Source organism: Balaenoptera physalus (assembly GCF_965194825.1).
Source record: "Balaenoptera physalus genome assembly, chromosome: 9".
NCBI classification, from domain to species: Eukaryota; Metazoa; Chordata; class Mammalia; order Artiodactyla; family Balaenopteridae; genus Balaenoptera; species Balaenoptera physalus.
Window position 1 is genome coordinate 2101770 of NC_138888.1, and position 72089 is coordinate 2173858.

Consider the following 72089-nt stretch of genomic DNA (forward strand, 5'->3'; position numbering starts at 1 on the left):
ACATTCACCAATTTAGGCTGTATTCTGAGCCATAATACAATCTCAATAACTTTAAAATGAGTGAAATAATACAAAGCATGTTCTCTGGCAAAGACAGAATTAAATTTAAAAAAATCAAGAACAAAGGATTTATGGAAAACTCTGGTGAAAGACTAAATACTTGGAAATTAGAAAATATTTTGAACTGAGTGATAATAAAAACAGACATATCAAAATCTGTGGGATGCAGGTAAAACTGTGCTTACAAGGAAATGTATAGCTCTAAATGCTTGTATTAGAAGAGAAGAAAAATCTAAATGCTCTTCTACCACATAAAGCAAGAAAAATGAGAACAAATGAAACCCAAAGTAAGAAGAAAAAGGAAAATTATTAAGAAAGTAGTAGAATCAATGAAATAGAAAACAGGAAAACTACAGAGAAAATCAATAAAACTGAAAGCTCTTCTTTGAAAAGATGTGGAAAATTGATAAACCTCTAGTTGGTCAAGGAAAAGGAGAAAACATGCAATAAAAAATCAGGAAGGAAAGAGAAAGCATTACTACAGACCCTATAAACATTAAAAGAAAAATAAGTGAATATTATAAATGGTTAGGTGGTAGTATAACTGAAAAATTAAAAGAAATGGACAAAGAGAATGTTGGATCCTTATACCACATACATAAATTAACTCAGAGTGGATCAAAGACCTAAATGTAACCTAAAACTATGAAACTTCTAGAAGAAAACAAAGGGAAAAGCTTTAGGACATTGGATTTGGCAATGATTTCTTGGATATGAGGCCAAAAGCACAGGCAACAAATTCAAAACTAGACAAATGAAATGACATTAAATTTTAAAAACTTCTGCACATCAAAAGAAACAATCAACAGAGTGAAAAGGCAACCTAGAACTGGGAGAAAGTAATTGCAATTCATATATCTGATAAGGGGTTGAAATCCAGAAAATATAAGAAATTTCTACAATTCAATAGCAGCAATAACAAAACAACACAGTTTAAAAGTGGGCAAAGGACTTGCATAGACATTTCTCCAAAGAAGACATACACAATAAGCACCTGAAAAGATGCAAAACATCACTAATCATCAGGTAAATGCAAATCAAAACCACAGTGAGATGTTTCCTCACACCCACTAGGATGGCCACTGTCAAAAACCAGAAAATAGTTAAGTGTCAGCAAGGATGTGGACAAGACGGAACGTTTGTACTCTATGGATGGGAATGTAAAATGGTGCAGCCATTATGGAAACTATATGCAGATGCCTCAAAAAATTAAAAATAGAACTACCATTGACCCAGTAATCCCACTTACGGGTATATAGCCAAAAGAATTCAAAGCAGGATCTCAAAGAAATATTTGCACACCATGCTTACCACAGCATTATTCAAATAGCCAAAAGGTGGAAGCAACCTAAGTGCTCTCAACTGATAAATGGATAAAGAAAGTGTGGTATACATGTATCATATATGATATATATGGAATGGAATACTATTCAGCCATAAAAAAAATAAGGAAATTTTGTCACATGCTATATAACATGTGACATTATACTAAGTGAAATAAGCCAGTTACAGAAGGAAAAATACTGTACGGTTCTGTTCATATGAAATACCTAAAGTACTCAGAATCACAGAAACAGAAAGAAGAAAGGTGGTTATAGAGGACTGGGGGGACAAAGGAGGGGAATTAGTGTTTAACTGATGTAAAGTTTCAGTGTTACAAGATTAAAAAGTTGCAGAGATCAATGAGAATATACTTAACACTATTGAACTGTACACTTAAAAATGGTTAAGACGGTATACATAATGTTATGTCTTTTTTACCATAATAATAATAAAAAGAAATGGATGAATTCTTTAAAAGATATAGCTTTCCAAAGCTGACTCAAGAAAAGACCAAAACCCTATATAGCCCACTATCTATTAAATAAATAAAATCCACTATGATAAACCTTCTCACAATGAAAACTCCAGGCCCAGGTGGCTTCACTTTATTCTATTTATTTATTCTTTTTTATTTACTATAAAAAGTAAAAGCAATTCTGCAATCACGTTAAGAAAGTTCAGGAGGAGGGACACTTCCTAATTTGAGTCATAAGCTCAACATAACACATACTCAAATGAGAACATTACAAGAACAGTATCTGTCGTGAACATATTTGTAAAAACATGTACAAAATATTAGAAAATAAAATTTAGCAGTTTAAACTTATAAATTCATGGAAGAGAGTAAGTGTTCCAGAAATACACCCACACATGTATGGTTGATAGTTTCCATAAGTGTACTCCAATGGGGATAAAATAGTCTCTTTTCAACAATTCTTGCTGGAAACAACCAGACCTCCACATATTTCCCTGGCCCTCACATCACATCATACACAAAAATTAACTTGAATCACAAACCTAAATATAAAACCTAAAACTGTGCAGTGTCTGAAAGACAAAAATTAAAATCTTTGCAGCATTGGAGAGGGCAATGCTTTCTTAGGAAACAAAACTCTCTAAACCTAAAAGAAAAGACTTGGTAAATTTTACTTCATCCAAATTAAAAGCTCACTTCTTCAAAAGACACTGTTAAGATGAAAAGGCAAGTCACAGATTCGGAGGAAAATATATTGGCAATCCATTTATCTGACCAAGGATTTAAAACCAGAATATATAAAGAATTCCAACAACTCAATAATATTAAAGTGGGTAACCCTATAATAGACTAAAAATTTGAATAGAAATTTCACAAAAAAAGATATATGAATGGCTCATAAGCACATACCCGAAGGCACTAGTCATCAGGGAACCACAAGGAAATACCACCTCACACTCTCTAGATGATTAAATTAAAATGTCGGCAAGGAGGAGAAATAATCGTAGCTCATGCGCTGTTACTAAGGATGTAAAATAACACAACTACTTTGAGAAAGTGTTCAGCAGTTTCTTATGAAGTTAAACACACAGTAATTCCACTCCTAGTTGGTTACTGAAGAGAAATGAAAACACAGGTCCATACAAAATTTGTATACAAATGTTAATAGCGACTTTATTTATAATAGTTCCAAACTGGAAACAACCCAAATGTCCAAAAACAGAAGAATATATAACATATTAATGTATATCTATACAAAGAAAATGTATTCCACAGTAAAAAGAAACTAACCACTGACACGTACAAGATGAACCAATCTCAGAAACATTTTGCTGCACAGAAGTCAGACACAAAAGAATATTGACTGCATGATTCCAATGATATGATGATATTGTTCTAGAACAGGCAAAACTAACTAATAGTGACAGAAATCAGACCAGCGATTGCCCAGGGCCAGGGCAGCAGAACATGGATTTGACTCCAAAGAACAGGGGGCATTTGGGGAGGAGGGGTCTTGATTGTGGATGTCACAAATGGAGGTAACATTTGCCAAAATTTGTCAAATTCTACACTTAAAATGGGTGCCTTCTACTGTATGGAATTATACCTTAATAAACTTGACTCCCCCCCAAAAAGAAATATCCAACAGTGATGTGGTCCTGTTGCAAAAACTTGCTGTGGAATCAACAGGTAGTAATCATTCCTTCCTTTTGTATATTGTGCAAATGTGCTCTTTCATACAGAGGCTTCGGGTAAATTTAAAAACAGTAGCTATGCTTTTCCCAGTTTTTAAAGTTATTAAATAAAATAAAATACAGAGCTCTTTAGAGAAAAAGAACATTGGCATTTCATGTCAGCCTCTTGGGAGTTACCTGCACTTGACACCCGTGAGAGCTAAGGAAAGAGGACACAGCCATTAGTATTTACTCCTTGTCTTTACCCGGTACGATGGAAGATAAAAGGTCAGATCTGATGATTTGCTTCTCCACTGCAAGGCCATTGGAAAGTGTGCTGTGAAATAAAATGAAACGTGACGTGTTCGTCTATCAGGCAGGGGGAGAAAAGCTCACGGGACCCCCTGCCTTAGGGGGCTGACAGATTTTCAGAAACACCACGCACGTGTTATAAAGTTATGTTGGCAAAACGCACACAACGTACAGCGCTTTGACAACACAGTTATAGTTTTCTTTGATTTGTGGAACGTAATACTTTTTATTTTTCAGAATTCACCTAAATTTCAAAGGGAGTGAAAGGCGAGCTCAGGGCTGACTCATGACCTTGAAAGGTCTTCCTTCACTTGCACGTGACAAAGGATTTGAAACTGTGTTGAAACAGTTTTGATAAATTTGAAGTTGGAGGTTCTTGGCATGAACCAATAACTGGTTCTTATCAAGTGGTGCTGCTTCCTGGGGTCCCAGGCTCAGCCTGGTCGTCAGGAGGGGCTTAGGGGTGACGTCCCCGTGGCCCCGAGCGGACGGCACCTCTGGCCTGTCCATGGCACTCGGTGCCAGGAAGGAGGTAGGTTTCCAGGCCCTTGTTCACGACTCCTGCACTTCAGGGGAAAACTGATCCCGGGGACTGGATAAAGCCCGTCTACAACAAAACGCAGCATTTTCCTTAATTCTCCTCGACCTGCTTCCGTGGCTGGGGAAGATTCCCACCTTCCTCTCTCGTTTGTACATCCTAGTGCGCTTGCCATTTTGTTTAGTGTGTGGAAGACAGAACAGTGTATTATACCGGAAAGAAAACGTTGATCGTGTGCCACCCTATGGTCCCCTCTGAACCACGGGGCAAGGGGGCGTCATATGTGCCGGCCACCTCGGGGCTCCACTTCTCTGCCCACAGCGGATCAGGAGAGGGGCCCATGCCTGCCCGGCCGGACACCCAGCGGTGAGTGACCCGGGGCCCTTCCATCCCCTCCTTAGAGAAGCTGACTGGGGCACATGTGTGAACATTCACATACTCAGTAGTGTGCACACGTGCTCACACATGCATGAGCACGCAAGTGCACGCATGTACATGCAAGGCACACATGCATGCACGCACACGTGTACACTCGGGAACACATGTACGCAGATGCACGCACAAGTGCACACATGCACACTCTGTCAGGAAGGACTCGGGAGAGTGGCAGGCGGTCTGTCAGGAGGGGCAGCTCTGGGAAGTGTCTGCCACACGAGCGCAGAAACCATGTGGTGGGAGGACGGGCGAGCTGGTCAGCCCTTGGCCCTGGATGGCGGGAACAGTGGCCAGGAGAGGTGGGTGGCCCCATGTCACCTTGAAGTGCAGGAGAGACCAGAGTCCCCAGCTGGCCAGGTGGGTGCAGGCTGGGACTGTTCGCTTGAACCCACACTTGTGGGTGGCTGTCCCCAGCCACACTGGGGAGACCGTGACTCTGGCCTTGGCTGGGTTTCTCTGTCCCCAGCTACATGCGGGCTGCGCCCCTCACCCCACACGCGTCCCCCAGTGGCTCCTTCACCATCTCAGCCCGACAGGCCTCAGCAGCACAGCTTCTGGTTTCCTTCTCGAGAAGTTTGGGGACTAAGTCAAATCTGAGTCTGTTCAGCTTGAATCTGTGCAGCCTTTGGGTTCTTTTGTTACCAAGCGTCTTTACTGTTCAGGAGCACAGTAGCATCTGAGATGAAATTGGACAAAAGTACCGTGAGCTCCTGGCCACTGCAGGACAGCAGTGGTGTCACATGCACCCGTCGGATGGTATCTGGAGCCAGATTCCTGCTGGCCTGGAACCGCCGTGGCCGAGGGGGAAAAGAAGCAGGTTTCCTCGCATGCACAGAGCAGCAGGCTTGGCTGGAGTGAAGCGAGTGTCTACATTTGAAGTGCTGATCGTAGAACACGCTCGGTCCCCTCGGGTCCCTTATCAAACTCCGCCTTCCTTCGCGAGCTCTGTCCCCTGGAGTCCAGGGGCGCTGGCTGTCACACTAAGTGCTGGGCGGCAGTACGGTCCCTCCACCACCTTCCCGGGCTTCGCCTCTCTCTCCTCCACCCTTTACATGTTTAGTGCCAAGCTGACGGGGCCTCGTAGACGTGGATGAAGTCTTCGCCGTCTGTCCCACACCCATCACCGTAATTTGTAGCTAAGGCCCACCTGATTCTCCATTCAGTCGCTCACCACTAGTATATTGTAGCAGAGTCACGTAACAAAGCATTTAAGAGCGTAGAGCTGGCATCAGACTGCCTGGGTTCAAATCCTGCCTCTGCTGCTTAGCAGCTGGGTGACCCTGGACAGGCCCCTCCACCTCTCTGTGCCTCGGTTTCCTCACCTGTGAAACAGGGGTACTCAAATCTTCTCACAGGGTTGTCACGAGGATCGGATAAATTTACACCTGGGGTGCACTTGGAAGAGGGTCTGGCACTAAATAGCCCCTCTCCTAGGTGTTCACCACCTCTGAGAATCAGCACCTCTGAGAAGCGCCAGCCCTGGGAGGCTCTGTTTATTTATTCTGGAGCAGTGGATGGGGCGTGGTTTTACAGTTAAATTGACAGCCACGTGGTAGGCATGTGATAATTATTTGTTGAATAAATAGATCAAAGGATGCAGATTAATTTTTTGTGGGCCAAAGTTGTTCCGAGAAAATGAAAAGAGTCAATTATGAAAACATGGACATGTATGCAGATGGACCAGTCTTCTCTGAAACCTGCAAGTTCTCTGGGTACTACTTCTCACGTCTTCAGAAAGGTGGCACAGAAGCCCTCACGCCGCCTGCTGAGGAAGGAACAAGAGCATTTCATCCAAGGCTGGTCTGGGGCGCAACCCGGACAAACCCGGTCCCCTCCTGGTATGTTGTCGCTGCAGCCGCTCAAGCTGAGCCCACCGTGCACAGACTCAGATGTCGATGGGCCTTTCGGAGAGCAGGGCGCATGGAGCGGGTGTTCCCACTTCCTGAACAAGGTCTGCGGGGCATCGGGGACCCCAGGTCTGGGGGGGCAGGGGCCCGTCGTGCAGGCCTGACTCAGTGCTGCTGCCCGTCTCCCGGGGGGGGGGCCCAGGGCCCACCCACCCGAAACGCGCTGTGAGTGTGAGCTATTCCTTAGTATTACACGAGTAATGATTTTTTTCAGCGATCGCTCCTGGGGAAGCACCATCTAAGTGCATTCTTGCGTCTAATTTTTAGAACCACCTCTGCCGTAGGAACTATTTTTGTGTTCATTGAGTAGAGGGGTAAGGAACCCTCCCAAGGTCAGGTACTGGGGAGGGGACACGGCTGTGGGGAGGCCCCGGGTAGGAACACAGGGCTCGGGGCCTGAGTTCCGTCTGGGGGGCCCCGGGCAGCCGGTGCTGGAGCCGGTGCTGGAGCCGGGCCGGCAGCGAGCGGAGCAGGAGGGCAGGTCGGGGTTCAGAGAAGGAGCAAAGGCGAAGGTGCGGGAGGAGCTCCGGGAACAGACACGTGCTTTCTCTGGCCTCCTTCAGAGTGGGCGCCAGAGTCTGCTGCAAAGCTGATTTGCTCTTTGAAGAGAAATGAGATCACTTCAGGTTTCTGTAACTTCCTTTTTTCTACAAAAATAAGAAAATAAATACAACGATTATTGTTCCTACCCCACCCAGGAATGCGAGGCCAGGCTAGTTAAACATTTGAAGTTTATTTGAGCAGAGGAAGCTGTTAAAATGGAGAGTTCCTTTTTTTTTTTTTTAAAGAAGCTGCTGAATTTTAGAAACAAAATATGTGTTCTTTCTACACCCAGTAGAATCAGTGACGGTCAGCCGTCGGCTGCCATCCAGCAGGTGGGGTTTAGAGCAGCTGCGGTGGCATGGCTCCAGGGCGGGCCTGGCGGCAGGGCCCGTCTCCGCTCTGTCCTCTTTCTCCAGCCCCCAGCCCTGTACGGGCACATGTCTGTCACATCCCTTCACACCCTCCCCCCGCCTTCTCGCAGACACCCAGTGAGGGCCCACACGGGGTGGGCACAGATGGGCCCTGGCTTGGGGTCTGGTCTTCTATCCCAAGAAAGTCTTCCTCATGCAGCATAAGCCCCCTAACCTAGACTGCTCTCTTCAAGCCCTTAAGCCTTAAAATGTGAATCTATCTTTAAAAAAAAAAAAAAAAAAAAAAGAGCTGCATTTTATGAGAGAATTTTTTTTAAGGCAAAAAAATATTCAAGCCCCAAGGTAAAAGATGTCCATTGCCCTGTGTCCTTACTAGCCAGCATGAATTGCTACGACCCTTTTTGGAAAGAAATCTTGCAATATACTGTGTATTAAGGTGAGAAATACCTGTTCTCTTTGATTCACCAATCCCATTTATAGGAATCTATCCTACAGAATGAAAGCACTAGTATAGAAACACCAGAATACAAAAAAATTGTTATTTTTAGAACTTAAAATCGTAAAAAAAAAAAAAAAAAGGTAATGACCTTGAATGCTCATTGATGGGGCAGAGTTGAATAAATTATTCCAAGTCTGCTATGGAATATTATGCATTTATTAAAAATATTGAATCAATGATGTCCAAATTGATCTGAAGGGATGTCCAGTGTTTAGTGAGACAAAACAAGTTGCAGAGCTACGTGTGTGCATAATCCCCTTTCCTAAGAAGAGCGATAATGACAGTCTGTGTCTGAGCAGGAAAAACACAGGGAGGTGAACAGTGGTTACCCCAGAGGGACGGGGCTGGTGGAGGTAGGAGGGGCTGTTAGGAATGACTTGCAACATACATATCTCCTATTTTTTTTTTATCTGTTACAACAAATGTATATTACTTTTTAAATAATTAAAGAAAAAAGTCAAATGATTTAGCAAAAGTTGGCATCAACAGTGACAATCAATCAGGAAAACACTCCAGGACAAACCCTGTTGGGATATTTCCATCTACACAGGAATGCCTGCGTACTCCAGGCCAGGGGTCGGCAGATTTTTTTCTGAAATGGGCCAGAGGGCAAACATTGTCAGCTATCTGGGCCACAGGGTCCCTGTGACATCTGTGCAAGTCTGCTGTTTGCAGCTCAAATGCAGCCGTATGTCACTGTGGCCATGCACCAATAAAACTTTATTTCTGGACACTGAAATTGGAATTTTATATAATTTGTCTGTGTCATGAAATATTCTTCTTCTTTTGCTTTTTTCCAACCTTTTAAAAATGTAAAAAAACTCCAGGCCACTTACATTAGTAAGTCAAATGGAATGAGCACACCGGACGTTGGAAAAATGCGGCCCTTTCATCCCCGTGTGGATGGATGGAACCAGGAAGACCAGGTTTAAGTAAGAAACCCAAGTGCTGAACAAGGAAGAGTAAGGCAGGGAGGGGAGAAATGTGGAGTCATATGCACTCTGATGTCTGGGCCTCCCTCCCTGTCAGACAGAAGTAGTAACTTAAGAAGAAACGTAGATGCCATTCCTAACTGTGCCCGCGGGTGGAGATCAGGACCACATCCGGCCCACGGGCCACAGTTGCTGACCCGTGCTCCCGGCCCTGCTCTTAGCTCCAGGGGACAGAGGTGAAGGTGGTGGGACTTGTCCCTAAGACACCAGCGGACAGGCTGTGACTGGCGAGGAAGGGCCCGGTCGATCTCTCCACGATGCTCCAGCAGCTCAAGGCCGCTGGCCTCCCTTTGCTCTCTGGCCGCTCCCTGCCCAAAGCCAGGATGTGCCGAGTCCAAAGCCCCGAGGGTCCTTCCCGCTCTGTTGGGAGCAGGTGGGGCTCTCAGGCCCGATGAACCAGCGTAGCCCAGGTCGGTTTTCCTGAACAAATGACACCGTCCTCCCACTGGCACTCACAGTTTCAGGATAAGAGTAACTGCCTGACCATCCACTGCAACGAGGATAGCGATGTGCTTTCAAAGTAGGGTATTGGCGGGGAACCCGGGCAGAGCTGCTCTGGCCACAGCTGCATGTGTGAGCAGAGGGGAGACACTGGGCGGGGCGATGGAGCCCCGAGGTGCCACGTGGACCAGGCGCCCAGAACGCATGGGGGCTGGGAGCCCCCTCCCCTGCTCAGAACACAGGCAGCTGGAGACACAGCTAAAGCCAGCTCTTTCCTCTGATGGACCCTGACCGAACTTAATCCAGATTCCGTGCTATCTGAACAAGGACAGTCGAAAGTCATTCTTTTGTTCAGAGCAAGTATTTTGCACAAATATCACTTTGATGATATTTTCTCTAAACATCAGTAGATTTCTATCGAGCCTACCAAAATTAAAACACCATTAAAGGTGAGGAGAGCATTGGGTGTTAATACCACCACGATATCAAGCAATAATAAGAAAGGAATTGTCCTCTGAAGTGGACTGTTTAGCTAGGAAAGGACCTGGTGTCATCCCAGCTCTGGATGCAGCAGACACACTGCAATCACCATGGTGACCTGTTTTCTCAGGATGCTGGGCCACATTCTAAAGGGAAAAATATGATTGTTTGCTCCAAAATGTAAAGCCGCCTGCAAGCTTAAAGCATTTCCAATTTGATTACATCTTCTCTCTGCTGGGAATCAGTTTTTGATGAAATTTGTTCAGAATGTAGATGTCTGTGTTTTGAAAAATAGAACAAAACCTGCAAAACCACAGGAAAACAGCAGAAGATGGACAGCAGGAGCGGATGGGATGGGAGGGTGCTGCTGGCCTCGCTCTCCTGGGGAACCGGTGGAGGAGCCCAGCTTGGAGGAGGGAGCTGGGTGTCGCCGGCCTCGTGCTACCCGGGACCCTCCCCCCGTGGTTGCACCTGGCCGACAGCGGAACTCAGAACACACCTGGAAACCGGCGCTGTTTCTCGTTGAGGCAGCAAACACAGGCCTTAAGGGAACAGGGGGCAGACTTCAACAGTCTGGGTTCAAGTTCTGCCTCTGCCTAAAGGCTCAGACGCCGGCAGCTTCCAGGCCGTCCATCCAGGTGTGAGGCTCGATGACACAGCACGGGAACCCCTTATCTGGGGCCTGGCTCGCAATAAAATACTAACAACTGGCAGTTGTTATTTTTATTTGATTTAGTGTGACTGCAGCTAAGTTTTAACTCAGCTGAGAAAGGTGTGCCATGTTTTATCCTAAGGGGACGTCTCTTCTCCCTAGATCGTCCACAGGGCCTTTCCTGTCTCTCTGCCCCTGAGGCTTGGGTGCTGGGAGGAGACAGCAGTCGGGCCTTCGGGCGGCGGGGTGGGAGGGCGGTGTCGGGGGCAGGACAGGGGCCCCCTCGGCGGGGCCCTGTCACAAATAAGGGACCACGACAGTGGCTGCCCTGGCCAGCTGGGGGGAACCCCAGGACTGCACCAACTGTAGGAAAAGCCCCCAAAACACAAAACTCACGTCCTCCGTGCTGTCCTCCAGGGGCTCCTGGAGGGATGAAGGGACCGAGACAGGACACTGGACAGTCCTCGCTGCCCCACCGGGGCCTGGGCGGTCCCACCGTGCCCCGGGCTCCACAGGGCGACTCTGGGTGCAGGGGAGGGGAAGGTGCGGGCATAGGGTGGGGAGGGCAGACCCGGAGCGCTAGTTCCCAAGCTGCCGCGTACCTGCTGCCCCGAAGCACAGCTACCCCCTGAACGCTGCAGGCTTCTAAATGGAGGCACAGAAACAGCGTAAATAGGGCTTGTGTTCGTTTCTCAGAGGAGCCGAGGCATTTTTCTCTTTCTTCACCTTCTAAGCAAACGCAGAAACTGACGGAAGACGTTGTTAACGGCCGTCGGCTCCGCCTCCCGTTGGCAGGTGAGACCCCGTCAAAGCTGCTCAGCGCTGGGCGGTCCCGTCCCCGCAGCAGGGCGGCCCGTCACCGAAGGCCCCAGTGGCCACGTGCATCCAGCCCTTTCTCTTGGCTCAGCTGGCTGAACGATGCCCAGCCGTGTACCTCACCCGACAGCCTGGTGTTTCCCACAAAACCGTTACTAGGCTCTGCCCCTCCTTCTTTTCTCCCGTTCCAAGGCGGAGTTCCAAATCCTAACCTTAAACCTGGGCCTAAACCTGACCCTAACCCAGGCCCTGACCTTGACCCTGACCCCAAGGCCATGGCCGGAGGGGCCTGCAGGGAGCAAGCAGAATCCTGCCGACTGTGGACACCAGGGCTGCTCTCAGGCTGGGCGAGCAATTCCGTCCCCTTCCTGCCCAGGTTGGGTGGACACTGGACCCCTGAGGACCGTTCACCTGTAAGGACACCTGCCCTGAGCTTGGAAGACCGCAGGTGGCCCTGAGTTGCTCGGACCTTGGGTCTCCCTTAGCTGTAGATCCCCTTTCTCTGCTGGGCCCAAGGGACCCCCTCCAGGGAGGGCCGTGAGCGCGGACTCGGTGTAAAGCCAAGCACGATGCAGAGACGGCACGTGCAGGCACATCCGACTTCACAAGGGCGGGAAGTGCCCCTCTCACGCGACTGGAAGCACGAAAAACAGTGTCTTCGAAGAGCCCTGGGGGACCCCACCAAGCTGAAGGGAGAAGAAACCGCCGGGAGAGGCTTTAAGAAAAAAATACGTATCTTTGGTGACTGTCTCTTAGCGTTCCCGTTGCTGCAAGTGATTTCTGTATTCTTCCCCATTTTCTGCACGGACATACTTTAAAAATAAACATTATAATTTAAATTAAGATTGTTTTTTTCAAAAGAACCCCGAAGTGTTATAGACAGGAAGTTTGAGCAGTTGTAAGAAGGGCTTATATGAAATCGTGTCTAATATCTCTGTAGTTGTTACAAACAACACCTGGGTGAGCCTTCCCTTCAGAAAACCACGCTCCTCCCAAAGACACCCCAGGCCCCCGGCCGGATGTTGGGTGTGACTCAGAAGGGCAGGTCTGGCCCCCTCTCCCAGGAGTCCCGAGCCTCTGCTTCATGCCCCCAGTCACACTGTTTATTAAAAAATAATAGTATAGTAACAAAGAAGCAAGTTGGAAGTTTTAAATTTTTAATCCTGGCTGTTGGGAGCAAAGGCTGAAGCAATTTGACATGAATGTAAAAGGACTCAGGAGCAGCTGAAACTAGGTCAATCTGGAATCTCTGTTTTCTACTGGGCAAAAAAGGAAAAGGTGTGATGTTTGTTATTTTTTATCTTGTTGGGAGCAGAGGAAATCATCTCATCATCCTGTTTTTTTTCTGGGAGATTTATCTAAGTCCCTCTCTTTGCCCCTGAGGGAGAGGTAATTTACATGTATTGATGGAGAGAATTGTGAGATTTATTAACAAAAGCTTCTGCTTGTGTTTCAGTGCAGCTTTGCCAGGAGACGTGCTGAAACAAAAATAAGCAGCTTCCAAATTAAGTAGGAAAAGTATTACGATAATGATTAGGGGCGGAAGATGCGAAGGTTGGTTATCCCACCAGAAATATCAGCTACATCTTCCATCTCCCCGGGCACCACCTCACCCGAGCCCATCTCTCGCCAAGGGAGACTTTCTTTCTGAGACCATCTAAAGATCAGCCTTGGTGAGTCTAAACCTGTCTATTTTTCCAACAGAAATTCTCAGAGCATCAGATGAGTTTACTTTGGTTGTGTGGCTCTGTGTCTTTTTCCTTTACGAGGGTCACAGTTAAAGGCGTGATCTGGGAAGTGTTTTGAAAGCCTGGCACAGTGCAAAGGTCATGAAGGGAGCGGTCTTAAGAGCAGATGCCCATCAGGGAATCAAAGTCAACCTGGACCCAGGAGCATCTCAGTAAATAGACCCCGGCATGGTGTGCGAGAACCTTTGTCCCGTGGTGCAAGCCACATAAAGGGGCTTCCTGGGTGTGTGGCGGCGGCCTCTTGGTGTCACACCTGTGAGGCCAGGAGCGAGTCTGCAGAACACATCTGCTAACCTACTTTCCAAACCATGATGGCTTTATCATGGGGTATTTATTTCAAGCCTAACAGAAAAGTATAGGAAATAATATAAAGAACAGCTGTAAAAGCACCGATTTTTACCAATTAAATTTACCAATTTTTGTCAGTTTTTATCATTTAGCCATATTTGCTTCACATAGCTTACAAAAACAAATAAAACATCACATATTCCGTCAAAGCATGCTATGTGATGTTTCCCTAAGACCATTCCTCTCCTGCTTCCCCAAAGGCAACCATTATTCTGAATTTGGTATTTCTCATTCACCGGTGCATTTTATACCTTTATTACATATGTATGTTTGCATAAACAATCTGTAATTATTTTGTGTGTTTTAAAAACTTTGTGTCATCCTACTGTATGTATAGTTTTTGTATAAATTCTAATTTTATAGAAATTTACTTTTTTTAACTCAATATTATTTAGCTCAATATTAGCTCAATTTTTTTTTAGCTTTATGCAGTTTTGGTTCATTCATTGTAACACTGCCCGTACAGTCTTCAACTGTAGATGTATCACCGTAGAGACGTCCATTTTTCCCTCCTGAAGAAGTTTACATATTTCCAATCTCACTATCACAAAGGCTGTCTAAAGTTTTGTCATTCCTTATCAAATTTTTGTCTGGTTTTGGTATCAGGGTGATGATGGCCTCACAGAATGTGTTGGCAAGAGTTCCTTCTTCTTCAACATTCTTGAAGAGTTTGTGTATGACTGGTGTTATTTCTTTCTTAAATATTGGTAGGACTGACCAGTGAAGACACTGCACTTTCCTTTGTGGGAAGGTTTTCAACTACAGATTCACTTTTATTAATATATATACATATTTTATATATATATATATATATATATAGAAAGAGAGAGAGAGAGAGGTATTTAAGATGCCTACATTTCTTGAGTGAGCTTTGGTAGTTTGTGTCTTTCAAGGAATTGTCCATTTCACATAAATTCCAGAATTTATTGGCACACATGTTGACATACTCCCGCATCCTTTCATTACCTGTGGCCTGTGTAGGATGTCATCTCAACTGTGATGTCGTTGTGTTGTGCCTTCTCTCCTTTTTTCTCTGATCCAGTCTGGCTAAAAGTTTACCGATTTTATTGATCAGCTCAAAGAACCAGGTTTTAGTTTCAGTGATTATTATTTTCCTGTTTTCTATTTCATTGAGTTCTGCTCTGATGGGGTCCAGGACATGCCACCCCAAATAAGGCACCCTGACATATTGAGTATCTTAATATGGCAGAAGCAGGAAGGTCACTCTGACCTTCCCCCTCCTCACCCTTCTTCCCTAAAAGCAGGAGATAAATTTCCCCTGTGAGAGGTGCCCTCCCTGTACCAGGAGTGGGGGGAACCTCTTTCCCACCGGAGCTGAGGAGTTTAAGGCCAAGAAGGCTGTATACAAACCTCATCAAACTCACCCTTATCCTCCCAGTACTTCTTCACCGTTTACTGCTCCAAGCCCAAAGCACTTTGGCTTGTCACTTCTTTACGAGTTTATCGTTTCTTTGTCTGGAAGGCGCAGACTTCCTGCTCTGGTCATTCCTCAGGGCCTTCACTCACATTCAATAAAATGTGCCTGCTTTTCTCCTGTTAATCTGTCTTTGTCAGTTCAATTTTCAGACCCAACCAGAGATCATAAGAGGGTTGAGGAAAACTTTCTCTTCCCCTACAGTTCTGATTGTTAATTTTTCCCATCTTCTGTTTACTTTAATTTGTTCTTCCTTCATTTCTTAGTTTATTAAAGTGAAAGCCAATCACTGATTTGAGATCTTTCTTTTTTAAAATATAAGTGCTTAGTGCAATATATTGCCCCCTGCTTCCTGCTTTAGTGACATCTCACAAATTTTGATATGATGTCATCTGTATTCCATTCATAAGATTTTCTTTTTTCCCACTTTTGTTGAGATATAATTGACATATAACATTGTAATTGTCCAGGTGTACCACACAATGATTTGTTGTTTGTATGTGTTGCAAAAGGATTACCACAATAAGTCTAATTAACATCCATCACCACACAGTTACAAAGTTTGTGATGAGAAATTTAAGATTTACTTCTCTTAGTGACTTTCAAATATGCAATACAATATTATTAACCATAGTCAACACACTGTACATTACATCCCCGGAAATTGTTTATTTTATTACTGGAAGTTCCTACCTTTGTCTACCTTTACCCATTTCACCCACCCTCTACCCCACACCTCTGGCAACCACAAATCTGTTCCCTGTTTCTGTGAGTTTGTTTTTTTCAGATTTCACATAGAAGTCAGATCGTACAGTATTTGTCTTTCCCCGTCTGACTTATTTCACGGAGCATAATGTCTTCAACGTCCATCCATGTTGTCACAAAGGCAGGATTCCCTTCTTTTTTATGGCTGACTGATATGCCATTTTTTGTATCTACTACATTTTCTTTATCCACTCCACCATCAGTGGACACTTGGTTGTTTCATATCTGGGCCAGTGTGGATAATGCTGCAGTGAACCTGCGGTGCATATATCTCTTCAGCCGTTGTAGCCTCAGACAGCTCTTCTGTAGCTTCTCTCTCTCCCCTCCTTCGTGCGTTCTAGTTACACAAATCTTAGGTTGTTTGAAGTTGTCCCGTTGCTCACTGACATTCTTCATTTTTAGAATTATTTTTCCTTTCTCTGTTTCATATTGGACAGTTTCTATTGCTATAGCTTCCATTTCACTTTTCTTCTGCAATGTCAAATCTTCTACTAATCCCATCCAGTGGATTTTTCAACTCACACATTACAGTTTTCATCTCTAGAAGTTTGATGTAGGTCATTTTTATTATGTCTTCCACGTCTCCACTTAGTTTTTTGTGCATGTGGAGTACAGTTTTAGTTACTGTTTTAATGCCCTTGTCTGCTAATGCCAACATCTGTGTCAGTTCTGGGTCTGTTTATATTGACTGATTTTCACTTCATCATGGGTTGCATTGTCCTGCTTCTTTACCTGCCTGGTTATCTTTGGTTGGATGCCAGACATCATGAATTTTACCTTGCTGGGTGCTGGATATTTTTATATTCCTATAAATATTCTTGAATTTTATTTTGAGACATAGTTTTGTTACTTGGAAACAGTTTGATCCTTTCAGGTTTTGTTTTTAAAAACAAAACTGTGTTTTCACAGTTTTGTTTTTAAAAACAAAACCTGAAAGGATTTTGAAAATCCTTTTTCAAAATCACAAAACCCTTCTGTGTTTTCTACCCAATGCCCCTTTCTGGTCTGGCACCTCTCTAGGCTCTGTGCAGACACCAGCCACTCTTCCCTCTAATGCTTTCCCAAGATTCTTTCCCTGGCCTCACATAGTGTCCTTAGATGGATGTGCCGCTCATTACTCTGCTGAATACTCCAGGGGGACCCTTCACATATCTGGAGTTGTTTGTTGGTTCTTCTCTCTCTCTGATACTCTCTCCTTGAATCCCAGCTGCCTTTTTCTCCAGTACTCTCACCTCCAACCCTTCCACTCAAGGAATCCTCCACGGTCTCCCTGGGTCCCCTTCCTACACCGTGGCCTGGGAACTCTCACACAGTAAGCTGGGGCAAGTATAGGGCTCACATCATTTGTTCCTCAACTCTCAGGGTCACTGCTTCACTGCTTTATGTCCAGTTTTGAAACTGTTCACTGTTTTTCTAAATATTTTGTTTTTATCTTTGTTTTGATTGTTTCAGGCAGGACAGTAAATCTGCTCCCTCTCACCCCATTTTTTCTGGAATTGGATATCCTATAATTGGATTTTTTGGGGGTATATTGATTTTGTATCCAAAAACCTTGCTGAACTCTTTTAAAATCCTATTTTTAAAAAATTAAAGAATGAATAAATGGAAAATCCCATATTCATAGATTGGAAGAATTAATATTGTTAAAATGTCCATACTTCCCAAATTATCTACAGATTCAATGCAATTCCTATCCAGACTCCAATGACATGTTTTACAGAAGTGGAAAAAATAATCCCAAAATTTATATAGAACCACAAAAGACCCTGAATAGCCTCCCCCAGGGCTGCCACAGCTGGACCACCCTCACTGGTTTTCAGTCTCCTGTATTCCTGACCTCTGTAGACTTTGCTTGCTGTATACTTAAAAGAATGATTGATACATTTTATTCAGAATTTCTTGATATAAATATGTAGTAGGTTCAGCTTATTTTATCCACAATATTTTGGAAATGAAAGTTACTACTCAGATTTTTCAGTTATTTTTCTGTGTCTTTAAGGGTTACTGGATAAATTACCTTTCCTGGAGGACCGAATAGCCCAGTGGCCAGATGACCTAAATACTCTCATCTTCCTGAGATGAAGAGATGAAGGCCTGTCATGCTCCTTTTGGGGCGCATCCTATAATTATAATTATATAGAGATATAGAGAGATATAATTTGGTTATCCTATAATCATAGCAAATTAGTATACATTCAGCTTTTACTCTTTGGTATGTACCATGTTGAAGCTTACATCCTTTATCATACTAATCTTCCTGACCTGATAAGGTAGCTATTGATATTCTCATTTTATAAAAGGAAAAAATGAGGCACACAATTTTGTTTTCCCAAGAATGCTCATATAATAAGCATCAGAGCTGGGCTGGTAGCCCGGTCTGTGGAACCACAAAAACGTTGCTTAAATCTACTACACTAAGACAGACTCATTTGAAAGTATGAATGTGATTGGGGTTTGATCCACGTTCAACTAAAATTGGAAACCTACTCCGTAACAGATGTAAGTTATGCCTTATCTCGTGGAACCCTCACAAAGCCCCGTGAGATGGATGGATGACTGACATTCTATAGATGAGAAAGCAGAGCTCAGAGAGATTCACTGATTTGCCCACAGCCAGGTGGCTAATAAATTGCTCTTTCCACCATCCCACGTTCCAAGACTACTTTTTACTGAAAAAGAGACTCTCACGAGACGTGAAGACTGGACTTTGCTCTGGGGCACTCACCTCTGCATAGCATGGCATCATTTTACTACCCAAACTCAAGGTTCAGCTTCAGGTATGGTAGGTGCTGTCACCCCCCTACCCCCAAGTGCTGCCAAGTGAGGGGCGTTCCATGACAGTGCCTCAGTGTGAGATGTGATTCTGCATGTGTCTGTGATCTTCATTGTACACCCTCTCCCTGGCTTTAAGCAGTACAGAGACATTGCCTTGTCAACAAATCATTGTGAGGAAAACTCTCTATGGATTAAAAGGGTTGAAAGTCTCTGTCATCTGAGTCCTGGGATGCATTAAAGACCCAGAGGAGCAGCTGACATAGCCAGAGTCAACTTAGAAGTCTTACTTCCCTTTTTAAAATATATTTATTTTTCCTTGGTGTGGGTAGGAAATTAGTTAGAATTAAGGATAAGCACCTGGCTGCAATATTGGGTTGATTTTGGAATCATGGATTTTTCAGTCCAGGGAAAGTAAAGATTAAAATTGGACCTAATTCTTCTCTGGTCTGTCTGGAGACTTTTTTCTTTCATCCTAGAAACAATATTGGGAAATGAGCTCAACCAGATGCAGAGTTGATGGACACTATATGAAGAGAATTATGTCTGTTCTGGTTAGGAGGGATTAGTTATACAAAAGTCTGTTGGTTTGAAGAGGGAAATAAGGAATACTCTTTGCTCCTGACAGTCCTCCTTACCCCAGAAATTCTCTTTCCAAACCACATAGCGTGTTTTGGCAGCACCTTGCTTTTTATCTAAAAGTGGCAGGCTTGACCTTTCTTCAGGGAATTTATAAGACATCTACTTATCCATGAGACCGGAAACTCTGATGACATTTAAAAATCGTCTCTCTCTCCCCAGGAGCCTGACCATGAGGTTTGATTTTAGACTAGCTGGTGTGTATAAAACAGATGTTTCTTCTTGATTCCTTAAAAGTCCTTCTATTTGTTTATCTCCTTGAATCAGTGGAGTTTTTCTGTAGACAAGGCATTTGGAGGAAGGATGGGAGAAGGCAAAAGGAAGCATTCCAAGTGAGAGTGAAGGCACCTGGCGTGTTATATGAGATCATCTGAGGTGATTGACAGTTGCCTCTGTGGCACCGGATACCCAGGTACAGGTCTCTTCCAGCAGCCATGCTTCCAGGTTGACCAGCCGGAGAAGAAGGACTTTCATCTTGAAAAGTCCGGATGTCACTTGACTTCACATTAACGCCAATGGCAAGTGAATATATTCAGTAATAGCATTTCTAGAAACCCAGTCCAAGTGGTTAAAGACTGCTTCTTGTTCCCAGCTTTCATTCTAAGGGGAGTCTACCTCACATAGCTTGGGCCTTTCCCTTTTGATGGTAGGAGTCATGGACCAAAGTTCAGTTGTTAACTTTTTCTGCAGAAAAATGATTTTACTTGGGAAGGTAAAGTAAGAAACATGCGCAGTCATCAGATGACCATCACAGTGTCAGTCAATACAAAATGTTTGCTGAACATCAGCAAGATAGCAAAAGATAGATCACTCCAAAAGTTTTTTAAAGATTTCTTTTAGAGCAATTTTAGGCTCACAGCAAAATTGAGAGGAAATTACGGTGATTTCCCATATACCCCCTGCCCCACACAGGCATGGCCTTCGCATTGTCAACATCCCCACTAGAAGGTACATTTACTATATTTAATGAGTCCACACTGACACGTCATCATGACCCAAAGCCCATAGCTTACATTAGGGTCCACTCTTAGTGTTGTACATTCTATGTGTTTGGACAAATATATAATGATATTTATCCATCATTATATTATACAGAATATTTTCACTGCCCTAAAATCCTCTGTGCTCTGCCAATCATCCTTCCCACCTAACCCCAGGCAACCACTGATCTCCATAGTTTTGCCTTTTCCAGAATGTCATGTAGTTGGAACGTAGCCTTATTCAGGTTGGCTTCTTTCACTTAGTAATATGTATTTAAGGTTCCTCCATGTCTTTTCATGGCTTGATAGCTTATTTCTTTTTAGTGCTGAATAATATTCCATTGTCTGGATATATCAGTTTATTTATCCATTCACCTACCAAAGGATATCTTGATTGCCTCTGAGTTTTGGCAATGGTGAATAAAGCTACTACAAATATCCATGTGCACGTTTTTGGGTGGACATAAGTTTTCAATTTTGGGGGATAAATACCAAGAAGTATGATTGCTAGATCATATGGTAAGAGTATGTTTAGTTTCATAAGAAACAACCAAATTGTCTTCCAAAGTGGCTACACAATTTTGTCTTCCTACTACAGTGAGTGAGAGTTCCTGTTGCTTCACATCCTCACCAGCGTTTGGTGTCGTCAGTGTTCCGGAGTTTGGTCATTCTGACAGGTGTGTAGTGGTATCTCACTGTTGTTTTAATTTGCATTTCTCTGATGACATATGATGTGGAACATCTGTTCATATGTTTATTTGCCATCTGTATATCTTCTTCGGTGAGGTATTTGTTAAGATATTTGGCCCATTTTCTAATCGGGTTGTTTTTCTTATTTTTAGTTTTAAGAGTTCTTTGTATATTTTGAATATCAGTCCTTACCAGATGTGCCTTTTGCAAATATTTTCTCCCAGTTTGTGGCTTGTCTTTTCATTCTCTTCTCATTGCCTTTCACAGAGCAAAATCATTTAAACTTTAAAAATTTTAATGAAGTGCAGCTTGTCAAGTATTTAGCTCATAGATCATGCTTTTGGTGTTGTGTCTAAAAAATCATTGTCATACCCCAAAGTCATTGCCATATCCTAGAAGATAACATAGTTTTCCCTTATATTATCTTCAGGGAGTTTTATAGTTTTGTGTTTTGCTTTAAGTCTATGATTCATTTCGAGATAATTTTTGTAAAAGGTATAAGGTTTGTGGTGAGATTCATTTTTTTGCATGTGGATGTCCAGCTGTTCCAGCACCATTTGTTGAAAAAACTATGTTTGCCCCATTGTATTGCCTTTGCTCCTATGTCAAAGATCAGCTTGACATATATGTATGTGGGTCTATTTCAGGGTCTCTTCTGTTCTATTAATATATTTTTCTATTCTTTTAGCATTATCACCCTGTCTTGATTACTGTAGTTTTATAAGAAGTCTTGAAATCGAGTAGTGTCAGTTCTCCAACTTTGTTTTTCTCCTTCAGTATTTTGTAGACTATTCTGGATCTTTTGCCTTTCCATATAAATTTTAGAATCAATTTGTGGATATCAACAAATATTGATAGCTTCCTAGGATTTTGATTGGGATTGCATTAAATCTAGAGATCAAGTTAGGAAGAACTGACATCTTGAACACATTGAGTCTTCCTTTCCATGAACATGGAATATATCTCTCCATTTAAGTAGTTCTTCTTTGATTTTTTTCATCAGTTTTGTAGTTTTCCTCGTACAGATTTTGTTCATATTTTGTTAGATTTATAGCTAAATACTTCATTTTTTGGGTGCTAATGTAAATGATATTGTGTTTTAAATTTCAAATTCAACTTGCTTATTTCTGGTACATAGAAAAGTGATTGACTTATATTTTATGCTTGTATCCTGCAATCTTACTATAGTTGCTTATTAGTTCCAAGAGTTTGATGATTCTTTTGGATTTTCTACGTAGATGACCATTCCATCTGCAAACAAAGACAGTTTTATTTCTTCCTTTCCAATCTATATACCTTTTATTTCCTTTTCTTATCTAATTGCATTAGCAAAGACTTCCAGTACTATGTTGAAAAGGAGGCTTCAATTTGTTTTTCCACTCAACAGCTGATGGACATTTCAGTCATTTCCAGTTTTTGCCTGTTATGACTAAAGCTGCTTTATTCAGAACATACAGCACTGTGTGCACATATGTTCTCATTTTCCATGGGTAGGTGCCAAGGCATGGAATACTGGGTTGCAGGAAGAGCTGTCTAATGGTATGAGACACTGACAAGCTGCTTTCCAGTGTGGGTTTCCGATAGGCAGCATGTTGGTGGCCTTGCTCTTTTGAATCTCATCTGATAGTCTCTGCCTTTTAATCAGAACATTTAGGCCATTTATGTTTTGCATGATTATGAATGTGGAGGGTTTATATCTACCCTCTTCCTAATGCTTTTTACTTGCCCTGTTTGTCCTTTGTTTCTTTTTCCTCTTTTTTTGCCTTTCTTGGAGTATTTTTTATCATTCCATTTATTTCACCTGTCAGTCGACCAGTTACCCTTTTGGAGAGTTTTCAGTGACTGTGCAGTGCAGTGGCTTTCGCTTTTACCTCTTGTTCAGATGCAGCAGACCTGGGACCCGGGGCCTTGCAGGGTTTCCTGCCACATGGTAGCTTGCAGCTTCTGCTTCATGTGGGGAAGATGTGCAGGACTGGCGGGGTTTCTGCCTGTGTGGTTGTCGAGGGCATTCCATTCCTTCTTGTGAGCACCTGGTGGCTGGCACAGGCCTGGGGGGAGAGCAAGAGAAAGCCGTCCTTGTGCCCAAGCCAGGTCCCCAGCATATTTTTTCTTTTGGAATCCATAAAACCCTCAGCTGCATTCCTTTTATCTGATGTTAGGGTCACAGAGCTTTAGTCCAGAATCATCTGAGATTTTGTTTGCTTCATTTTTTTTGGTGCAAGAAGCAAGGAGCAGATGGTATAATGTTAACAGATGGAGAAGAAACCAGAATGACTCAGTTATTTCTTTATTTTCCACTTCCTTCATATAAAAATGGTGTTCATATTTTTATGAACACAGCCCTACCTGTGGGAAATGAAATCCCAAATAGTCAGAAAATAATACAATACCTGCTTTCTGTAACAGAGGATAAGCTGTCTAACTCAGATGATCTAAAAGATCTTGGAAATGAGATTGTGAAGTTCTTGGAGGGAATCTTTGTGGAATCTTGAAGAATGAGAGATACCAGGAGAAAAGTGATAGACAGATGGCCCAGCTTTCATAGCGGGGATGAGGGTCATCTTGGAGACTACAGATAAGGGAACTCACTGTCTTTTGGTAGACGGTTTTAGTCTAGATGTAAAAAGATGTTCGGGGACTGCCTAGGAAAGAAAGTAACAAGCATTGGCTCACTTAAAAGAAGACGCCAAAGTTGCGCCTCATCCTGAGTATAATGTCTTACTAGGTGGGGGAAGCCGCCTGCATTAACTTCGGTCAGGCATTGATCTCCATTAAGGATCAGGGGAAGAAAAAGAAGGTCAGAAATAATATACTTAGGTGAATTCATAGCTGGCCTGATGGAGTTTCAACGCCAACTGAGAAGAACTGTGGTCTGCCCTGGGGCTTTGTCCTTGCATCTATTCAGCTCAAAATTGGTTATCAATCATCTGAATAATGATGTTGATCACTGTGGCTGTGAAGAGCCCTGTGCCTACAATAAGAAAAATGAGGTTAAATGTCTACACAGATAAGTAAGGATAACGGTGTGGGATGCGATACAGTTTTTTCTTTTTAACCTGTTCTTGGTGGGGCTGATGAGAAAAGCCATCTCACACAGGTCTGCCCATCACTGTTGGCAATTGAACCCTTCACTTTCTCCCAGAGCCCTGCTGGGTTTGGGGAGATGCACAGTGCTATGGGGTGAGGATGGTGCCAGAAGCAGAGAAAAAATGGAAAATTAAACTATCAAATAAAATCTGAACTTGATGAAATACAAAACCTTCCCACTTGTGAACTATCTGTGAAACCAGGATGAGAGACACGCAACGTCCTGCATTGAATCTTTGTGCTTAGAAAAAGCAGAGAGCTGAAAAGGCCTCCTGAGGGCTGCAGAACTCTCCCCAGCCTTACCCCACCTTGGAAGAGGCTGCAAACAGCTCTAGGTTTCAAGCCCGAATGAGGCCAGACAGGGCTTCTTCGTGCCCCTCCTGGAGCAAGTAACGGACGCTGAGCCCCACGAGCCCATGAGGGCCTCCACGTCTACATTTCCTCCGGTTCCTTCTCACTCACGGGTAAGTGCTTTTGGCAATTTATGCAAAAAAGTAGACCTGTCGTTAAAAATATTTTGAAACATCATAGCACTGTCCACCCACCGCCCACTGTGTGCAGGCAACATTTTAATTTTTCAAAGTTTTCTTAAGAGTGTACAAATCTTTCTTGAAAATCCTCCCACTAGTCTTGCTCTAAGCTCCTATTGACACAGACACAGCTGAACAGAAGCCTCATTTTACATCTGAAGCGCAACGTTTGAATGAGTAGAATCTGGGACTTGTCTAACCAGTCTGTATGTCAACAGGTAAACATCAATCAAGAGAAACTACAGTGGGTTTCCAAGCCACAGAGGCAAAGCTGAGCTAAAGACTTTCAAACAACCCCTTAAACAAATAGCAGACTTTGGGATTGCCATGCCACTCACTCAGAGAACCAGGTAGAAGGCGGGAGCCCTGCTCTTGTGAAGATTTTTGATCAGATTCATCCAACATTGAAATACTCGAGAAATGTTTTAGCACACTGAAAACAACAACGAAGGCAAGCAGAGGCAAAGTGGGTGGGCCAGTTCCGTCCTACGGATCTGTGCCTCTTCTGTCCCAGAGCAGCTGGAGAGAATCCATTCCCGCTCCTTCTCAACTCTTCTTGTAAATGCCTTCTTGCAGCTGCGGGGGAATTTGATATCAAGTACCTGAAGGGTTAGTACTTTCACGGACTTATTCACTGTTTGCACACGGGGAAGAGAGCACATTTTCAGAACACCCACTCTCTTCTTTGTCATTTCTCCACGTTACTCCCAAGGCACAAGTGATCGCAGGAAATGAATGAGGCCAGCACATCTTTTCTTGATGTACATTGAGGGGGACTCTGCTGCCTCCTGGGCAGATTTCCTTTTTACAAAATCATTTTGACAACCTTGCTTGTTGACCTCAAGAAACTCAGAGTAAATGCGTTGGCTTGCCTTTGGGACACAGGATGGGCATTGTTTAAGGATCTGCCGCTGTCTCATTCCAGATCAGAATGTTTTCCTTTTATAGCATTTTAACAACTCTTCCCAGAAAACATCAGCATTACACGATGTCACGTTGTATTTAATTACACAATGTCAGCCTCCCTTAAAAGAATGTTGGAAAGATTATATTTTAAAATAGTAAGCATGGGAAAAGGACTGGTTTGAGACATTTAACAGTTATAAATATTCCTGCAACATAACTTAGTCAATAAATATGTGTTGAGGGCCTGTGATATGTAACACAGTCGTAACCTTGGAAAAATTCGAATTTACGGCATCCCTGTCTCCCACGAGACACCTAACATAGCTCGGTATTTAAAAGCTGCTCATCCAGGGAGAAGCTGCATTCCGACACCAGATGTTCACGGCGCCGCGTGCAAGCCCTGGGCTCGGACTGTGTGGGCACACACGCGGCTCTCTGCACGGCGGTGCTTCCTGGAGCTCACACCCTGCGTGGGATTCTCGGCAGATGTCAGAGTGCCCAGCCGACTGCACTGCGTTGTATGTGTTTAATGACAGTCTGAGAACCCCAGGGTGGAAGGAATCACAAAGCATATTCTGGTCACTGCTAACGCGTGCTGGAATCCTTGTGATCCGATAGGAATTCGTGCCTGCCGCAGTGTGATTTACCCTGAGATTTCATGAAGAGGCGTAAGGGGACGGGGAGGCGTGTGTCTCGCGGTGCAGACAGCTTTCCTTTGTGCCGTCTGATGAGGGTCACGGAGTCTCCACAACACGCTGGATGAGGCCGGGAAGGGGCAGCCAGGGAAACAAGGCCCTCCACTCGTTTCAGGGGCTCGTCGTCTGCTTGGGAAGGTGAGACATAATCAAGTACCAGTTACGTGACCTTAAGACAGTGTGGGATTCAGTGTCCACGTGGAGCGTTACAGGCAATACATTTATCATGAGGTGGAGAATTCTACTTATTAGACATTATCCGTGCGGATTTCTCATTTGGAGATAGACGGACAATTCCCAGGGAGCTCCCCACTCCCCGTGGAGGGAGGGGACCCCCAGGGGATGGGGGGGAGGTTCTCCCGGGGTCTGGGGCAAGTGTTTCCAGCCTCTCCAGACTGGGAAGGCTCGGGATGGGGGGGCAGGGAAGGAGGAAGGGGAGCCTGCCTGGGCGGTAAGCGGGATCTCAGGGAGGACCAGAGACTGAGTTTAGGGAGGAGGAGAGCTGGAGGCTTCAGGATGAAAGGCGACCGGCCAAGGCAGGGAATTTCTCAGAAGGGCTGCGGCTGTGAATTGGGATTCCTTTCATGCTCTCTGAGAGCCAATAGTAGAGAAAGGACCAAGTTTTAATTTGGAGGTTGGGCCATGTTTCAGAATGCCTCGCTGTTCTGAAGTAAGGCTTGGTTGGCCTCGAGGGTGCAAAATCTGCAGTCGGAAGTAGGGGAGCAAAGGTGGGGAGCCGCGCAGGAGTGGGGGGCTGGCCTCGCTGGAGGCAGCACAGTGGTGAGGGCGGGGAAGTAAGGATGGTCTCCGAGGTCAAGTCAGATTCTAGAAATTCTTGAATACCTGGTCGGGTAGTTGTTTTCTAACCAGCAGGTGCTAAGGAGGCATCTAGAAGGTCACAGAGGTGAGGGGATCTGGTGGAAGTGGAGGGGCTTGGAGCAAGGCCATCAGTTCCAGAGCCTCGGCCCAGGATGGTTCTAGGAACCTGGGTTAGCGAGGCAGCCGTGACAGAGGAGAACAGGGAGTGAGCAGAGAACAGGGAGGAAGACTTGACAGAACCCAGGGACACACAGAGGGGCCGGAGGAGCGTCACAAAAGAGAGCATTTGCTAAGCTTCCACGACTGCGCACGTGGCACGTGCAGGCTCGTGATAAATACTTGAGTCGTCCTCACACTCACACTACAGACGTGGCAGCGTCCGTGCCTTTTGCGGTTGAGGGAACTGAAGTCCGGAGAAGCTGGGAACCTGCCAGCATTCACAGAGCTGATAAGCAGAGGGGCCGAGGCCGCTTTGACACTTGGGCTCGTAACTGCTCACGACACGTCCCCAGAGCAGATTCCGTGGACCAGGCTCCAGGGGAGGCGAGCAGAGGTCGAGGGAGGAAAGGGGACCTGGATTACTTTCTGACCGTGTTGGCTTTGAAGTGTAGGCAAAACTTGTTCCGGGCACTGCGGGCTGGGTACCATTTCAGAAATGGAGGTGGAATGGGGGTCGTGCTTGGGGGTGAGGGATGCGGGTCGTCTGGGGGAGGAGCTATGGGTCAGACTTGTTTTCTGCACCTGACCTTTGCTCCCGTGTTGGCCCGCGGGCCCCTAACCAGGGGCGGTGTGACCTTGTGCTGCTTACAGGGTCGCAGACGCCTCCTCCTCCCTGGGGGTCTAGAGCTGGTTCTCAGACTGTGCTCCTCAAACCCGTGCCGTGGAACCCTCAGGGCTGCCGTGGGCGTGGGCGAGGGCCAGCTTCCTGCTTCCCTTCTCCCTCCCCTTGACCCACGCCCCCAAGCACCACTTTCAAAGTGCTTTTGTGAGTTTTATTGATTTATATTTGGGGAAAGGTCTCATCTGAACATAGGTCTCTGTGACCATCTCTCTCTAAATTTCAAATGAACTTTCCAGATGTTTACAGGGACACTTCCCACTGTGACGTAATGTGATTCTGGCACCGCGTACCCGAGGGCTGGTGGGAGGAGAGGATTCAGGCCCCCTCAGAGGCCCAGGAATGTATGTCCTGTTGTTTCTTCATCAGCCCTAACTCAGAAAGCCAGCACCTGCTGAGCTGTGAGGTGACCTGGGAAGGAGGATTCCGTGTGCATGTGGAAGCTTTTCCCGTTTCTTCTGTGCCAGAGACGGGCTGCATCTGCTCTTGGGGCGTCCCTAGGACAGGATGGGGTGCTATGAGCACACCTGGCCGAGTCAGGCCCCCACCACTGCTGTGCTGGTGGCCGAGCGGAGCACACGGGAGGCCCGCATTCACCTCCAGACTGTGACTGTGGAGGTCATCCAGGAGCCCCGGAACGGAGCCCCAGAGCTCAGCCTTCAGCTACCTGCCAGCGGGGCATCCGACAGCCCTGGAGTTGCCCGTCAGACATGGCATCTCGCAGACAGATAACGGCTTGAGAAACATTTGCTTGAGAAACGGCTTGAGACAGATAGCGGCTTGAGAAACATTTGCTTCTGATGTCCGAGTTACAGGCGCATTTGAATAGACCGACAGTTATTCCTGGCCCTTCCCACTGGGTCACCACGTCTTGATTCACTGTCTCACATGCACAGAAACTTGTGGGGGGGCCCGATGACAATAGCATGTGAGTATGTCAGGTCTGGGGGACGAGGGGAGCCAGGCAGGCCGGCACGGGGCTGTCAGAAGACACCGTAGGCGCCAGGGAGCCCTGCCCTGGAGGAAGGCAGCACAGCCTTTAATTTGTTCTGGGAAGTTGCAAGTTGGAAGTAATAACTTTGCAGAGACAGTTTGTTACAAAGTACTTTCATATCTTCCATCTCATTTAAACTGCCTGGTAGATATTATTATTCCCATTTTACAGATGAGCAAACTGAGAATAGGGGTGAGTAGCCTTACTCCAAATCCTCCAGCTGAGCCAGGGCTGTGGGGAAATTAACACTGGGAGACTGTATTAGTGAGGGTTCCCCAGAGAAACTGTGTGTGTGGAGAGAGAGAGGTTTACTTTAAGGGGCTGGCTCACAGGGCTCTGGGGCTGGCAAGTCTTGAAACATGCAGGGCAGGCTGCCGGCCTGCAGACCCAGGAAGAGTAGGTATCCCAGGTTGAGTCTGAAGGCGTCCGGAGGAGAATTCCGTCTTTTGAGTCCTTTTTCTCTTAAGCCCTTCAACTGTTTGGACGAGGCCCACTACAGTACGGCCGGTCATCTGCTTTATTCAGAGTCTATGGACTTAACTGTTAATCACACTTTAAAAATACATCCACGTGACATATAGACTGGTGTCTGACCAAACACTGGGAACCATGGTCTACCCAAGTGGACACATAAAATTAACCATCAAAGAGTCTCTAAGGAAATGAAAACAAACCATTGAGAAAAACAGATGCCCAGATACTGATAGCTCTGAGGGTGGCCCTCAGTAGAACGCACTTCAGAGCACAGGACTCCAGCAGAGGACATTAGAACAGTTTATTTACAGCAGTGGTGCTGTGTCCTTTTGCAAAAGCTGTGAGGGTGAGTGATCCTGCGTAAGGAGTTGCAGTGCCCTCTGGACAAGCTGTCACCGTCCCCTGGGTCTCCCCTCCTCCAACGCCCTTGCTCTGCCTTTCCGTGTAGCTCCTGCAGCTGGTTGGCCTGGGGGCCCTGTAACCGTGCTGAGTACGGGGTGGGCAGGTGGGGGAAGAGCAGGATGGGGGAGACTGTCCTGATGACACGTGACGATGGAAGCTGTAGCTTATTTCATAGAGAGAAGAGTATTCTTTTATTTACTCGTTGGATTATTTATTCACTCATCCATTTATTCAACAGCTATAACATCTACCATGGCCCAGGCGCCAGGATCCGAATATTACCAGTAAACGAGGACTCCCGAAAGGGTATTTTAAATCAACTGGAAGCTAATTGGCAAGGGGTTCCTGGGTCGGGGCAGGAAGTCGGAGGGTTACAGGGGCGTGTACGGTGACAGACACTTCCCTATGACGGGAAGGGGTCAGGAAGGAGCTGCAGAGCTGTGGAGCGGGGAGAAAGCATGTGATTCAGGCCCGGGGTCTGGAGGCGCAGCAGGCCGGGAAGGGAGCCACTCTGAGATTGCAACGGGCAAGAAGGGTCCCTGAATCCAGCCGGGTGGCCTGAGCGGAGGGACTGGGTCTCCCCAGGTCCAGCACCGGCTTACATGTGGCTCGACTCGCCGCAGGATGAACTCTGAAACTCTGCTGCTAGGCGTCCTGTTAGATCCCTGAGACGGCCATTGCCAAGTGCTATAAACTGCGCGGTTTCAAACAACAGACATGGGTTCTTTCCCAGTCTTGGAGGCCGGATGTCTGGCATCAAGTTGTGGGCGGGTCCGAGCTCCCTCTGGAGGTTCCAGGGAGGACACGTCCTGCTTCCTGTACCTGGCGGGCCCGTCCATCCTCGGGGCTCCCCGCCTCCTGCCGCTGCCCTGTCCTCACGTGGCCTCTCCGTGTGTGTGTGTGTGTGTGTGTGTGTGTGTGTGTGTCTCCTCTTCTTATAAGAACACTCCTGTTGGGTTAGAGGCCCCTCTTGCTCCTGTATGACCTCACTTTAACTTAACCAGTTACATCTGGAGTGATCCTAATTCCAAATGAGGCCACAGGCTGAGGTCCCGGGAAGGGCATGAATTTGGGGGGACAGTATTTGACTGGCATCTGTGTCTGTGGCTTCGCTAAGGTTTGTGAACATGCTAGAAGATGAAGTTCTGCTTTATGTGCTGAGAAATGACTACGTGTGTTGAGGGGGACAGAAAGGCGGGCTCATGGTCCCAGAGGAGCAGTGCCCCTGCCCCGCCGACCCGCTGGGCTGAGGGCCCGGGGACTGAGTGCCGGGGGACACAGGCTGCCTCCGTCCAGCTCCTCTCAGGGACTCACCTTCAGGACGGAGGAACAAGCAGAGGTTGTGTTTTCATAAAAACACCTGGAAATGTAAGACTTTTGACTCTAAGTTTCCAACCCAACATCCAGAGGCTTGACCACAATTTTCACTTTTTACACAGAAGATTGGCACGGTCAGGGGAGAGGGAGAAGTGGTGAAAAGAAGGGGGTCCAGGGCCATCATGTGCCTCAGGGCCTGGGACGTTCAAACAGAGGCTGGAGCCAGTGCCCCACTGTCCCTCCTCGCTCCCCACACCCGGGGCTGTTCTGAGGCCAGATGCTGTGCACCGTGAAGTGAGTCTGAACTCACTCACACGTTATCCTCCAGGCTGGAGATGCTCCTCTCTGTTTACTTACACCCTTGTGCCCTCCAGGGCACGCTTTCATCTAGGAGGGATGACTCAGAGACTCAGAGATTATTTTGCAGCTGGTCAGAAGGGCTGTCTCCGCCGCTGCCTCACGCTCAACATCTGGGGTTAGCTGTGGGCTCTGGTCTCTTCAGAAATGAACTGCCCGACCTTTGGTTTTCCTCCTGTTATGGTAACTAATCACTGTGACCTGAATTCTGTCACCAGCTGTATGGTTCTGTAGGAAATGGGCATTGCGTTTTCCTTATAACTTGGAGCCCCTCCTTCTGACCTACAGATTAGAAGGTTAATTGAGATTTCTGTGTTTACATTCTAATCTCCATGTATAATGCGTGCTAAATCTTTATCTCTTTTAGCTGGGCAGTGCTTAATTACTTTTCCAAAGGTAAAGCCTGATGTGTTCAGAATGAATTACAGGGCAAGACTGTCTCTGATAAACCCACGATGGCAGAAAACAAGGATGATTTATGTGGGGTGGAATTACAAAGACAACCCAGGCAAATGAGTCTTGAATTCCAGCTTTGTCAGAACTGATTGTTTTTGTCTTTCTCAAGTATTTTATGAATCATTTCTCATTGATTTTCGTTTCATTTTTGTGCGTGCCACTTATGAAATCACAAGAATTTTTTAAAATAAATTGTTTAGATGCAAATGGATTTTTTCCAAAAATTAAATAATTGGTAGGAAAAAAAGCAGATGTGCACTGTTTACATATTTGGAGGAAAAGTTCTTTCTCCTATTACTTTCTTTTTGCCAGCTCTGAGCAATGGGCTCTCTGGGGGGCAGTGGGGAGCAGGGAAGCGGAGTGGTTAGGAATATAGGCTTTGGAGTTGGTCTAATCTCTGCTCAAGTCCCAGAACTGACATCGACCAGATAATGACTGTGGTCTAGTTGTGAACTCTCTGAGGCTTTATTACTGTATCTATTGATATAAAAGGCCACTTGAAGGTAGATGGTCTTTGTGAAATCCAAATGACATATTACATGTAAAGCACTGCACATCGTGCCTGGCATCAGCAGGTGCTCATGCCATAATGGGGTGCTAGTGGTGGTGGTGGTGATGATGGTGATGATGGTGATGGTGATGATGATGGTGGTGGTGGTGGTGCTGGTGATAGTGATGATGGTGGTGGTGGTGATGGTGATGGCGGTGGTGATGATGATGATGGTGGTGGTGGTGCTGGTGATAGTGATGATGGTGGTGGTGGTGATGGTGATGGCGGTGGTGATGATGGCGAAAATGGTGATGATGGTGATGGTGATGATGGTGAAAATGGTGATGGTGATGATGGTGATGGTGGTGATGGTGATGATGGTGATGGTGATGATGGTGATGATGGTGAAAATGGGGATGGTGATGGTGATGCTGGTGATGGTGGTGGTGATGATGGTGATGATGATGGTGATGATGGTGGTGATGGTGATGATGGTGATGATGAAGGTAATGGTGGTGATGATGATAGTGATGATGGTGAAAATGGGGATGGTGATGGAGGTGGTGATGATGGTGATGATGATGGTAGTGATGGTGATGATGGTGATGATGGTGATGATGATGGTAGTGATGGTGATGGTGATGATGGTGCTGATGGTGATGGTGATGACACATTTAGCACCAGTACAAGACTTTGAATTAGGTCATCTGCTGCCATTTTTATTTCCACTGTTTCATCAGCATAAATTTTTATCTTTCCAACTAGTTATTTAAGGATAGATCACCTTTTACAGTATATTTTTATGCTTCCCACTGTATACAGCATACTTCTTACATACAGTATTTGCTATTTGTTAAAGATTTCAGCACTCCCACTTTAATCCTATTTCATTGCAGCCCTTGTTTTTCCTCATTTTTCTAGATCCTCCCATGCTGAAATCTCTAAAGATAACCCCGAGCTTGGGCCACTTTCTGGGTATCAATACATATTGGAGGAGGTGGAAGAGGAGAGTTCCTTTTGAGGAATGCATGCCCGGTGTTTGACTCACAGTTTTCTGAAGCTGACCCTCTCCTGCCAAATGGTTAGAGTTTAGACGCCTTCAGTGTCTATGAAGCCCTGTCTGAGTGCGGCCTTCTCATGGTCAGTTGATGGAAGCCCTTTGAAGGCCATCTGTATCACTGTGATGTTTGCATGGTCCATCCTGAAAGTACCTCCTTCCTGAGACCACGGCAGCCGGCTCCCCCTTCTTGATGCCTCCGTGCCTTTGTCCCCATCCCCCATCCCCGCCATCTGCCCACCATGTCCTGTGTCCTTTGCAGAAGCCTGAGCAGGGCTCTGATGTTCAGAGGCAGCTCAGCTGCCAGGGACACGGTGCTTCATTGACCACATCTTGGGGGAAAACATTTTTCTTTTTAAAGAAAAAATGATTTATCAATAGTATTAAAACATTTCTCAGGGAAATTAAAGAAGATCTAAACAAACAGAAAGACTTTCCATGTTCATGGGTTGGAGTACTCAATATTATTAAGATGTAAATTCTCCCAAAATTGATCTATAGATATAATGCAATCTCCATAAAAATTTCAGCAGACTTTTTAAAAAAATTTACAAGATGATCCTAAATTTATATGGCACTGCAAAAGACCTAGAATAACCAAAATAATGTTGAAAAAAAGAACAAAGCTGAAGGACTTTTATTTCCCAATATCAAAACTTACCATAGAGCTATAGTTATCAAGACAGTGTGGTACTGCCAAAAGGACAGAGACTTGGATTGATGGGACACAACTAAGAACTGAGAAATAAATAAATCCTTATATTTATGGTCAGATTATTTTTGACAAAAGTGCCAAGGCAATTCATTGAGGAAAGGAGAGTCTTTTTAACAAATGATGCTGAGACAAATAAATATCCACATGGAAAAAGATGGATGTAGAGCCCATACCTCATAACACAAAATTTAACACAAAATGGGTCTTAAATGTAAGAGCTAAAACAATAAAGGTTTTAGAAGATAACACAGGATAAAGTCTTCCAGATACTGGTTTAGGCAATGGGTTCTTAGATACACCAAAAGCATGATATTATACATAAAAGGAAAATTATTGGTACATTGAACTTCATCAAAATTCAACTGCTTTGTACTGCAAAAGACACCATTAAGAAACTGAAAAGATATACAACAGGCTGGGAAAGAATATTTGCAAAACACATATCTGATAAAGGACTTGATCCAGAATATACAAATAACTCTTACACTTCATTAAGAACAACCCAATTAAATGGGCATAAGATTTGAATAGATATTTACCAAAGAAATACAGGAATGGCCAATCTGCACATGAAAAGATAGACACCATCATTAGTCCCAAGAGAAATGCAGATCAAAACTTCAGTGAGATAGTCTTTCACAAACCACCAGAATGGCTTAAAAAAAAAAAAAAAAAAAAAAAAGGCAAGAACAAATGTTGCTGAAGATGTGGAGAAACAGCAATTCTCACGCATTGAAGGTGGGAATGTAAATGATGCAGCCACTTTGGAAAACAGTTTGACAGTTTCTTGAAAACTTAAACATAAATTTACTACATGACTGAGTAGATATCCACCCAAGAGAAATGAAAACATCAACATTATCCGTCAAGAGTGATGGATACACAAAATGTGGTATATTCATACAATGAAATATTATTCAGCAATAACAAGGAGTGAATTACTGATACATGTTATGACATGCAAAACCCTCAAACATTCGGCCAAGTGAAAGAAGCCAGACACAAGATACTGCAGAGTGCAGGTTCCATTTAGATGAACTGTCAGGAAAAGGCAGAAGGGATGGATGGGGATTAACTACAAACGGGCATGAGGGATCTCACTGGGTGATAAAAATGTTCCAAAACTAATTTATGGCAACAGTTGCATAACTTAGTAAAGTGACTCAAAAATAATTGAATTATGTACTTGAAATAAGTGAATGATATGATACGTAAAACATGCCTTAATAAAATTATTTTTTAAATCTATTTTTAAAAAAAGACTAAAGGATGCATGTGGTCACAGTTATTATTTTTCCCACTAAAAAGTGCAACCTAGGATCTGATAAACAATTTCCTCCTTTTTTGTGAATATATCATGTGACATATTATTCACCCTTAAAAATAAAAATAGGGGAAAAAAAAGAAGAAGAAGCCTTCCATGCCAGGTAAGCCCCCAGTAATATCGGGGACTGCGGGTGCCTTTGGCTGCTGGTCAGGGGCCCTCAGGCTGTCAGACAGGAGGTGGGTGTCCGCTGCTCCTTGGCCCTATTTTGCCCCCTGGGAAAAACAGGGCAGGCGCACGGGGACCCCACCTTCCCAGCAACCTCCTTTGCTGTGAACTTTGGAGCCTGGGGGCCTCCGAGGTGGGAAGTGAGTCTTCCTGTGGGAGGGGCCTCCTGGGAAATCAAAGTGCCTCCCGCTGGTGGGCGGAGACCCCACTGGGCCTGCAGTTCCCTCCCCTGTGGGCTGTGACCCAGTGGCTCTATCACATTACAAAGACCTAAAAAAGGAGGTAAGAACGCGTTTCCCTGTAGTTAGGGTGGCGTTAAAGAAATCACTGGATCCTTTGGGATGGGTTAGAACAACAGCATTTCCAGTTTCCTGGGGGAGTGCGTAAGGATGGAGACCAGTGACTCGGGCGTCTCTCCTACCACATTTGGTAAAAATCAGATCACAAGGCTCCGGGCAGTTGTTTTCCTCTGTTAATCATCAGACCAAAACGGCACTGGGTTTCTTTGCCAGGCCGGGGTGTGGAGGCCCTGACCTGCGCCGAGCTCCTCCCAGCGAGCAGGGCCCCTCCGCCCCGTCCTCCCCTGCCCTGTGCGCGCAGCCTCTTCAGGGAGGCGAGGTCTGGGGGCCGGACTCCCCCCTCGCTTTGTCATGGGGGCGGGGCCGTCTCGGCAGGTGGTCGCCGCGGCCGCCGGGTGACTCCTTCTGGCCCCGCCTCCTGCCAGGCCCCGCCCCACCGCGGTCACCAGGCCCCCCGAGAGGCCTCCAGCGCCGGCCAGCGGCGACCAGGAGCCCCGCACACCTCACACCCCACATCGCAGCCAGGCCAGCGAGGCCTGAGGGCCAGGATGCGGGCCGGCAGGACCCCGACGGCCGCCACGCGCCCCGAGCGAGAGGCCACGGTGAGAATCAGGGAACAGTTTTCTCCCAGGCTGATGAAATCTCTGCTCAGTTCCGGGCTGCGATCAGGCAGCCCTTATCTCGCGGGCGAGGCTTCCTCTCTCTGTTGGTGGGGAATTCGCCTCTGCAGATGGGGGAGGGGATCTCAGCGGGACGCTGACACACAAAGCAGCCTAAAGCGCCGGGCTCCCAGCAGCCTTGTGGGCCCGAGGATGCCTGATGGGCCCAGGCCCTCTCCCCAGCCCCCCTCTGCAGGGCAGGAGCCCGGACCGGCCGGGGCCCAAAGCCCACCGCGGGCCAAGAACGGGCAGGGCTGCTCTTCCTAACGCTACTGGACGGGGGGGCCCTGCTGAGTGACGTCAAGCTAACGCAGGCATCGTACAGGGCTCTCTCCGTCGCCGTGGGAGCCACTCAGGCTGCTTGACAGAGAGAGTCTTAAGAAAACTCACGAAGCCAGGGAAACCCACGGTCATACGGGACCACGTGCCAGACGTCCAGCCACCTTGCCATTGTGGGGTGGGTGACATGATGCCTTCATTGCCCCGTGTGCCCCGGAGACCTGTGTTACCCTTCAGCCTCAGAGCTGACTGCTCTGGGTCTTCACCTAGGCCTGGCTCCAGCAGCTGTGGCCTGGCTGTTCTAGAGCTTTCTGAAGGTCCTTCACTGGCTCTGGGCTCAATGAAGGCAGCGCTGTGCTTGCCCAGCCTCTCACGTCCCCAGTGACCTGCCCTGCTCCAGCACTCTGTGTCCTGGTGACGATGGGGCCCCAGAGGAAGCCCGCAACCCGGAAAAGCAGCCTTTCTCAGGAAGAACAATGCCAGGACCCGGGCAGGTGGAGGGAGGGGAGGGCCCTGCACCCAGTGTGCTGAGGCAGGCAGCCCTGGGCTCTGCGGCTTCCCTGTAGGACCCGACCCCCCGATCTCTGCTCTCGAAACCCAAGCCCCAGGGAGCCGCTGACTGGCAGGGGCCGCTGGGGGGCAGCGGCTCCTGCTGAGACGCAGACACCCCTCACCCCAGCCCCCGTGTTCTCATTTCTTGCTGGTGGTCCTGACTGAAGGACGAGGCGGCAGCCTGGGGGGCGGGGGAGGCCTGGACTGACAGGGGGCCTGGGGGAGTGTCTTCGGGAAGGACCGTTCGAGGGGCACTGTGATGCTTGCTGTGTCCCCCCCAGGTGTGTCTACCCTGATTTCCTGGTCTCCTTCAGCCACATCGAGCCAGCCCGCCTCTGCTGGGCGCTGGGCTAGGAGGACGGGGGGAGCCCGGTGTGGCCTCATGACGCAAACAGAGATGCTGCCGGCCACCTGGCCACTTGCTGAGAGCAGGGGGTGGGTGTGGAACAGGGGCGCCGGGCTTGGCTTGGGGCGCTGACCTGACCTGCGAGCTGACCCCACATACCCTAGCCCCGGGGCCGGGGGTGAGGCCCCTCCCCTGAGCACGAGGCAGCTGGTGCGGGGGCGTGAGGTCACAGCATCAGCGGGGAGCTTCCCAGGACGGGAATCCACACACGGGTACGTACGTCCAGAGCGCTTACGCTCAGGGAAGTGACAGGGCGTCAGCTTTACCCGACCTAGTATTTCGATGAAACATGCCAAAGACCAAGACCCAGGAGCTCATCCACGTGTGACAGCCGAGCGAGGGCCCTGCACACCCGCACAGGTGCGTCCAGGTGTCAGGCGTGTCCGGCTTCTCGTGTCTCGTGGGATGGATGTGAGGCACGCCGGAAAAGCACATGAAACGCAGACTGGCATCATCTCTTTAGACGTGGCTGTACCCATTTTGCAGTCGTGGAGGAAGCAGGTGCTGGGCTCCAGGTGAGCTGGCCCCAGGCTCTGGCCCAGCCAGCAGCAGCGGCCATGGGGCCTCCCGTGAGCCCAGGCCCCCGCGCTCAGGGGCTCTTGCCCAGATGCGTGGAGGCCCCGTGGTGCCCTCCCTGGCGGCCCTGCTGGCACAGGTGGCCTAGCCGTCGTGTGCCCCAGGTCCTCTCTCCAGTAAGCGTCCCAAACCCAGCCCGCCGTGGGAGACTGGCCCATCCTCCCCAGCCACTGCTTCCTCCCATGACAGGCGCATAATTCCCCACCCATCATCTCGTGGCTTGGCCTGTGCGTCCCACAGGAGAGGTAGGGCCCCAGCTTTGCCGACTTTGAGCTCAGCTGGGAGCCCAGTGCTGATGAGTGAGAGGTAAGTGCGCGTGACGTGGCCATCTGAGCAGAGCCCCGACTTAGTGCCCCGTCTCAAGGCCTTGGCTCTCTTCCTCCTCCCCCGGCTCACTTCCCCGGTTCATTTGGGCCTTTGCTCAGTGGTCACCTAACACCAGTCACCACGGCCACTCCGTCAGCTAGCACCACAGCCCTTCCGCCTCCTGGCTCCCATTCCCCACGTCCTTGTGCTGTGAGGGTGAGCCACTCCCTGGGTCACCTGCCGCACCAGGACTGCATCCACTAGTTTAAATTTCCAGGTGCCGACAGTTTGCCCCTAAAATCCCAAACAGAGCAGTGTTTCCTGCTTTATTTTCGTCTGCAAGAGACTGTGCATGTCATTGCTGCTTTCCCCTTGTCTGGAAGGTTCTGGAATCCGATGCTTGCTGAAAGTGGACACTGTGTCCCAAGATCTGACCCCACCATCCCGTGAGCCCTCTGAAGGCAGGAGTCGTCTTCTAGATCTTTCTATCTACCACCAAACCAAGCGCCTGGCTCAGCACGTGTCCCCCAAGTATCTGCTGGATGAAGAGTTTTCCAAGAAAGTGAGCATAAGTGTCACAGTAGCGTCGTAAAGTCACGTCCGAATGCACGTGTCGGGAGAGTGGGCTCAGCCCTGGGGAATCCAAGACATGCGGTGGTGGGGAGGGAAGCACACGGAAAGTGCACGTGCGTAGTCTGGAAGTAGCAGCTCACAGGTTTTGTGCTTGGTGCCAGAGGAAAAGGCCTAGAGATTGGAGGGTGCTGGGTGGAGTGGTGAGGGCTGAAGGGGTCCACTGAAAACATCATGAGCTGCGTGGAGAGACCAGCTGGGAGAGGGCCAGCGGGACACAGAGGCGGGAGGACAGAGGGCGGAGTTTGGGCAGCGTGGTGGCCGCAGCTGACTTGGGCTGGTGTGGCTTTAGTGCTGACGGCCAAGTTTCTGGTCCAAAGAGATGGACAGAGCTGGTTGTTTGATCCCACCTTCCACCTGGCTGGTGTCATACCCGCTTTACAACTAAACCATTTGGCCTAAGTTTAAATTCTTGATCTCAAAGTAAAGTATCAGGGCAAGGTCTCCTTTTCCTTTACTGAGTTCCAAATCCAGAGCCCTCCAGAAACTTCTTAGGCGTCAATTTGCAAACTGCTTGGACATTGTGGGCACCGATCCTTGGGATACAGTTTGCAGTGAGAATATAATCTTTTCTCTGTGACAGGTGTTGTTACTAGGATGTTGTCTTTTGGAAACAACCCATTTTAGAAAATCTGCAGGTTATAAAAAGAAAGGGGGGATCCCTACCAGTATATAAGGACAGCTGGCCAAACTGTCACGTATGTTGAAGTTGCCAATCAGTTGAGCTGACACTTGAATTAAATGGACACACAGGTCGGGACCAGGCTGATGGCCCTCATTTGTAGAGATGTTTAGGGACAAGGGTTTAAGTACTATCTAAGTCTTCCCAATAAGATCATCACCACCCTCATTTTGTAGGTGAGAAAAGAGACAGAAGGAATGAGTGGATGTCCAAGACTTAGACCCATCACCTCTGGCTCTAAGCCCTGTGCTGTTTCTGCTGATTTGAGAACACCTGCATCTTGGATTATGAGACCGCTCACCTCAGATCTGCAAGCTGTAGCTTTAACAGCATGGGCTGAATCCCGTCAAGAGTGGGGCTGGAGGCTGTGTCCTGCCCTGGACAACCATGTACTGTAAATCCACTTTTCAGGGCCAGTGGCACCTGAGGCTTCCCAAATGGCATAGAAATCTGACTGTCTCCATAAGCAGCACTCCTGAGGAAACAGGGCACTGAGTGATGAGGGCTTGGACACCAGGCGGGGCTCCCAGGCTCACCCGGAGCACCTGTGCACACATACTTACCGGCTGCTTGAAACGTCCTCTTGGATTTGCGGCGGGGCGGGGGGGAGGGTCCAGGCAGGACTGTAGGTGCTGGGTAGGGCCGGGGTGGAGGGGAACGGGGGTGACAGGCTAACTGCTGCGAGCTCTACCCAGGTACACCCCCTTACTTGTGGGACACTTGCAGAGAGTTGAAAGGATGCAAAGATTAAAGAAAAAGAAGGGGGAAGTCCCCCCAAAATTACCATGCTTACCTGGACCACAGAAGAACAACATCCAGTAAACAGACAGTATCAACAGATGCTACCAGGCCTCGCCCACCCCCCCTCCGAGTGTGCACGTGTGAGGGTGTATGTGCTGGGGCCCAGTTGTGTGAGACACAGGGCACCGTTCTCTCCTGCTCCCTCCCCTCCCGCCCTCAGCCCATCCTCACCTGGTTGGCAGGTATACCATGGTGCACATAAGAACTTGGGTGCCTGACTTCTGCTCTGCTGATCCCATCACCCTGCCGCGTAAAGATGGGTAAAGTGCTAGAAGCACTAGTAAACGGAAATAACTGTTTTCGGTTCAAGGCTGGGAAGATTTGTTGCACACAGTGAATACTCTTAAGTATGCTATCACAGGGTCACTTCAGACACGCAGCAGGACGTGGACCCCTGCTCTCCACTCTTCTGTGCATGGCGGACACCCCACATTTACCCCTGACACAGGGCTCCCTGCGGAGACAGCCCACTGGATGAAGGCGTGAGAGGTGAGGCCTACTGGAAACCGACAGACACCTGAGTCAGAGGTGGTGGCCAAGCGCCGTGCGGGAGAGAGTGCCACCAGCTCCACAGAGTGAGCCGCGGGTGGGAGAGAGCGTTCAGCAGGAAGATGCCGGGGTGTCTGGCCGCCGCCGCAGGAAGGGCTTCTGCAGTGCTTCGTCTGGAAGGCAGTCTCAGGGTGAGTCCTGAGGTTTGGGGGGAGGACGCTGCTTGTTTCCAGAGTGTAGGTCACTGTTCCACGGAAGGTATGACATGGTGAGGAGCTACGCACCTGGATGTAGAGTCCACCTGCCTGAGGGAGGGTGCGAAGCTTGGCCGGATGCCCTGACCCCGCCGTCCGCTCCCTCCCTGCAGCCCCCATGAGAATAAGGGGAGACACATTTTGGGCTCGCGTTAGATCAGATCCGGTACTTATTTTCTCTTGAGTTAAAAAGGAGAATTTTGTTGGATCTAAATTCTTTCCCAAATGGCACAGCGCTGTCTGGGAGGAGAATCCCGTGGCAGTGGGGACGGTGCTGGGCAGCCCTGTGGTCCCCGGGCTGGGAAGCGCCCGCCACACTCGGGCTGGGGAGGCTCTGTGCGACTGGGCAGCCTGGCCTCCTCGGACACAGACGCCCCCCAGACGGCTGGTGTTCATCGCTGGCAGGGCCGGGGGCCCAGGGCTGCCCGCAGGTCATGCAGAGGGCTGGAGAGGAGGAGGCTTTGAGGGAGGCCGCCTCTGTCAGCTCCTCTTCCTCTGGCCCTGCCTCCCCGGCCCTGGGACTTGGCTCCTCCCCCACTTCCCTGGCTCCGTTTGAAAGCTCAGGCTCTGGGGAGACAGCCGGTGGGGGGGGCTTCAAGAAGCAGCTGCGTGTTCTCTCCTCTCCCGAGGGGCACGGGGCTTGGGGGCTGGCGAACATCCTCTGTGAGCGTGGCTCTGGGGAGCTGCTGCCCAGCTGCCCACTGACAGACCCCGGGCCTGATCCCCCAGAGGACGTGGAGGAGGAGGAGGAGGAGACAGGTGCCCCAGGCTCGGGGGACATCTTATCAGGGGATGGGGTGGGCTAGTGGATCCTTGGCTTGGAGGCACCACTCCACCCCCGCCTTGGGAGAGAAAGCCCCACGGCACAAGGGTCCCAGGGGCACAGCAGCCGTGCTGGTGGTGAGCTCACCGGCTCCCAAGGAGAACAAGTCCTGCGCGCTGGAGAAGTCAGACCAGGGAGCAGGGCTTACACTCAAACAGAAAGTGGACCCACTGTTGGTTGCTACATTGTTTGGTGTAGCAGTGCCTGGACATGATGAAACTCAGAGGAAAAAACTGATAAGGCTCCAAGTCTGGAGACTAGGAGAAAGTCCAGGAAATGGCTGGTAGCCTCCACATTTAATGCCGCTGTGCCCGGTGACCGTGACTCGGTAGAAGTGTCAGACTATTTCTAACACTGGAGATTTGTAGGTGAGAGCTGGACTCCCCTTCCCGCTCCCCATGTAGCCTCAGTCTCACCCTGGCACACGCTAGTCCTGCTGGCAGCTGTGACTTTGGGTCCAGATCACAGCGTTCCAAGCCCACCCCAGAGTCCCCTTGCCCCAGAAAGGCTCTCAGCCTCACTGCCACCCGGGGGGAGCCCTGAAAAGAAGGGACCAAGGTGCTTCTTCTGACGTTCTCCACCCGGGCCTCGGCCAGCCGGGTGGGGCCCGGACAGAGCAGAGCCTTCTGGACAATTCCGTGCCCCGCTGGGCCTGCAACCACAGGCCGCCTGAGTCTCCAGCGAGCATGTAGTAAGTACCTGGCCTGGTGGGATGGAGAGAGGGAGACCCGTGGACCCTGCCCTTCCCGCCTTCCCCTCCCTCAGCTACAGAAACAAAGAAGTGCAAACCCCATCAACCCAAAGAAGGGAAACAGATTCTGGTTGGGAGGGTGACGTCTACAATGGGCTGGAGCGGGAGCGGCCGGGGGGCCGGAGTCGTCGATGTGGACCTTGTACCTCTGAGCTGATTCGCAGGCACGGGGTTCAAGGGGACCCACGTGGAATAGCCGCCCCTTTATGAAGTGAAAAGAAACGTATGACACATACACCCTCCCTCTGCCTAAAAGTAGAGCAGGTGGCGAAGTAAAAAATGTGGGGACAAGGGAGTGAGGTTCGTCAGTTGTCCAGCTTTGGTCACACAGTGTTGGCTTAGGCTGCCTAACTCATCCCGACCTTCCTGTTGCCGTTTCAAAGGAGAATTTCCTAAGGAGTTGGGTATGTTTCTCAAAGTGTGTGTGTGTGAGTTTTATTCTTTATTAAGAACACGTAGAATGAGTGAGTTTTTTCAAAAAGGCCATCTCTAGAGATGTGCGATTTGAAGCAGCCTCTTCGTTTCTGGCCACTGAATGCCTATCAGAGGCTCCCAGCTCCGAGGCGAGTGTCTGTCAACTTAGCCTCAAAGGACAGGAAATATCCAGAACTGCCTTCTGCCAATTGCCACCACTTGGGGGATAGAAAGGATACAGTTCGTGCGGCAGTTAATCAGCATCCGAATTAATATCTTCCCTCCTATTCACTTATTAGGGAAAAAAGTGGTTTTAGAAGGTATTAGGTTTTTACTGACAACCCAGAACAGGCCTTTCAAATAACCCATGGTTAGGTTTTCAAGTGAGGGCAGTCTGTTCCCAGTAAGGACATCTGGAGACATCTCGGGGTGTTTTCGTTTTTACCATAACTGGGGGTGATGCAGGCCCCGGGGACCCTGAACATCCTGCCAGACGGGGTGTTCTGCAGAGTGAATGGCAGTCCTGCCAAAACGCCCATGGAGCTCCTAATGAAAAACACTGGTTTTTCATTAAAAATAGGAGGGAGGCAGAACAAAAAACAAAAAAACTGTTGTTTTTTTTTTCTCATTACAAGGAAGTTCTCGTATTGGGCAAGGCCACCCACCCTCGCTGGTGGGTCTTGGCGTTTTGATTCCCTTTTCTCCACCCTTCCTGTTGAAAGTCTCAGGTGACAGCTCCACGGTCCGGTCACATCCACCCGTGACATGAAACCTCGGCCAGATCTAACAGTGTCGGCCTCAGTTACACAACTGGATGTGAACCAGTCATAGAAAAGCCAACAAGACTCCATTTCCATCCCTCCCCACCTCCGGAGGCTGCAGCCTGAGTCGAGAACAGGCAAGGGAAATTGGAGGCCGACAAACCAAGTCCCTTTCAGTGAGAGGGTGGACGGATCCTGAGTTACCTGCTCAGCAGGTGCTCAGAAGGGCAAGGGGGAAGCACAAGAGAAAAGAGGTGGAGACAAATGTTCTTTTGTAAAGATGATGGAATTCCTCACCATAAAAAGAGTGAAAGGATGCCATCTGCAGCAACATGAGTGGACCTAGAGATGATCATACTGAGTGAAGTAAGTTAGACAGAGAAAGACAAATACCATATGATATCACTTGTATGTGGAATCTAAAAAAATGATACAAATGAACTTCTTTACAAAACAGAAACAGACTCACAGACTTAGAGAACAAATTTATGGTTACTGGGGGGAACGAAGGAGGGATAAATTAGGAGTTTGGGATTAACAGGGACACACTACTATATATAAAATATATAATCAACAAGGACCTACTGTATAGCACAGGGAACTCTACTCAATACTCTGTAATAACCTATATGGGAAGAGAATCTGAAAAAAAATAGACACATATGTATGTCTGTATGAATGAATCACTTTGTTGTACACCTGAAAGTAACACAACATTGTAAATCAACTATACTCCAATAAAAAAAAAGAAAACGATGGACTGCTGACTTTTGACAACATAAAGCAGGCGCCGCGTGAAGGGTGGCCTCACAAAGGGAAGGAAGTGCCTGAGGAATGTTCTCTGTCCTTCCCTGTCCAGTCAGGAATCGGGGGCAGTGTTCTGGAGAGCCGTGAGTGTTTGCTCCATGGGAATGTCTGTGGAAAGCCTACAGTTTGGATTTTTCTGAAGCCTAATTTCAAATAATCTGTGTTGAGAGCCCCACAAATCTACTGATGTATATCAGAGCAGATATTGTGATTTTATTTGTTCAGAAAAAATTAATACCTGTAGCTACACTGAAAAGCAGTGCACTTTTACACTTTCCCAAGGGTGATAAAGGAGAAACATTTACTCAGCATCCATTCCGTGGGCCAACAATTATTTATTGAGCCCTACTGCACGCCAGTGACTCTGCCAGGGGACATAATGCGGAATAACACAAGGTAGGTAAACAGGCAATTATTACAGTGAGTTATGGGCAGAATAATGGCCCCCAAGGAGATCAACACTCTAATACCTGAATCTGTGGTTATGTGACCTCACCTGGCAAAAGGGGCTTTGCACATGTAATTAGGTTAAGGACCGTGAGATAGAGACATTGTCCTGGATTATCTAGATGGGCCCAATGTAATCACAAGGGTCCTTACAAGCGGGGAAGGGTTAGAGTGAAAGAAAAAGGTGTGATGATGGAATCAAGATGTTGGAAGGACGTAGGGGTCTGTGAGCCAAGGAATGCAGGTGACTTTCAGAATCTGGGAAAAGCAAGGAGACGCATTGTCTGCTGGAGCTTCCAGAGGGAATGAAGCCCGAGGACGTCTTGATTTTAGATTTCTGACTTCCAGGACTGTAAGAGTATACATTTGCATTGTTTTAAGCCACTAAATTTGTGGTGATGTGTTTCAGAAGCAAGAGGAAACTTGTACAGTTTGCAAAATATTACATGGAACCTACAGCTAACACCATGCTTAACAGTGAAGGAATGGATGGTTCCCACCAAGATCAGGAAGAAGGCAGTGATGGCCACACTTACCTTGTTATTCAAGACAGTACTGGACGTTGTAGCTGGAGCAATAAGGCAAGAAAAGAAAGCATACAGATAGAAAAGGAAGAAATAAAACAGGCTCCATTTACAGATGATATGATTGTCTAAGCAGAAAATCCCAAGGAATCTACAATAAAACTCCTGAACTTATGAGTAAGTGCAGCAAGGACCCAGGCTATAAGACCAACACACACAAGTCAATCAAACTGATATATGTGAACAGCAATCACACAGAAACTGAAATTGAAAACAGTGCCATCTACAACTGCTCCAAAGGAAATATATATTGAGGTATAAATCGAACAAAACATGTACAGTGTCTATATGTTGAAAATTACAAAATGTTGATGAAAGAAAAATGAGAGAAGATGTGAAGAGATGGAGAGATTGACCATGTTCATGGATTGGAACAGTCAACATAGTAAAGATGCCAGTTCTCAAAGTGATCTGTAGATTTAGCACAGTTGCTATGAAAATCCTAGCAAGTTTTTTTTTTTTTTGTAGACATTAACAAGCTTAATCTAGAATTTATTTGAAAAAGAAAAAGGCCTAGAATAGCTAAAACAGTTTTGAAAAAGAGGACTGAAATGGGAGGAATCTACCTGATGTTGAGTCTTATTACATAGCTATACTAATCAGAACAAGGTGGTGTTGGAGAAGAAATAGATCAATGAAACAGAATAGAGACCTCAGAAATAGACCCGCACAAATAAAACCAATGGATTTTTGGCAAAACTGCAAAAACAATTTGGTGGGGGAATGACAGCCTTTTGAACAAACAGTTCTGGAGCAATTGGACATCACTAGGGGAAAAAAATGAACCTTGACATAAACCTCATACTTTAGGCAAGAAACTGGAAATGGACCCAGGCTAAGGAAGCATCTTGGCAGGTTCTGCCTGTTTCTGACCACATGTCCATCTTCTTGGAAATGATTCCAGTCCTTATTAAAGAAATAAGGAAAATCTGATGTTAGGGTTTTGAGTTGCATGAAAAATTTCACTAAAGAGGTTGTTTTTATTAATCGTTTAAAAAAAAAAGAACAGGCCTGGTGCTAACAAATGAGACTCCACACAGGAGGCTCCATTCTCAACAGGAATGGCCAGTGTCACAAACGCTGCCCCAGGGCTGAATACAGGAAAGGACATAAACGTTGGTATCTAAATTCCCACAATATTTCCATCCCAGTCATTTTATGCGGTTGCAACATCTTCCAGATCTGTTTTCACTTTTTTATTTGGAAATAGTTAACAGAGGAGTCTACTGAATAATCCAATCACATCCATGTATCAGCGCTTAATGCCCCTCTTGTTCCAGGGTTTGCGATGACATCCTATTCCTCGTCTACAGGTCTCCGTGGAGTATAATCTGTGCGCCCAGCTTTGTGCAAAGGTCCAGGTGTGTAAAAGGAGAAAAAGTGTCCCTGCCTTCAGGGTCTGATTGACTAGATGAGAAGCAGAGCGGGGTGGGGTGGGGACTAAGCCAGCCGTCAAGGGCAGCCCAGGTGTGCACAGTTTGGAGAGAGAAAGATGAACTAAGGAGGTGGAGGCTGTGAGCTGCGTGCAGACAGAGGGAACCTGTCTTCGGGGCATAAGAAGGGAAGCAGCGGAGGTCATGCTGGATGGGAAGGGTCGGTGAGAGGTAGCTTTGGAAAGAGGTTACAGACCAGCCCAAGGACAGCTCATGAGGAGTTGCCATGCAGGCAACCCTGTGGTTCTTAGGAAAGGATGCTCTGGTCCTCTTGCTTCTGGAAACATCGAAGTTAGTGCTGCCTGGCTCAAGAACACCTAGGAAGCTAGGACGGCGCCTTTCAAACGCTCACCTGCAACAGATCACCTGGAGATGGTGTAGAAATCCAGCTGGTCTGGAGATTCTGTTTCCAACAAGCATCTCAATGCTGAGGGGGCTGCTCTGTGACCCCAGAGAAGAACCAGCCCAACCCGCCAGCCTGCTCCAGGTGCCAATGAGAAACTGAAGCAGGAGGAGCTTCAACGATGAGAGCTAAGCACCCCGAACTACCATCAGAACCAACCAGGGTGAGACCATGGCTTCCTGCCTCTCCCGCTGGAAGTCCCTGGTAGGGGATGCGCCTGAAGGTGACACATGGCCCCTTCTCAGCTCAACTCCGAGCCTCCGAATTCCTTAGAGACTCTCCACCCAGGAAGAAGCCTCCCAGCTCTTAGGAATCAACTTCCGAGGAATTTGAAAATACTAGAGAGATGTCATTTTCAGAGTTAATACACCATAGAAGAAGTCAGACATTTCATCCTCTGCTCCTTGCCTAGAGCCCAATAAAATTCACATGTTTCCTTTCTTTAATTAACAAACTTCCTAGAACTCTACAGATGAGCGCCCTGAAGGCAAACTCCAAACGGAAATACCTGCTTGCAAAAGTAACAGGGAGCCAACTAGGAAGAGTATGCAAGGGACTCAGAGGAGATCAGGGTCTTCAATCTTTGTCTCCCTGGTTCCCCCTCCCAAGCTTTCTCCTTCCTCTCAGCCCCACCTCTTGGTGCCTTTCTGGTCAGGCTGGGCAGGCAGCTGCCACCGGGTGGACGCCTCTTGAGGCAAGGACGCCTCCTTGCCCAGATGTGGACGGCTCCCTCCCCACGTTAGTGTGGGGTCCTGGACTCAGGTCCACCTGGGCTTAGGTTATGACTCCATTGCTTTGAGCTGCGTGACCATGACCAAAGCGCTGAACTTCTCTGAGCCTCTGTTTCCTCATTTGGAAGATGGACATAATTCTATTTCATGTTTCGTAGGATTATTGAGAGGATGAAACTCCAGTGGAATTTAGAGGAAGTTGAGTCCTCGATCTAAGACTGGCTTTTGAGGCTTTGATGATCTTTGAGTCGACAAGCTCAACCAAGCTCAGCTCAAGGTAGCAGATGAAGGAGTTATGAAATTCCACATAGAGCCCGTGAATCTCAGAGGCTTCCTTAGTGGAGCCAAGAAAAGATAAACCAGAACTGGGTCCTTATTGAAGGTTTCAAATATCTCCACTCTGCAATGATAGGTTTTGAGAAAATTTTCTAACTTGGAACTCAAAAACAATGAAATTATTTCAGGTGGATCTGCTCCATAAGAGAATATATTGGGAGAAAAGATTAGCTTTAATTTCCTGCAACCATCCACTTCCAGAATTATCCACCTAAATGTCAGCAAAAAATGAAAAACGGCAGCAGAGTCGATGCGTAATTGAAATTTATTCTTGCCAGCTCATTAGTTTAGGTTAATGTCTGTTTGGTAGATTTACATTTTGGGTGCCTGATTCGTAAACAATGTGTACAGTTCATAAATGACTATTTTTACAGGGCTTAGAGCATGCCCTATTATTTTTAAATGGTTGTAAAGATTTTACAGCTTTTACATCTATGCCATTTGTCCTATTATTAGTCCTGGCTACACGTTTTGATGGTAAAAGCATAGACAGGAGAGCCGACCCCAATTATACTCTGATCCAGATGGGAAGACACACTCGTCTGTGTGCTTTGCTTTATAACGAGGAGGATTTCATTAACAGGTTTGGGAATCCTCAAGCTTGCCTGGTGGAAATTAGGCCAGAGGCCCCCTCCCTTCAAATCGCTGGTGTTTTCTCTGTCATCAAGTGGGCGGGGGGTAGTGGAACACGCAGAAAATATTTAAAGAGCCTCACCCTTTCTTTTCCCATCAGGCAAGGTCCAGAGTGGTAGAGAGAAAGAGAGGACATGAAACGCCAGCGGAAATAGAGATCTGAAGGCCCGAGCAGCAGCCGCGTGGCCCAGGTGCCCCGTGTGGGATTAATTACTCGGCGAGAAGAAGAATCGCCCCCAGTCTGCGTGCCCGGCAGCCTCCCCTCACAGGTCACTGTCTCCCCCTAGGAAGGGAGCTCGCTGCTCCGAAGGGGAGTGTGATGAATAGGGTCACCCAGCAGCCCTGCGGGAGTCTGTAAGATCCACTCCTTCAGCATCCAGGGGAGTGGGAGGCTCTGGCAGAAAACAGGCTTTGTTTTGTTACTGAACAAAAAGCATCAGAAAAGAAATCCATCACTGAGGCCGCCTGGACAGCATCCTGCTTCCCAGCGCCTCCCTCCCGGAACCGGCTTGCTTACGCACAGCACAGATGCCGCTGCAGAGCAGGCCTCTGGCCACCCCTCCTGCGGGGCCTGCGCCCTCAGACCAGGAGGACGGAGGGTGCGCCGTGGGCTGGCCCACGCCGTCCCGTCGCTGGGACACACTGACTGCAGACTCTCAGGGATTTTTCACGCAGACGGTGGTCTCAGATCTGGATTTCGAAATTCCTGCTTCAGTATTTTGCTGTTTCCTTTTGTGGGTCAAGGCTGCCAGAGTGAAGCCTTGGAAGAGGGGTCAGTGTCTAAAGTTAGTATGTTTCAGTTTACCGTGCAACTTACATTCCTTCATTAAGAAAGGATCATGGAAGATTCTTTGCTCTAAACTGGCCTTGGCTGCCAAATACTACATTTGCACAGGGACAAAGCGCATACACACACAGATAATTCTAAAGTCATGTTTTGCTTTTAAAAGAAACTGTCTCTCTTGCCACAGAAAGTACTAGAGAAAACAGACTTCAAGAGTGCAACCGTGGCCTCAGGGAGGAACCTTCCTTATCTGAGACCCGTCACTAACAATGAGCAGACTCTGCTCTGTCCGGTAGAGACAAGCCAGGCCTTTCAGCCAGACTTGTTAGGCTTGTTAATTCATTGACAGAGCAGTGCATCACTGACTGAAAAATTAAACAATTAGTTATTCTCAGTGGCTGTTTGACTATCCATCCCTTCATCCATCACTCCACCCACCCAGCTCTCCATCCATGTCCCCATCCATCCCTTCCTCCTTCCCTCCCTTTTTCTCTCCCTCCCCCTCCCTCCATTCTTTCATCATCCCTCCATCCATCCATCCACCCCTCTCTCCATCCATCCCTTCCTCCTTCCTTCCCTCTTTTCTTCCTTCCCTCCCTCCATTCTTCCATCATCCATCCCTCCATCTATTTATCCATCTATCCATTCATCCATCCTCTTCCTTATTCCAATAAAAACTTGAGGCAAGCTACCACTATTACTAGAATTCTTTGGATACTTGGAGGCAGAGAAAGAGGATGAATTAGGGGACAAAATGGGGGAAAAAAAGAAAAATGGAAGAAGAAATAATGAAAGATAAGTGAATTTACTCTAGTTGCTTTATTAGAAATTTTATTATGTTGCACAGCAGTAAAATCAATGAGGAAGGATCAGATTGTCCAAAAGATAGTTCTTCACATTTGTGAAATAAATCTAAGCTAATGCTTCTCTAAGATAATACAGCTCATAACTATAGTAAGTTAGGAGGAATAAGCACTAACACTGACCTATAAAACCTGCCGTCATATGTGACACCCTCTGAGTTGTTAGCTCACAAGGCACCCAGCTAACGTGCTGGGTGATGGCCTTTTTGCCTGCCTGGAAGCAATTCCCAGATTCTCTAACTGCCATGATCCCCTCTGGGGTATCATCGGTTTGTGAAGGGGAGGGTTGTGTCCTCCCAGCTCTGGGAATGGACACACAGACCAGGCCTGCTAGTGCATGCCTTCTACCCCCGACCACATTCTTGGGTCAGAAATGGTCATGTGACCAAGCGGTCCAATCAGCTTTTGCCCTGGGACTTTGTCTGGAGCAGTCAGCAAGGAGATGAAGGAGGAGAGCCTGGAGTCTGGGAGGACATCAAGAGGAGGTAACTTGCCTAAGAAGAGGGAGAAACAGACTCAAGAGAAGTAAAGGAGAAAAACTGGGTCCTGAAGGCATCATTTGAGCTCATGGACCCAAATATATCCAGACTCTCAATTATGAAGCTAAGGCATTCCACTCTTTTTGCTAAAGTCAGTTAAGCTGGATCTCAGCAACCAGCAGTCCTGGTCGGTTCAACCAGTGAAGGGGCTCCCTTGCCTTTGGCTGGGGCAGCCCCCTCAGCAGTGGAGGGGCAGAGAGGAGATGGCCTTGTCGACTGCTGCTTTGATGTAAGCCTCCAAGGTCAAATCCAGAGGCACCTGATGTCTCTAGAGAAGGCCTCTTGAACAGGAGCCTGACCACACCTCACCAGCAGGGTTCTCTGCCACCAGAGGCATGTGCTGTGTCCTTTGGTTGTTGATATTTTTGTGGAATAGTAGCATTTAGTGCCTAAGTGACACCTCGTATTTTGTAGCCAAGCATAGTTCCACCCACTTAAGGTAAAAATGTCAGAGGTTAAAAAAAATTCACAGACTTAACAAGTAAACATGTCTTATATCTTAGCTTTGGAAGTCGCTAACTATTTGACAGTCTAGAAAACTCCATCTGCATGGAAATAACTTTTCCAGTGTGCTCCAAAGCCAATGATCAATGGCTTCAAAGGTTCAAAGGAATAACCGCCCCCCAGAAAGGGAGAGACAGTTTTGTTTTATTTTTGGAAACAAGATATCACAGAATGTATATACCTTATCTTAGTTACAGTGATTTAAGCAGCAATGAAACATTAATTTAATAAATAATGGAAATCCTATCTTTTACTTCCCTGTTATTCAAGAGGCTGTCTAAGGTCTCTGAAAAATGTCTTCTGGGAATCTTCTCAAACTTTTTGAAATATAGCACCAACATTTTCAGAGCATTTTTCAGTGTACCAGGCATTATATTAGGTATTTGGATTCAAATGAAAATACTGCCACTGTCTCTGCCTGCAAGGGGATAACAGCTTAATGGAAAAGGGGGTAGAAGAGGGGATTGGATGTAAAAACCGTAGCTGCAGGATAAAGTGATAAATGCCAGAACACAGGTAGGAAGGAAGTGCTGTCAGAGCAGACGGTAGAACAGGGCAACCCTTGAACCTCCTACTAAATCAGAGACCCTCAGGCGGGATTCTAGAAGGAAGGTTGCCATGAAGTATTTGACAATCATAAGGGTGAAGGAAGTCTGATTCTGAAGAAGCTAATGTCCTGGCCCCAGTTTTCCGAATTTCAGTATCACGGGGTGTTGGGATATTTCACCTGGATGACACCAACCTGCACGGACCGTCAAACTGGTTTGGAGCCTGAATGACACTTGGTTTCTGCAGCCAAGCAGGTTAGTTGGGATGGGCCACTGTCCCTGTGGAATCAGGGGTAAATACGTAAGGTGCCTCCCTGAGTCTGGAAATGCTGATTTTTTATTTCTGTCAGCTGTTAACCGAAGCTATTTGCCTACCAGGAGGTGCCAACAATGGAGAAAGCACCCAGTCACCCCCCAGGTGACCAACCCCTCCATCACGTCTTTGCTCTGAGGTCCTGGGGAAAAGCAATTTCCTTATTTTCTGTGTCAACAGCGGGAGGCTCTAGGTGATGCATCTAAGGACTTCCTGAGGTGGTGGGGGTCAGGGAGAGGGTATACATTAAAGCACCTTCTAGCTGTAGAAGAGAGCTGCCGCCTCCAGGCTACTGTGCCTACCTTCCGAGGATCAGGGGCCTGGAACAACCAAATCTTCAGCCAAGGAGAGAAGCCCTCTTTGTGCTGAAATTTATGCAGGCAATCTCTGCACATGCCAAAGCATTTCTTTCGGTGGTCCCCTCAAATCTGGCTACAGGATACCCTGTTTTATGTAACAGATACATTCCCAAAAGTTAAAAACAAATCTAGTTTTGATCAGTTAAAAGAGTGAATTCTTTCATAAAGTGTCAGATTCCCTCATCCAATTTTCAGGGCTGACAACTTCAAAATGGCATCGGCAGAGTTTTGTAAAGTTATCGATTGACGTTTACAAATGGAATATTTCCAGGGCTGCTCACGTTCTTTCCTTTGAGTTCCAAATCCTTTCTCCCACGCTCAGTAATTAATCATTAACGGGCATTCTAAATGCTTGTCACCCTCCAACTTCCTACTCAGTGGAGCAGGGGAAAATCTGTGCGAGTGAGAAAAATCAGTCCTCCCATTGATTCGTGTTGGAAGTGAATCATATACAGCTCTCAAAATCAAATTCTAGAAATATCTTTCACTTTTTTTTAAATTATTTTTTTAATTTAATTTTTATTTATATTAGAGTATACTTGATTTACAATGTTGTGTTAGTTTCAGGTGTACAGTAAAGTGATTCAGTTATACATATACATATATCCATTCTTTTTCACATTCTTTTCCCATATAGGTTATTACAGAATATTAAGTAGGGTTCCCTGTGCTATACAGTAGGTCCTTGTTGATTATCTATTTCATATGTATCAGTGTGTATATGTTAATCCTAAACTCCTAATTTATCCCTCCCCCGCTTTCACTTTTAAAAAACAGTACTTAATTTATTTTTAAATCTAAAGTAGCATTAAAGGAAAGTTTGTAATTTGTGTGATTATCACAAGAGAGGCATAAGAAAGGGCTTTAGCACCTTGTTCTGCTTTCTTTCCCCCCAACCAGGAGGTGGGCATTCAGAGGGGAATGTAAATTGACATGGTTTCTGGGGAATTCCCTCTTGGTCCAGTGGTTAGGACTCCTCAATTTCACTGCCAAGGGCGCGGGCTCAATCCCTGATCAGGGAACTAAGATCCCACAAACCTCAAGGCATGGCCAGTAGAAAATATAAATAAATTAATTAAATAAAACCTACTCTTTAAAAACAGAAGAAAGAAAGAAATGGTTTCTGAGTTTGCTTTGGGTCATGTCTTTGACCCAAACGTCTACTCATCACTGTTCTACTCTTAATACTTACGCAGTAGATGTTCAATAGCTTTAGGAATGAATGAATGAATGAATGAACGCACCCCAGAGGGGAACAGAGCAGAAATCTCAGCAAACATCCCGTGGGGCTCAGGGCGTGAGGGCGTGGCTTTAACAAGTCAGTAACAGACTGGCTTTGACTCCAAGACCAGATACAGTCAACCCTACTCTAGGGAAGATGTAGTAATTATCACAGCAACCGGGAAAAGACAGGGAATGGTCTGACAGCTTGATGAAGGATGACGTGAGTTTGGACCAGGGTTGTCCAACACATCATAGCTAATGGTAGTGGTGGTCAAATGCTTATTTTTACACTAGCTGTTTAAAAATTCAGAGCAAAGTAATTTTGAATTTCTGGTGGGTGGGACATTTTTCCTAAATTGAATCTTACATTTAGATTGTGATTGTTGGGTATCATGGAGGAAGAAATATTGGTTCTGCCTAAAATCTTACAAGTCCAGGACTGAGTGAAATAGAATAATGAATTCCTATGCATCAAGCAAGGAATATTTATCAGTGGGCTGGCTTCTAAATGCAAATCTAGGATGACCACATGTGAGAGGTATTAAAAACAAAACTGGGATGGAAATGAATCTGTAGAGAAAAAGGAACATACCCCAAATGCGGAGAATCCACGATTCCCTCACTTCCTGGTCCCAAGGAGGGCGGATATAACAATCTAGGTTTTTTGGAAGTGTCTCTCTAATGGGGATTAATCAGGGCCGAGGGGAAAAGAAAAGTTATGGTTCCAAGAATGATTTGATTACCAATGTTTACATGAAATGTTAAAACACTTGAAAATAAAAGCTTACCGCTTTTTTTTTTTTAAACTAGGGGTTTTTGGGGGGTTTTTTTTTGTTTATTTATTTATTTTTGGTTGTGTTGGGTCTTCATTTCTGTGTGAGGGCTTTCTCCAGTTGCGGCAAACGGGGGCCACGCTTCATCGCGGTGCGCGGGCCTCTCACTATCGCGGCCTCTCTTGTTGCGGAGCACAGGCTCCAGACACGCAGGCTCAGTAGTTGTGGCGCACGGGCTTTGTTGCTCCGTGGCATGTGGGATCTTCCCAGACCAGGGCTCGAACCCGTGTCCCCTGCATTGGCAGGCAGATTCTCAACCACTGCGCCACCAGGGAAGCCCAAGCTGACCGCTTTCTGATCGGACCTGGGGCAATCACTGCTCTCTGGAGAGACAGGTGGGGGTGTCAGTGCTCATAAGGGGGACCCAGAAGAGGATATAACAAAACCTCGAGTTATTATATTATATAATGTTATTTTTAACAGCTGTCACTTACTGAATATCTACAGTGGGTTACGCTTTTTTCCATGCATTGGTTCATTTCATTCTCAGAAAAACCTTGCAAAATAGCTTAAAAGTTTGTGTGTTAATTAATTTTTTTGCCAGATAATACATGCACATATACAAAAGTCAAAAGATACAAAGGACACAGACATGACGAAAAGCACGCCTGCTGATACCCTGTGTGTCCCTCCTAGTCCTTTCTGGGAAAGCAGCTGGAAGTAATGTTTTGTTGCACTTCCTTCCAGATATATTTCGTGTATATTGTATGTAAACAAGAAAATATGCAAATTCCTCTGCAGCTGATTTTTTACTTCACAGCACACCTTTCATTTCCACATGATGACACTGAAGGCTTCGGAGCTAGCTGGTCCATAGAAGCACAAACAACACCCCATTCGTTTCACTGGTTGCACAGAATCCCCCCGTCCGTCCACAAGGACACTGTGATTGTTCAGTCCTTTGCAGGTACAAACCACACCTCAGTGAATAAGCTAGCATGTGAGTCCTTTCACACACGTGGGATTGTCTGGGACACCCGGCTTCTCAAGGTGCAGCCCCTGCAGGTCCGAGACCGCCTCTGCCCAGAGGCTGGCACGGGGCCTCCTTTTCCAGCTCCCCTCCTGAGTGAGGCCAGATTCCTCTGCATTGCACAAGCACATGTGGGATCCGGACACCTTCTCTCAGGCCAGATGTTGAAGAAACCTGCACAAGTGTAGAATTTTCATTTCACTAATTTTTAAAAATAGTTTTTGATAATTTTTAAAAATGTTTTTCACTAATTTAAAAAATATTTTTAATAAAAATGTGCTACTTATGTTATGCTACTGTGGGCTTATATTGTTATTTTACAGTACAATAGATATCTTTTAGATGTCTCGGTTTAAAATTTTTTTTCTTTTTTTTCTTACTAAATTTTTAATGTGGTAAATATTAGTAACTTTGGGGATCCTCAGTAATTTTTAGAGTCTAAGGTGGTCCTGAAACCAAAAAGGTTGAGAATTGCTGCTGTAATTTATTATTCTAGAAGTGAAATTGGTAGGTAAAACATATGTGCTTCTATATTTTGACAGATATGCCCAATTTCCCCTTGTGTGAGTTGCTCCCCATGATGGATAAGGAGGCTCTTTCCTCTCAGCCTGACCAGCAGCCCTTACTGAGCTGTTTGGTCTTTGTCTACCTGAGAGCTGAAAATGCTACCTCGCTGTAGTTTAATTTTGCATCAGCTTGAGAGTAACTTTATACAGTTGAGAACCAAAGGTATTTTCTTTTTGGGTAAACTATCTGTTCATGTTCTTTGCCCATTTTACTGCTAAATTATTTGTTGTCTTATTGCTTTGTTAGTGTTCTTCATACGTTAAGGACATCAGCCTTTTGTCTGGATATATGCTGCACTTTCCTCCCTTATTGGATCTATTTCTGGACTTCTATTCCAATTGTTTGGGACAACTGCACAAGGAAGAATTTTCTAGCTGCTGGAGTCGTTGATTGACCTGGCTGCCTTGCTAAGACATGGGCGCCCCTACGGGCACAGTCAGTGGAGTAGGTGTGCAAAGGCCGAAGCATTGGAGAAAAGTTCTAGCTTTCTAAAGGTTGAACTAGAGGAAATCTAAGGTTCTTTCAAATGTCATAAAAGCATCTCAGAGGGCACCCCCAACTTTCAAAGCAGCTCACACGTCAGAGGGCTTGGGATGCCATTGTTGGTTTGTAACAAATCCTGTATAGAGAGGGTTTGGTGTATTATTTTAACAAAGAGCAACAAGCAATGATTGAGCAAGTCCAACCACAAGTAACCACAGGGGTCTGTCCGAAAACAAAGGACAGAGCGTGGAACGTGCGGTAAACTTGAGAGTCTCGTGCTGCCCATGTGAAGACTGGAGCCGGAAAGGTCAAGGAAGCTGCCTAAGGCTGCCCAGCCATAGGTCAGAGCCCGGGTCTCACCCTGACTCTTTCCACCATCCCATGCCTCCAACTCACTGGTCGGTGACGTCAGAAACACTGCTGAACATTCACTCAGCAGAGGTGCTTATGCTTCTACCATTTAAATGGTTCTTCACCGTCTCTTATCTCCACCGCAGGTCACTTTAGGCGTTACTGCCTTGTCACGAGGGCCGGATGACACTTGCATTTCCTAACAGAGGTTGTGCGTTTGCCAACACGTTCACAGAAGATGCCACAGAGGGTCCCCACTGGTAATTCTAGGTCATTCATCAACCATGCGTGGAGTTTTATTCTTCTTCGCATTGTAACTTCTCTAGTATGAGGACGAGTCTTCTGATGAATTGCGGTCCTGTTGGCCTGACGCTGCGATGCAGTTTTGCAGCATGTGTGAGAACTTGTGTAACTGAAAATACCCCCTATAGACAGCATCAACTTGACATTCCTGCTGCCAGGGTTGGAATGGTCCCACAATCCCTGGACCTTCCACCATCTGATAACTCGGATTGTTTGAGGCAGGAAGTGATTTAGTTGTTTTCTGGATCCTTTTGTGCTCTTATTTTTTTTTTTTTTTAAGATTAAAAAGGGCCACCATCAAAATTTACAGAATGGGTGTTAGCATCTTGCAAAAATTCTAAGGACAGCCATGGAGCCCACTTTGAGAAGAGCTCTCCCACCCTTGCTCTTAATGGCTCAGAAGTTAATCCCTCGTGAAAAAGCCCGGACACGGGAGAGTTGAGCCAAAACCTGACTCAGGAACGTTAGACGCTGCATTTGAAGACGTTTCAAAAACATCTTAACCATTTATGATGCTTATATGTTTCTCTTCATTTTCACACATAAAAGAAATACATGATAGTAAATATCTATGGCTAAAATAACTCAACACGTACGATTCTGAGTGATAAGAATTTATTGTGTAATAGTTTAGTTGGCGGCATTTTTTTCCTTTCTTGTGGAACGAAAAACAGTGGTGATTATTTTAACTGATGGTGTCCCAGATGCAGTGGAGTGTGTCCAAGAATTTTGCCATTTTGGGTTTTTGCTCACTTGTTAGTTTGGTAGTTCACTTATTCACACACGTTTTTATTCAGCCCCTGGGGAGGGCTGGGACGTGGCAGCCGCCGGCGGCACACAGACATCCCCGTGAGACGGAGGTCACAGAGAGGCAGCACCCACCATCCAGGTGACATCCAGGGAGAAAAGCCACAGTCCCAGGAAAGTGCAAGGAGCTTTGAGGCAGGGGTTTGGTAGAAGGAGTTTGACGGAGGGCAGTGGGCTTGAAGGAGTCAGTTCTCTGTGATAAGGACACAGAACATCCTAGTTTTCTCTTGGATACAGAGAGTTTCTTCCTCTGGTTACGGTTTCCAGATAAAATATAAGACACCCAACTAAATGTGGATTTCAGATGGACAATACGTAAGTATGTACCGAATATTGCAAAGGACATATTTACACTAAACGTATCAATATTTGTTGTTTACCTGAAATTCATATTTAACTGAGCATCCTGTATTTTTCATTTACTAAAGCTGGAGACCCTACCTCTCATTTCACATTTATTCCACGAGTGGGAAATTTAGGCACTAGAAAAATAGAAATCGGTTGGGGGATAGATTTTTATTTCAGATGATTCACTGTATTGTGTAGGGTTATATTTAACTCCTGTGAGCTTTTTTTTCAATAAATGAAAAATGGAGGCACAAAAATACCTGCCTCTAAGAAGCTCCTAAACCCATCGTGAGGATAAATAGAAACAAAATTGGTGGTAGTTCTCTGAGCTCTCGGGGAAATTGCATTCCATAATCAAAGGTATTGATTATAGTAATTCCTGCAGAAGCCCGCATCCCTGAAGTGTTTGCCAGCATCTACAACTGCGTGCTGCAGCCTCGACCAGCCCTCTCTCCCGGCGCTGTTCTCCAGGGCCGCCAGCGAGGGCAATTATGCCCTAAACTTCCACCCTGGGGACCAGAGTTCAGGCTCTGTTTCTGTTTTGCTTCCCCTCTGGGACCAGAACTGCCTTTGACTCCAGCTTTCTCCTTCTCCACACCACTGTGTATTTAATACATTAATACATTTAAAGAAATTCTTGAACAAGCTGGGGAAAGATGCTACATCAACAGATTTAATGTCACTCCTACGTTGCCCATCCACGTGCATTCAGAAATGTTCTGTACTTCTCTGGCCATTGTATCCAACGAACTGTCTTATGTCTGTGTCTTTCTTTTTGGACTCAGGGCGAGAACTGAATAAAAATGAATATTTTGATGGACAAGTATTTGGGTTCCTTGTTATGACTGATTCCCTCAAGGAAAGGAATCTGTAGGGCTTGGTTGTTTGAAGTTCATTGTTTTAGCTTCCTTCTTCTCAGTTCTGTCTATTCTCAGTGCCTTAATTTAATCAAAGGTGGCAAGCAATGGCGGCTTCTGGTTCTCAAAGCTCAGGAAATGTATTTCATTTCCTTTGGATGTAGATCAGTCTTATCAAAACAAGTGATGGCTTTTTATCATCACTAGCCAAACTCCGCAGTGAAATCTTAAACAAATAACAATGCAGTACATTAAGGATCACGTGGCCCACTTTTTAAAGAAGGAATTGTGGTTAAGATTTTTTCAAAACAACTGGAACTTTATGGGTTTTTATCCAAAACAGTAGTTAAATCACCATTTCCCCTAACAGCTATTTCTTGAGGACATTTATATGACAGTAACGAAATAGGTGATCAAACTTCTCAAACAGGAGATCAGTTCATATGTGGACTTTGAACGGCAAAGTTGTAAAAAGCCTTGGAGATGATCACTGATAAAGGCTACATTATTAAAACAGTTTCTCCTGGGATTGGTATTTAATAAGTCAACTAAAAAGTAATGATCATCACTCCTAGAACACTTTGTAGAATTATTTGTCCTTTTTTATAAATGGATTTAAATAGTCTCATTTGCGTGCCCCACCACCAGATTTTTTTTTAGGAATGTATGTCCCTTGGTTATACTTGAATTTCTTCACTACGTTTCGTAGAAACAAAGGTCTTGTTTAAACATTTTTCATTGTTAGCAGCAAACTCTATTTCATATGTTCTAAGAGTTGCTGCTATGTTTTTGTCATTCTGAAAAATTAACCCAGAATTCCAGGAAATCAACGAAAAGGAGAGGCCCTTTCCTGCATGCACAATCGACCTCATTGCAGAAGGGTCTGGTTCTGTACTTACAAGCTCCACAAATGTCCCTCTTCTTTTTGTAAATCAAATGATATTTTGGATGCAAAGTGGTACTTTACAGTAGAAACCTGTATAGGATTCTTTTGAAGGGCAAATACTCTTATTTTTAACGTGGATTTAATAGTCACCTCGTAATTCACTTGTGCCCTGCCTTTCAATGTACATTCCTTGAAAAGGAGGCATCCCTGTGTTGGACTTTTTCTCCTGCGCTTTCATCATCAAATGCTACCACAGGGCAACTGTGTCTTTAACATGTGATGTTCCACGAATATACTGTCCAAACCCAAAACTCAAGACTTGTGTTCAAGGATTGGTCTGAAAACAAACCAAATATTGAAAATCCAGAAGAGCTGGGATGTATATCTCCACAGATACAGCAATAGCTCTTGTTCCCTTCGGTAAAACATCAAGACCGTTGTAAACTGGTTGCCGTCTCAATGCAATGGGAATTTCACACCTGAGACTGAGTCAGCCTGACTGCCCCACCGAATTTATGCCCAAATTCTGTGGTTTCTGGAGCAGAATATAAGGTTCTTATTGCCCAAGAGTAGACGGACATGGCTTTTGGATAGAGACACTTCTGCAGTCCATCTTTTTTATTCTCTTGCTCAGAAGCACCTTTCCTGCCGTGGCTCCTTGTTTTGCATCTGGATTCCTTGTCCTGCTCCAACCATCACCTCTGGGAAAGGGAGGGCTGCGTCTGCTGACTGGACCATGAGACTGCAGCTGACAGAGGACTGACGGTCCATCCCGACACAAGCACGGGGTCCGAATAGTTTTTTAAGATGGGAAGAGTGCCCGGCATTCTTACCTGATTCTCTCTCCAAGGTCAGACTGATTCTCCTTATCTTTAAGGTAAATAACCAAGGCACGACAGATAAGCAATGTGCTCCATAAATCAAGACTCATTGCTGTGGTGGTGGAATGAATTGGGGGATTGGGATTGACATATATACACTAATATGTATAAAACAGATAACTAATTAGAGCCTGCTGTATAGCACAGGGAACTCCAAAAACAAAAAAGACTCATTGCTGATCAATACTCTTGTTGGTGCAGAATGCAAACCATCAGAAAGAAAGAGCAGGGATATTTTTAACTGTTGTACGATGATGGTTGATGTCAGTAAGGAGGCCTCAGAGGCATTTTGCTGTGAAGCTTGAAGGGAGGACTGGCTACGTTCATCTGTGTGTCTTCACAACCCAGAGCCGGCCTGACATGCCCCTCAGTGAATATTTACCAAATTGAGTTACATTTTTGAGATTGTGATATAGTTTCCAAATCATGAAACTCTATGAGATGAAACAATTTTTAGTTTAGTATTAGAGTATTTAACGAATCCTGACTGCTTGACAATTAGTGATCTGTGTAGCATTTAGGATGACTTTTTACTAAACACCATTCTTGTTGACGTGAAATTTAATAAGGATCCAAACCTGAGATTTCCTTTTTAACTACATGAACCACCATGAACATTCAAGTCTTAAGAATCTCAGTAATTGTCTTTAATCCACAACTCTCTTTTCCCCAAAATAATTTATTTCTAAATTGAAGAAAACTGAATGACATTGGTGCTTCAGTTGTGGCCCACTAACTGCATCTCAAAAACACAGATGCTTGCTAAGCCTTCTGATGCCTTAAAATTTGGCTATTGGCTTTAATGTTTATGACTTCAGATGATGCTACATAGATCAGTTATAATGACATTCAGAAAGTAGGTGTGTTTGTTTTGGAAACAAAACCAGTGACTCCAGAGCAGAATATTTATTAATTATGACTGTCACAAGCAGAAACAAAAATTATGGGTCACCTTTACGGTGTCTTTATTGAAGCTAAACTGAACCATGGAATTGTTTGCTCCAATTACTTTCTATGTCGCATAGAGGGGACACACTAGAAAGAGGCTGGTTGTTTATGAACCAGATTCTCTTCTCAAACACATTCAGAACCTCTGATGGTGATGATCTGAGACATTCCATGGGCCAGAGTTGGGATAAAGCTTTAGCAAGCGGCAGGAGGACACCTGGGAGGGGAACATTGAGGGAAACTTCTCAGAAGTCACTGCTATGCCTCCTCTTTGCTATGGTTACAGAAAATAAGAGACTATTTTAATAATTATAGTAATTTGGGGGAAATGTTTAAGGTAAAAGGAAATAAGTTGCCTTTCTAAAATAAAATCTCAAAGTGAATCAGGAAACTATTTACGTACTAACCATAATAGCTAACATTTAACAGAGTTTCCTCTGCCAACACTGCTCTGTCTTATTAGGATGGAGAAGTCCCGTGGGCCGGAGCCCTGAGAGAAAGTACGGGAAGGAGGCCGAGCTGGGCTGCGAGGGTGAAGATGGGGAAAGGAGGAGTGCTGTGCTCTCAGCTGAGGCCAGACTTTGAGAAATTGGAGAGTGACATGAGCAAAAGCTTGAAAATGGGGATGATCTACTGACCTGAAAAGTAGGGTTTCTGTAGGAAGTTTGGGGCATAATTCTGGAAATGGCAATTCTCCTGAAATTGATCTATCAGTTTAATGCAAGCCCAATCAAACTCCCAGCAGCGTTTTTCGCAGGTCTTTATAAGCTGATTCTAAAAAACATTATGAAATATCAAAGGTCCAGGAATAGCCAACACATGTAGGGAGAGGGTACCGGACTACCGGACAACAGTGTTTATTATGAAGCTATTGAAAAGGACACAGTTGCTGATGATATAAGAACACAGACATCGAATGGAATGAACAGACCCACACCTATAGGAGCTTAGGGTCCTCGTGTCTCAGAGGGAAGAAGAGGAGCCTGAAACAGTGATTATTCATATGGAAAAATTAATGACCTCGGATCTCTACTTTATCCCACATACAAAGCAATTCCAGACAGTCTTAGTACTCATATGTCAAAAGAAAACCCTTTAAAAGTTTAGTGGAAAATACAGGTGTATTCTTTCTCCCTATCCTGGAGTGAGGTAAGAATTCTTATATAAGACTCAAAAAGTTAACCACAATAACAAAAAAATACATTTAATTAGATGAAAATTAGAAATTCCGTTCATCGTGAAGCAACATAGAGAAAAAAAACACAGACTATAAATGGGAGAAAATATTCTCTACACACTTAAACCAAAAGAATTAGTGTCAAAAATATATAAAGAACTAAAATCAGTAAGAAAATGATAAACAACCCAGTAGGAAAAAAAGGGCAAAAATCCACTAGACATTTCAGAGAAGAAAGATCACAGACATCCAATAAGGACATTGAGAGGTTGCCGGCCTCATTAGTAGTCAGAGAAACTCGAATCAGTTTCTGATTCAATAGGTTGGAGGAGGGGTGGGGAAGAGGCGAGTCAAGAATTTGCACGCATTGCAGGAGTTTCTAAATAGTTCCAAGTTCCCAGATGCTGCAGTTCAGAGACTAAACTTTGATAAGTAGTGGCTTAAAGAATAGCTTTTAAAACAGAGAACAAAAGCAGCCAAATCTGAGCCAAATATTCCTCCTTAGGGTTACACACACACACACACACACACACACACACACACACATCCTGCTAACACTGCAGGATAAATGTACCAGGAGAACCACAGACACAGATTCAGGACAGCGTTACCTGTTGGGGGTGACCTGTTGGGGGGTTGGGAGGAGGGAGAGCAGAGGGGGGTGGGAGGGGCACAGAGACGGGAGCTCTCAGTGTGGAAGCTCTCTGCCCCAGTGGTGTGTGTCTTGGGTTGTCATCATATAACTAAAAACAAATAAATGAATAAATGAAATAAATAAAATACAAGATGGCCGGAGAGTCAGGTATGAACCAAAGATGAGAAAATGTCACGAACCAAGGACAATGGTTAATTCCATTATACGAACTTGAATTCCACTTAAAAGCACACAAGACAAAAGAAAACAAATCACACTGATGCCAGAACTGAGTGGCAAGCAGAGAAGTCTGCCGGCTCTCAGGAAGGCCATGGGAAGCCACTTCCAAGCTTGAGGCGTCTGGGCACCGTGCCCAGGAGATGCTGGGAGAAGCGAAGGTGGAAATGGTTTGGCACAGCCTGCCTGCTCTCCACAAGCAAGGTCCCCGACGTGGGCTGCTTCCTCCTTTCCTCTCCATTTGGTTGCCACTGGACACACGGACAGCAGGGCTGGACAAAGCGTGAGGGGCCATGGGGGCAGCCAGGCGTCAGTCCGGCTCCTCCATCCCATGGCAGACTTGTCACCTGAAGAACAGAAACAGCAACGCCGGCTCGCCCCACTCAGGGGCCACTGTGGGCGTGATCTCAGACAGCGGACCGGCTGGACGGGGAGGGTCTCCGTAAACTGCGAAGCTAAGGAAACGCCAGCATGCGTCTCAGGAAGAAGAAAGTGCAGGCTTCAGCTCCATCACTGTTTTACTCTGTTCTCCCTGGTTCCCTGGATGGAATAGTACCTTCCAGTGCCCACCTGTGCTCCTTCTATCCCCCTACCTGGCTGTATTTTTCTTATAGCATTTCTCACCCCCTGAAGCTGATGCACATTGATCGTTAATTTGCTCCCATAAGTTACAAGCTCCAGCCAGGCGAGGAGCTGGTCCGTCCCCCTCGCGCCTCATCCGGGTGCAGGGCAGGGCCGGGCACACTGAGGGTTGTCCGCGACTGTGGGGACAATGAACGGGTGAAGGGAGGAAGGAAGGCGAAGAGGAGGGCTCGCTGAGGAGGGGTGACTGGGCGAGCAGCCCACCTTGGTCCTCTGGGTTTCACCTCCAATGAGGGGTTCCCGCTGATGCTACTGTATCCGCCCTGAGACCCCACCAAGCGTGCGGTACTTCCCAGGTCCAAGGGTGAGCAGAAGGGCCTCTTTGCTCCCCTGGACATCACTGAAACTTTCAAAAAGAATTACTAAAAATCAAGGTAGGGCTAAGGAGCCCAGAAACTGGAAAATGTCTCAGCATCTGGGTTTTCAAAACTCTGAGTTCTGCCGTGATGAACAGCCTGCCTTTTCCAGGAACCCTCCTGGGGTGGCCTCGCTCTGGCCCCAGAGGCTGGCACAGCCCACAGGCATCCTGCTAAGGCCTCTCACCTCCTTGGTCCATAAGCAGCGGCATCTCAATGCGCGTTACCAGAGAGAGAGCCTCCCAAAGATCTCGAGCCTTTGCTGAGGAGACAGGACATGCGAGTTTGTTCCATAGGCATCCGGACCCCGTCCTGCATCTTCTCTGCATGGACGGCCCCTTCCGTGCTCGGGGCCCCTGGAGTGAGCACCTCCTCTGAGGGCTGTGCTCTACTGAGCATTTGTTTTCTTCTTTTAACCACAGAGACTATTTCCTAGCTTCTACTCCAAATTTTCGACTCACCTAAAACCTACTCAAGAATTGGATGCCTCCTAAACTTCCAACAGAGAACAGAAATCCTCAGGGGAGCAAGGTCTGCCCCATCGAAATGGAATCAGCCCCATCCCTCCAGTCTGTTTAAGGCAGTAGTTCTCAAACTTGGTACCAGCAAATGTTAAAATGCACCAGTGCCCAGATCCCACCCCTAAGGGCTCTGACTTACCTGATCTGGGGTGTAGCCTGGGCCTCAAGATGATAAACTCTCCCCCAATTATTCTAACAGTAACCAAGACTGAGACCTGTTACTGTAAAGCTGGACAACTTTTCTGGCTCTTCAATAAAAAATACTATCATGAATTTGAGACACATTTATTCTGCTATGGGTTGATTTGTACCCTCCAAAACCCCTGTGTTGAAATCCTAACCCCCAGAGCCTCAGAAGGTGACCTTATTTGGAGAGAGGGTCTTTACACAGTAGTCAGGCTAAGCGAGGTGATCGGGCAGCCCTGATCCAGTAAGGCTGATGGCCCTTTAAAAAGGGGACATTTGGACACAGAGGGAGGGTGACGTGAAGACACCGGGGGAAGAGGGTCTTGCCGACACCCGGCTCTTGGACGTCCAGCCTCCAGACTGTGAGGAAATAAGTTTCTGTTGTTTGAGCACCACCCCCCACTCCCCCCTCCGTCCGTGGTATTTTGTTACGGCAGCGACAGCCTGAGCTGACTGATACACATTCATGCCACAGTGAAATTCCTGTGGTTAGAATCTGTGCGGGCCTTTAGGTCTCGTGGTGTGAATTCCCAGCCAATGCCCAGTGACACAGGCTGAAGTTAATCTCCTTTCATGGGTGACATCCCTGCAGCTCAGAGACTAGGCCCGAGGCCACACAGGTAGCAAGTGTCTTGTGCAGATCTGAGCCGGGTCTGCCTCTCCAGGCCCCAGCTCGTCTCACTCCGACAATCTCGGGCTATTTCTTGAGGCCTGGAGGAAGGTGCTGGTGCCTGGGGGGAAAGGGGCACAGAGAGCCAAGCTGGGGCTCTGCTCCAGCCCTGGTGGCCGTCTCTGGGCGCCTGCCCCTGCTTCTGGCCATGCTCTAAGAAGCAGAGCCCAGACCCTCTTCATCCCAGTTTAGAGTCAGCTGCTGGTGGTCTTTGCCCCTCTCTTCCCCACGCTCATCCTGTCAGCCCCTGTTCAGACTGAACCAGATGTCCTGGGGTAGGTCAGGACTGGCCGGATCTCCGAGTGGTGCCCTCGGGTGAGTGAGCACAGCCTGTGCCGATAGGAACTTCATCCCATGCCAGGAAGCGTTCCTTTTTTTCTGAATTGGAAGTTTCTAGCCCTCCATAAGTTCTCCTTCAATCTCGAGTTCCCAAACTATAATTCCCATCTCCTCAAGGCTGAGTTAATTGAGCTTGACACTCTATTTTTAACTGCCTTCTTTGGTTGGCTTCCTTTTTCAGCAAAGTCGCTGCTTCATAGGTCATTGGGCAGGTCGAATGCTGAAAAAGCCATCAATTAGTCAGGAGCTTAACCGCTTTCCTGTGAACTGGCCTAAAAATCCATTGTTATGAAGACCCGGCATGGCTGACAGTGATTTGTTCATTGTCATTCACTCCTGTTTTGAAAATATATCTGAAAAAAGGTTTTCATTCATTCTAGCTTTGTTTATTATAGCCCAGGCTCTGAATTAAACTTTAGACATAGAAGATCTACTTTTTTCAGTGACTTGCGTGTCTGTTGTTCTGGAATATTATTGAATTGGCTCCAATCACCTTTCTGTGGACTTGGTAACTTAGCCAGATTTGCTCATGGAATTCTTCCCTTAACTACATTCCCCAAACCCTGGCCGTCCTCCCCAAACTGCATTTTTCCTCCTCTGGGGGCTCTAAAACACACATCATGGCTCTGCACAGATTTTCCCTAATACCTGTAAGAACTGCTATTTTCACAGCAGGAAGGGTCTGAACCCGGCTTTCGACTTTGGGACCCCTCACGCAGGAAGGACCAGCTCCTCGGGGAGGGGACAAGCCAGCCCTCCTTCCTTTCTGCCCAATTAGCCGCTTTCTCCCTCTCCCCACACTTTGCCTTTGAACTTCAGACTTCCTCCCGTGACTTTGACCTCCTAACTGAGCCTGGGGTTTCCAATCAGGGCAATGCAGTGCCAGAGCTTTGGGGATATTTATCGGCAATTCTGGTGACAAACACAAAGAGCGAGGAAATCCTCATCTCTGCATCTAGGTCACATCTTTGGACTTTGTCTTCTCGGTATCAAGTCCCTCTTATTTGGAAGAGCAAACATTTTGCTGTGAGGAACCAGCCTTCCCCTATTTAATGAACAATAAAATGTTAAAATAGGAATTTTGTACGTCGCCAAGATTGAACAGATGCTGCATTCCAAAGTGAGATGACAGGCCACCGAGAAGACAAAGTGAAACGGCCCAGAGTCAGGGGGAGGGTGCACCCCCTTCGCCTCAGGTCAAGGACAGCCTTCGGGAGCACTGTGTGTTCCTTGACATTCACGGGTCACAGAGGGCTCGTGCCTGATCCCATCCGGAAACTTACAGGAAAAGGCCAGCCAGGACCGCCACTTCGGATGAGGGGTAAAGTGGTGGTTCTGCAAGACAGCGCACTTCGCGGGACCACCTGAGGTTCCGAGGTACCGACTCCTGGATGTTAAGTGTCTGTGTGTACACACGTGTTGTAAGTGTACACATGCGAGTGCAAGCTCATCCACGTTAGTGAGGAAAGCATAGAGGGCGGAAGAGGAGGGTGTGGCCAGGACACCCGCCGTGTGACTGCAGGCCTTCCCAGCTCCTGCCCAGGGCGGCCGTCACAACGACCACACACTTTGTGGCTTGCCACAGAATCGTACCCATCACGGTTCTGGAGGCCGGGAGTCTGAAGTCAGGGTGTCAGCAGGGCCAAGCTCCTTCCAGAGGCTCCAGGGCAGGAGCCCTCCGCCTCATCCAGTTCCTGGCAGTGGCCGCCGTCCCTGGCCTGGGACAGTATCGCTCCAATGTCTGTCTGCGTCTCCACAGGGCCTTCTTCCCTGTGTCTCTGCCTCGAATCGTCCTCTCCTTTTTCTTATAAGGACACCGGCTGCTGGATTAAGAGCCCACCCCAAATCTGGGAGGACTTCGCCTTGACATCTTTAACTTAACAACCTCTGCGAAGGCACTATTTCCAAATGAGGTCAGAGTCACAGGTACTAGGGGTTAGGACTTGGGCACATCTTTTGGGGGAACGTAAGCCAACCTGTTACAAATGCCTGGGGCTGAGGAAGAGGAGCAGGTGAGAGCTCCCCAATGACTCAGAGAATGAGGAAAGCTGTCAGAGCTCGTGCATCCCAATGCAGTGTGCTCAGGGCTCTGACGATGAATCCTGAGTCCCCGGTGCTGTCAGTGGGCTCACAGTGGGCACCCAGGGTCTCGGGCTGAGGCTCTGAATGGGGGAGCGGCCTACCTGTGGCAGGTGGGGGAGGACCAGTGACCCTGGGGACAGACATGGCTGCTCCCAGGGCCGCAGGGCCACAGCCGGAGTCCCCGGAGCCTGTGACTGGGAGGTGTGGACTCTTGGTATGTCTCCCGCAGAGGTGTCCCCTCGCTCTTCTCGACTGTCCCCTCTTTTCTACCCCCTTCCTCCCAGCACCTGCTCCTTGCATGGGGCAAGGATGCCATTTGGGGCTCCTGCCTGAGGTCACCCTGGCTTTCATGGGAAAAAGTGCCTTGTGTTCTAAGCATTACCAACAACTGGAACTCACCCCGAGGACACCTGGGTCTTACAGGGACATAGGCTCCAGAGACATCGACACAGGCCCTGCCTTGGAACTGTCCCTTCTGCTGCCACTGCGTGGGGTTTTGAGGGCTGTTCTCGAGAGGAGGGTCTGGGACGCAGCCCTTGGCCTTGTGTTCATCCGTGTCTTCTCCTCCGCGGAGGCCTCTTGTCCTCATGGGCAGGACACGACTCGATTCAACACAGGCAGAGTCTCTGCCACCAGCCGGGGATGGTGAGGGGCGCCGAGGATGAGCAACCACCCCATAGAGTACAAGGCACTCAGCCCATTCACACAGACGCTCGCAACGCCAGATGGCACTGGGGCAAAGCGCTGCGCTCAAGAGCGCTTCTGCTCAGATGCCCCACTTCTCCAGTTCAGATAATGAGACACCAGTTCCTAGTGGACCAGTGGACCAGCATGTTCAGTCACGGGAGAGTCACAGGGTGTGGCCAAGCTTCACCATGCTTCGGGTCTCTGAGGAGCGTGGCTTCCTTTTTTGCAGGTGTCAGCACTCTCTGACCGTACCCACCATCACCCGTAACAAATTTGTGGGGATGTGTCTATACTTTTTCCAAGGGGCTTTCCCTCATAGTTTCCCAGCTAATTCTCAGCAACAATGAGTTAGGTAGAGCTGGTAGTATCTTTACTTTAGTAAATAGATATCAAAGACTTGCTTAAATTTCCACAGAAATAATAGTGTTGGCACCAGAAGCTGGGTGGATTTATTTCCGAAGAACCAATTCCTGTAACACAAGACCTTTGTAGATTACATTTCCTTACCGTCCATCTTCAGACGGAGGGCTCAACGTACAGTGATCCCACAAAGTAACCCCAGCGGAAATGGGCTCCTACTCCGTACAGGCTGGTCTGGAAGGGCATTTTCTTGACACCCACAGAAATGCTTGTGAGCTAAGCAGATTATTTGATATTATCAGCCAGAGAGCCATGACTGTGCTTCTAATATAACACAGTGAGAACGTGGGATTTTGGATTTCCCATCTGTGCTGTGAAGTTAGCAGTTCTTGGAGCCTCACGTTACATTATGCTCTTTTCTTCTGCAAATATATATTAACAGATGCGTGTGTGTGTGTGTGTGTGTGTGTGTGTGTGCATGCATATATACACGTATATATATGTGAACACACACACGTTTGCTTTACTCAGCTGTACCACTTACCACTTTTTTCTTGTAAAAACTTTAAATCACTTCTTGTCAATAATGAGTACTTTCATTATATAATCTTTTAAATGTAATATACATGTAAATAGGACCATTCATTCTTTCAGGTGTGATTCCATTGATCAGATGTTAGAGCTGCAGACCACTCCAGAACATCGCAATGTTTCCAAAGATGATGAAGTTCAGGCAACCCAATAATTGGTCAGGGACTCCTTTCCCCAACCCTCTCAGGGCAAGCTTTCGTTCCGCACAGCCCTGCTTTCCAAAGCATAATGCTTAGTCAGCTATGTCCACAGCTGGGTTTCACACTGACTCAGAGCTCCCAGCTTATCCCCGTAGACCTCCTACCTCTTTCCTCATCGCCCCCCGCCCCGCGCCCACCCTCCTTGGCAAAGTGCAGCTCGGTACAAGGACGTGATGGAAACCTGCAAACCAGCCGCCCAGCTTGCCTTCCCCGTCAGGGTCTCGGGGTCGGGGTGCTGGGCCGTGGGAGAGGCCTGGGCCCACTTGGCCCTTCTGCCGAGACCTGGGTGATGTAAGTGGGTGTTGACTTGTTGGGAATTCTTCTCTCAAGGCCAAACTGGTGTTTTTGTGTCTCCAGATCACCGTTCCCGCCTCTCCTGCGCCAGCATGAGGACCGTCATCAACACAGCAGGGCTAGAGCGCTTCTGGATTGCTGAGACATCAAGAAAATATTGGATTTG

General features: G+C 46.8%; 1 protein-coding gene across 1 annotated transcript; it reads left to right on the plus strand.

Annotated features, from left to right (window-relative positions):
• Positions 1-28276: 28276 nt before the first annotated feature.
• LOC309666577 (uncharacterized protein) lies at positions 28277-41154 on the plus strand (the record flags this gene model as incomplete). The annotated part of the gene is made up of 4 exons (XM_082474046.1): positions 28277-28472; positions 35912-36424; positions 38984-39162; positions 40089-41154. The coding sequence occupies 4 exons, from the start codon at positions 28277-28279 to the stop codon at positions 40308-40310; spliced, it is 1110 nt and encodes a 369-aa protein (XP_082330172.1). The 3' UTR covers positions 40311-41154.
• Between the last annotated feature and the right edge of the window lie 30935 nt (positions 41155-72089).